Source organism: Schistocerca americana, unplaced genomic scaffold, assembly GCF_021461395.2.
Source record: "Schistocerca americana isolate TAMUIC-IGC-003095 unplaced genomic scaffold, iqSchAmer2.1 HiC_scaffold_33, whole genome shotgun sequence".
In the NCBI taxonomy this organism is placed as follows: domain Eukaryota; kingdom Metazoa; phylum Arthropoda; class Insecta; order Orthoptera; family Acrididae; genus Schistocerca; species Schistocerca americana.
In genome coordinates, this window is record NW_025726049.1 from 2055969 (window position 1) to 2128057 (window position 72089).

The following is a 72089-nucleotide window of genomic DNA, read 5'->3' on the forward strand; positions in this document are numbered from 1 at the left end:
TCCTGTGACACTAGTTATAGATTCCGATGCTTCTTTTCAGGTCTACTGTATCCTTCTGACCACCTTATTGTTGATGAAACACAGATATAGCATCGTTATTAAAAACAAAAGGCTCAATGCCTACATAAGTACAAGAAAACTGACACTTCTTACTGTCTTTGATTTGAACCATTCCTGTGACACTAGTTATAGATTCCGATGCTTCTCTTCATGTTTACTGTATCCCTCTGACCTTCTTATTGACGATGAAACACAGAAATTGCATCGGAATTAAATACAAAAGCCACAATGCCGACTTAAGTACAAGAAAACTGACTCATCTTACTGTCTATGTTTTTAACCATTCCTGTGACACTAGTTACAGATTCCGATGCTTCACTTCAGGTTTACTGTATCCTTCTGACCTTCTTATTGACGATCAAAAACACAGAAATTGCATCGGAGTTTAATACAAAAGGCACAATGCCGACTTAAGTAAAGGAAAACTGACTCTTCTTACTGTCTATGTTTGAACCATTCCTATGACACTAGTTATAGATTCCGATGCTTCACTTCAGGTTTACTGAATCCCTCTGACCTTCTTATTGACGATGAAACACAGAAATTGCGTCGGAATTAAATACAAAAGTCACAATGCCGACTGATGTACAAGAAAACTGATTCTTCTTACTGTTTATGTTTGAACCACTCCTGTGACACTAGTTATAGTTTCCGATGCTTCACTTCAGGTTTACTGTATCCCTCTGACCTTCTTATTGACGATGAAACACAGAAATTGCATCGGAATTAAATACAATAGGTACAATGCCGACTTAAGTACAAGAAAACTGACTCTTCTTACTGTCTATGATTGAACCATTCCTGTGACACTAGTTATAGATTCCGATGTTTCACTTGAGGTTTACTGTATCCCTCTGACTTTCTTATTGACGATGAAACACAGAAATTGCATCGTAAATAAATACAAAAGGCACAATGCCGACTTAAGTACAAGAAAACTGAATCTTCTTACTGTCTATGATTGAACCATTCCTGTGACACTAGTTATAGATTCCGATGCTTCACTTGAGGTTTACTGTATCCCTCTGACTTTCTTATTGACGATGAAACACTGAAATTGCATCGGAGTTAAATGCAAAAGGCACAATGCCGACTTAAGTACAAGAAAACTGACTCTTCTTACTGTCTATTCTTTGAACCATTCCTGTGACACTAGTTATAGATTCCGAAGCTTCACTTCGGGTTTACTGTATCCCTCTGACTTTCTTATTGACGATGAAACACAGAAATTGTATCGGAGTTAAATACAAAAGGCACAATGCCGACATAAGTACAAGAAAACTGACGCTTCTTACTGTCTATGTTTTGAACCATTCCTGTGCCACTAGTGATTGTTTCCGATGCTTCACTTTATATTTACTGTATCCCTCTGACTTTCTTATTGACGATTAAACACAGAAATTTCATCGGAATTAAATAGAAATAGCACAATGCCGACTCAAGTACAAGAAAACTGACTCTTCTTACTGTCTATGCTTTGAACCATTCCTGTGACACTAGTTATAGATTCGATGCTTCACTTCAGGTTTACTGTATCCCTCTGACCTTCATATTGACATAGAAACACAGAAATTTCCGTGGAATTAAATACAAAATGCACAATGCCGCCTTAAGTACAAGAAAACTGACTCTTCTTACTGTCTATGTTTTGAACCATTCCTGTGACACTAGTTATAGATCCGATTCTTCGCCTCGGGATTGCTGTATCCCTCTGACCTTCTTATTGACGATGAAACACTGAAATTGCAACGGAATTAAATACAAAAGGCACAATGTCGACTTAAGTACAAGAAAAATGACTCTTCTTACTGTCTATGTTTTGAACCATTCCTGAGACACTAGTTATAGATTCCGAAGCTTCACTTCAGCTTTACTGTATCCCTCTGACCTTCTTATTGACGATGAAACACAGAAATTGCATCGTAATTTAATACAAAAGCACAATGCCGACTTAAGTACAAGAAAACTGACTCTCCTTACTGTCTATGATTTCAACCATTCCTGTGAAACTAGTTATAGATTCCGATGCTTCACTTCAGGTTTACTGTATCCCTCTGACCTTCTTATTGACGATGAAACACAGAAATTGCAACGTAATTAAATACAAAAGGCACAATGCCGACTTAAGTACAAGAAAACTGACTCTTCTTACTGTCTATGTTTTGAACCATTCATGTGACACTAATTATATAGTCCGATGCCTCACTTCAGGTTTACTGTATCCATCTGACCTTCTTATTATCGATGAAACACAGAATTTGCATCGGAATTAAATACAAAAGGCACTATGCCGACTTATGTACAAGAAAACTGACTCTTCTTACTGTCTACGTTTGAACCATTCATGTGACACTAGTTATAGATTCCGATGCTTCACTTCAGGTTTACTGAATCCCTCTGACCTTCTTATTGACGATGAAACACAGAAATTGCATCGGAATTAAATACAAAAGGCACAATGCCGACTGATGTACAAGAAAACTGATTCTTCTTACTGTTTATGTTTGAACCATTCCTGTGACACTAGTTATGGATTCCGATGCTTCACTTCAGATTTACTGTATCCCTCTGACCTTCTTATTGACGGTGAAACACAGAAATTGCATCGGAATTAAATACAAAAGCCACAATGCCGACTTAAGTACAAGAAGACTGACTCATCTTACTGTCTATGTTTTTAACCATTCCTGTGACACTAGTTATAGATTCCGATGCTTCACTTCAGGTTTACTGTATCCTTCTGACCTTCTTATTGACGATCAAAAACACAGAAATTGCATCGGAGTTTAATACAAAAGGCACAATGCCGACTTAAGTAAAGGAAAACTGACTCTTCTTACTGTCTGTGTTTGAACCATTCCTATGACACTAGTTATAGATTCCGATGCCTCAATTCAGGTTTACTGTGTCCCTCTGACCTTCTTATTGACAATGAAACACAGTAATTGCATCGGAGTTAAATACAAAAGGCACAATGCCGCCTTAAGTACAAGAAAACTGACTCTTCTTACTGTCTATGTTTTGAACCATTCCTGTGACACTAGTTATAGATCCGATGCTTCGCCTCAGGTTTGCTGTATCCCTCTGACCTTCTTATTGACGATGAAGCACAGAAATTGTTTCGGAATCAAATACAAAAGGCACAATGCCGACTTAAGTACAAGAAAACTGACTCTTCTTACTGTCTATGTTTTGATCCATTCCTGTGTCACTAGTTATAGATTCCGATGCTTCACTGCAGGTTTACTGTATCCCTCTGACCTTCTTATTGACGATGAAACATAGAAATTGCATCGGAATTAAATAGAAAAGGAACAATGCCGACTTAAGTACAAGAAAATTGACTCTTCTTACTGTCTATGTTTTGAACCATTCCTGTGACACTAGTTATAGATTCCGATGCTTCTTTTCAGGTCTACTGTATCCTTCTGACCACCTTATTGTTGATGAAACACAGATATAGCATCGTTATTAAAAACAAAAGGCTCAATGCCTACATAAGTACAAGAAAACTGACACTTCTTACTGTCTTTGATTTGAACCATTCCTGTGACACTAGTTATAGATTCCGATGCTTCTCTTCATGTTTACTGTATCCCTCTGACCTTCTTATTGACGATGAAACACAGAAATTGCATCGGAATTAAATACAAAAGCCACAATGCCGACTTAAGTACAAGAAAACTGACTCATCTTACTGTCTATGTTTTTAACCATTCCTGTGACACTAGTTACAGATTCCGATGCTTCACTTCAGGTTTACTGTATCCTTCTGACCTTCTTATTGACGATCAAAAACACAGAAATTGCATCGGAGTTTAATACAAAAGGCACAATGCCGACTTAAGTAAAGGAAAACTGACTCTTCTTACTGTCTATGTTTGAACCATTCCTATGACACTAGTTATAGATTCCGATGCTTCACTTCAGGTTTACTGAATCCCTCTGACCTTCTTATTGACGATGAAACACAGAAATTGCGTCGGAATTAAATACAAAAGTCACAATGCCGACTGATGTACAAGAAAACTGATTCTTCTTACTGTTTATGTTTGAACCACTCCTGTGACACTAGTTATAGTTTCCGATGCTTCACTTCAGGTTTACTGTATCCCTCTGACCTTCTTATTGACGATGAAACACAGAAATTGCATCGGAATTAAATACAATAGGTACAATGCCGACTTAAGTACAAGAAAACTGACTCTTCTTACTGTCTATGATTGAACCATTCCTGTGACACTAGTTATAGATTCCGATGTTTCACTTGAGGTTTACTGTATCCCTCTGACTTTCTTATTGACGATGAAACACAGAAATTGCATCGTAAATAAATACAAAAGGCACAATGCCGACTTAAGTACAAGAAAACTGAATCTTCTTACTGTCTATGATTGAACCATTCCTGTGACACTAGTTATAGATTCCGATGCTTCACTTGAGGTTTACTGTATCCCTCTGACTTTCTTATTGACGATGAAACACTGAAATTGCATCGGAGTTAAATGCAAAAGGCACAATGCCGACTTAAGTACAAGAAAACTGACTCTTCTTACTGTCTATTCTTTGAACCATTCCTGTGACACTAGTTATAGATTCCGAAGCTTCACTTCGGGTTTACTGTATCCCTCTGACTTTCTTATTGACGATGAAACACAGAAATTGTATCGGAGTTAAATACAAAAGGCACAATGCCGACATAAGTACAAGAAAACTGACGCTTCTTACTGTCTATGTTTTGAACCATTCCTGTGCCACTAGTGATTGTTTCCGATGCTTCACTTTATATTTACTGTATCCCTCTGACTTTCTTATTGACGATTAAACACAGAAATTTCATCGGAATTAAATAGAAATAGCACAATGCCGACTCAAGTACAAGAAAACTGACTCTTCTTACTGTCTATGCTTTGAACCATTCCTGTGACACTAGTTATAGATTCGATGCTTCACTTCAGGTTTACTGTATCCCTCTGACCTTCATATTGACATAGAAACACAGAAATTTCCGTGGAATTAAATACAAAATGCACAATGCCGCCTTAAGTACAAGAAAACTGACTCTTCTTACTGTCTATGTTTTGAACCATTCCTGTGACACTAGTTATAGATCCGATTCTTCGCCTCGGGATTGCTGTATCCCTCTGACCTTCTTATTGACGATGAAACACTGAAATTGCAACGGAATTAAATACAAAAGGCACAATGTCGACTTAAGTACAAGAAAAATGACTCTTCTTACTGTCTATGTTTTGAACCATTCCTGAGACACTAGTTATAGATTCCGAAGCTTCACTTCAGCTTTACTGTATCCCTCTGACCTTCTTATTGACGATGAAACACAGAAATTGCATCGTAATTTAATACAAAAGAACAATGCCGACTTAAGTACAAGAAAACTGACTCTCCTTACTGTCTATGATTTCAACCATTTCTGTGAAAGTAGTTATAGATTCCGATGCTTCACTTCAGGTTTACTGTATCCCTCTGACCTTCTTATTGACGATGAAACACAGAAATTGCAACGTAATTAAATACAAAAGGCACAATGCCGACTTAAGTACAAGAAAACTGACTCTTCTTACTGTCTATGTTTTGAACCATTCATGTGACACTAATTATATAGTCCGATGCCTCACTTCAGGTTTACTGTATCCATCTGACCTTCTTATTATCGATGAAACACAGAATTTGTATCGGAATTAAATACAAAAGGCACTATGCCGACTTATGTACAAGAAAACTGACTCTTCTTACTGTCTACGTTTGAACCATTCATGTGACACTAGTTATAGATTCCGATGCTTCACTTCAGGTTTACTGAATCCCTCTGACCTTCTTATTGACGATGAAACACAGAAATTGCATCGGAATTAAATACAAAAGGCACAATGCCGACTGATGTACAAGAAAACTGATTCTTCTTACTGTTTATGTTTGAACCATTCCTGTGACACTAGTTATGGATTCCGATGCTTCACTTCAGATTTACTGTATCCCTCTGACCTTCTTATTGACGGTGAAACACAGAAATTGCATCGGAATTAAATACAAAAGCCACAATGCCGACTTAAGTACAAGAAGACTGACTCATCTTACTGTCTATGTTTTTAACCATTCCTGTGACACTAGTTATAGATTCCGATGCTTCACTTCAGGTTTACTGTATCCTTCTGACCTTCTTATTGACGATCAAAAACACAGAAATTGCATCGGAGTTTAATACAAAAGGCACAATGCCGACTTAAGTAAAGGAAAACTGACTCTTCTTACTGTCTGTGTTTGAACCATTCCTATGACACTAGTTATAGATTCCGATGCCTCAATTCAGGTTTACTGTGTCCCTCTGACCTTCTTATTGACAATGAAACACAGTAATTGCATCGGAGTTAAATACAAAAGGCACAATGCCGCCTTAAGTACAAGAAAACTGACTCTTCTTACTGTCTATGTTTTGAACCATTCCTGTGACACTAGTTATAGATCCGATGCTTCGCCTCAGGTTTGCTGTATCCCTCTGACCTTCTTATTGACGATGAAGCACAGAAATTGTTTCGGAATCAAATACAAAAGGCACAATGCCGACTTAAGTACAAGAAAACTGACTCTTCTTACTGTCTATGTTTTGATCCATTCCTGTGTCACTAGTTATAGATTCCGATGCTTCACTGCAGGTTTACTGTATCCCTCTGACCTTCTTATTGACGATGAAACATAGAAATTGCATCGGAATTAAATAGAAAAGGAACAATGCCGACTTAAGTACAAGAAAATTGACTCTTCTTACTGTCTATGTTTTTAACCATTCCTGTGACACTAGTTATAGATTCCGATGCTTCACTTCAGGTTTACTGTATCCTTCTGACCTTCTTATTGACGATCAAAAACACAGAAATTGCATCGGAGTTTAATACAAAAGGCACAATGCCGACTTAAGTAAAGGAAAACTGACTCTTCTTACTGTCTATGTTTGAACCATTCCTATGACACTAGTTATAGATTCCGATGCTTCAATTCAGGTTTACTGTGTCCCTCTGACCTTCTTATTGACAATGAAACACAGTAATTGCATCGGAGTTAAATACAAAAGGCACAATGCCGCCTTAAGTACAAGAAAACTGACTCTTCTTACTGTCTATGTTTTGAACCATTCCTGTGACACTAGTTATAGATCCGATGCTTCGCCTCAGGTTTGCTGTATCCCTCTGACCTTCTTATTGACGATGAAGCACAGAAATTGTTTCGGAATCAAATACAAAAGGCACAATGCCGACTTAAGTACAAGAAAACTGACTCTTCTTACTGTCTATGTTTTGATCCATTCCTGTGTCACTAGTTATAGATTCCGATGCTTCACTGCAGGTTTACTGTATCCCTCTGACCTTCTTATTGACGATGAAACATAGAAATTGCATCGGAATTAAATAGAAAAGGAACAATGCCGACTTAAGTACAAGAAAATTGACTCTTCTTACTGTCTATGTTTTGAACCATTCCTGTGACACTAGTTATAGATTCCGATGCTTCTTTTCAGGTCTACTGTATCCTTCTGACCACCTTATTGTTGATGAAACACAGATATAGCATCGTTATTAAAAACAAAAGGCTCAATGCCTACATAAGTACAAGAAAACTGACACTTCTTACTGTCTTTGATTTGAACCATTCCTGTGACACTAGTTATAGATTCCGATGCTTCTCTTCATGTTTACTGTGTCCCTCTGACCTTCTTATTGATGATGAAACACAGAAATTGCATCGGATTTAAATACAAAAGGCACAATGCCGACTTAAGTACAAGAAAACAGACTGTTCTTACTGTCTATGTTTTGAACAATTCATGTGACACTAGGCATAGCTTCCGATGCTTCACTTCAGGTTTACTGTGTCCATCCGACCTTCTTATTATCGATGAAACACAGAATTTGCATCGGAATTAAATACAAAAGGCACAATGGCGACTTATGTACAAGAAAACTGACTCTTCTTACTGTCTACGTTTGAACCATTCATGTGACTCTAATTATAGATTCCGATGCTTCACTTCAGGTTTACTGTATCCCTCTGACCTTCTTATTGTCGATGAAACACAGAAATTGCATCGGAATTAAATACAAAAGGCACAATGCCGACTGATGTACAAGAAAACTGATTCCTCTTACTTCTTATGTTTGAACAATTCCTGTGATACTAGTTATAGATTCGGAAGCTTCACCTCAGGTTTAATGTATCCCTCTGACTTTCTAATTGACGATGAAACACAGAAATTGCATCGGAATTAAATACAAAAGGCACATCGGCGACTTAAGTACAAGAAAACTGACTCTTCTTACTGTCTATGTTTTGAACCTTTCCTGTGACACTAGTTATAGATTCCGATGCTTCTCTTCATGTTTACTGTATCCCTCTGACCTTCTTATTGACGATGAAACTCAGAAATTGCATCGGAATTAAATACAAAAGGCACAATGCCGACTCAAGTACAAGAAGACTGCCTCCTCTTACTGTCTATGTTTTGAACGATTCCTGTGACACTAGTTATAGATTCCGATGCTTCACTTCAGGTTTACTATATCCCTCTGACCTTCTTATAGACGATGAAACTCAGAAATTGCATCGGAACTCTATACAAAAGGCACAATGCCGACTTAAGTACAAGAAGACTGACTCTTCTTACTGTGTACGGTTTGAAACATTCCTGTGACACTAGTTATAGATTACGATGCGTCACTTCAGGTTTACTGTATCCCTCTGACCTTCTTATTGATGATGAAGCACAGAAATTCCATCGGAGTTAAATACAAAAGGCACAATGCCGACTTTAGTACAAGGAGACTGACTCTTCTTACTGTCTGTGATTTAAACCATTCCTGTGACACTAGTTATAGTTTCCGATGCTTCATTTCAGTTTTACTGTATCCCTCTGACCTTCTTATTGACGATGAAACACAGATATTGCATCGGAATTAAATACAAAAGGCACAATGCCGACTCAAGTACAAGAAGACTGACTCTTCCTACTGTCTATGCTTTGAACTATTCCTGTGACACTAGTTATAGATTCCGATGCTTCACTTCAGGTTTACTTTATCCCTCTGACCTTCTTATTGACGATGAAACACAGAAATTGCATCGGAATTACATACAAAAGGCACAATGATGACTTAAGTACAAGAAAACTGACTCTTCTTACTGTCTATGTTTTGAACCATTCCTGTGACACTAGTTATAGATTCCGATGCTTCACTTCAGGTTTACTGTATCCCTCTGACCTTCTTATTGTTGATGAAACACAGAAATTGCATCGGAATTAAATACTAAAGGCACAATGCCGACTTAAGTACAAGAAAACTGACTTTTCCTACTGTCTATGTTTTGAGCCATTCCTGTGACACCAGTTATAGATTCCGATGCTTCACTACAGGTTTACTGTATCCAGCTGACCTTCTTATTGACGATGAATCACAGAAATTGCATCGGCAATTAATTCCAAAGGCACAATGCCGACTTAAGTACAAGAAAACTGACTCTTCTTACTGTCTATGTTTTGAACCATGCCTATGACACTAGTTATAAATTCCGATGCTTCAATTCAGTTTTAATGTATCCCTGTGACCTTCCTATTGTTGATGAAACACAGAAATTGCATCGGAATTAAATACAAAAGGCACAATGCCGACTTAAGTACAAGAAAACTGACTCTTCCTACTGTCTATGTTTTGAACCACTCCTGTGACACTTGTTATGGATTCCGATGCTTCACTTCAGGTTTACTGTATCCCTCTGACCGTCGTAATGACTTTGAAACACAGAAATTACGTTGGAATTAAATACAAAAGGCACAATGTCGACCCAAGTACAAGAAAACTGACTCTTCTTACTGTTTATGTTTTGAACCACTCCTGTGACACTAGTTATAGATTCCGATGCTTTACTTCAGGTTTACAGTATCCCGTGTACCTTCCTATTGACGACGAAACGCAGAAATTGCATCGGAAATGAATACAAAAGGCACAATGCCGACTTAAGTACAAGAAAACTGACTCTTCCTACTGTCTATGTTTTGAACCACTCCTGTGACACTAGTTATAGATTCCGATGCTTTACTTCAGGTTTACAGTATCCCGTGTACCTTCTTATTGACGACGAAACGCAGAAATTGCATCGGAAATGAATACAAAAGGCACAATGCCGACTTAAGTACAAGAAAACGGACACTTCTTACTGTCTATGTTTTGCACCATTCCTGTGACACTAGTTATAGATTCCGATGCTGCACTTCAGGTGTACTGTATCCCTCTGTCCTTCTTATTGACGATGAAACACAGAAATTGCATCGGAATTAAATAGAAAAGGCACAATGCCGACTTAAGTCCAAGAAAACTGACTCTTCTTACTGTTTATGTTTTGAACCATTACTGGGACACTAGTTGTAGATTCCGATGCTTCACTTCAGGTTAACTGTATCCCTGTGATCTTCTTATTGACGATGAAATACAGAAATTGCTTCGGAATTATATACAGAAGGCACAATGCCGACTCAAGTACAAGAGAACTGACTCTTCTTACTGTCTAAGACTTGAACCATTCCTGTGACACTAGTTTTAGATTTCGATGCTTCACATTAGGTTTACTGTATCCCTCTGACCTTCCTATTGACGATGAAACACAGAAATTGCATCGGAATTAAATACAAAAGGCACAATGCCGACTTAAGTACAAGAAAACTGACTCTTCTTACTGTCTATGTTTGAACCATTCATGTGACACTAGTTATAGATTCCGATGCTTCACTTCAGGTTTACTGTATCCCTCTGACCATCTTATTGTTGATGATACACAGACATAGGATCGGAATTAAATACAAAAGCACAATGCCGACTTAAGTACAAGAAAACTGACTCTTCTTACTGTCTATGTTTTGAACCATTCCTGTGACACTAGTTATAGATTCCGATGCTTCACTTCAGGTTTACTGTATCCCTCTGACCTTCTTATTGACGATGAAACACAGAAATTGCATCGTACATAAATACAAAAGGCACAATGCCGACTTAAGTACAAGAAAACTGACTCTTCTTACTGTCTATGATTGAACCATTCCTGTGACACTAGTTATAGATTCCGATGCTTCACTTGAGGTTTACTGTATCCCTCTGACTTTCTTATTAACGATGAACCACAGAAATTGCATCGGAGTTAAATACAAAAGGCACAATGTCGACTTAAGTACAAGAAAACTTACTCTTCTTACTGTCTATTCTTTGAACCATTCCTGTGACACTAGTTATAGATTCCGATGCTTCACTTCGGGTTTACTGTATCCCTCTGACCTTCGTATTGACGATGAAACACAGAAATTGCATCGGAGTTAAATACAAAAGGCGCAATGCCGACATAAGTACAAGAAAACTGACTCTTCTTAGTGTCTATGTTTTGAACCATTCCTGTGACACTAGTGATTGTTTCCGATGCTTCACTTCATATTTACTGTATCCCTCTGACTTTCTTATTGACGATTAAACACAGAAATTTCATCGGAATTAAATAGAAATGGCACAATGCCGACTTAAGTACAAGTTAACTGACTCTTCTTACTGTCTATGCTTAGAACCATTCCTGTGACACTAGTTATAGATCCGATGCTTCGCCTCAGGTTTGCTGTATCCCTCTGACCTTCTTATTGACGATGAAACACTGAAATTGCAACGGAATTAAATACAAAAGGCACAATGTCGACTTAAGTACAAGAAAAATGACTCTTCTTACTGTCTATGTTTTGAACCATTCCTGAGACGCTAGTTATAGATTCCGATGCTTCACTTCAGGTTTACTGTATCCCTCTGACCTTCTTATTGACGATGAAACACAGAAATTGCATCGGATTTAATACAAAAGGCACAATGCCGACTTAAGTACATGAAAACTGACTCCTCTTACTGTCTATGCTTTGAACCATTCCTGTGACAATACTTATAGATTCCGAAGCTTCACTTCAGCTTTACTGTATCCCTCTGACCTTCTTATTGACGATGAAACACAGAAATTGCATCGTAATTAAATACAAAAGGCACAATGCCGACTTAAGTACAAGAAAACTGACTCTTCTTACTGTCTATGTTTTGAACCATTCCTGTGACACTAGTTATAGATTCCGATGCTTCACTTCAGGTTTACTGTATCCCTCTGACCTTCTTATTGACGATGAAACACAGAAATTGCATCGTATTTAAATACAAAAGGCACAATGCCGACTTAAGTACAAGAAAACTGACTCTTCTTACTGTCTATGTTTTGAACCATTCATGTGACACTAATTATAGAGTCCGATGCTTCACTTCAGGTTTACTGTATCCCTCTGACCTTCTTATTGACGATGAAACAAAGAAATTGCATCGGAATTAAATACCAAAGGCACAATGCCGACTGATGTACAAGAAAACTGATTCTTCTTACCGTTTATGTTTGAACCATTCCTGTGCCACTAGTTATAGATTCCGATGCTTCACTTCAGGTTTACTGTATCCCTCTGACCTTCTTATTGACGATGAAACACAGAAATTGCATCGGAATTAAATACAAAATGCACAGTGCCGACTTAAGTACAAGAAAACTGGCTCTTCTTACTGTCTGTGTTTGAACCATTCCTGTGACACTAGCTATAGATTCCGATGCTTCAATTCAGGTTTACTGAGTCCCTCTGACCTTCTTATTGACGATGAAACACAGAAATTGCATCGGAGTTAAATACAAATGGCACAATGCTGACTTAAGTACAAGGAAATTGACTCTTCTTACCGTCTATGTTTTCAACCATTTCTGTGACACTAGTTATAGATTCCGATGTTTCACTTCAGGTTTACTGTATCCCTCTGACCTTCTTATTGACGATCAAAAACACAGAAATTGCATCGGAGTTAAATACAAAGGGCACAATGCCGACTGAAATACAAAAAAACTCACTCTTCATACTGCCTATGTTTTGAACCATTCCTGTGACACTAGTTATAGATTCCGATGCTTCACTTCAGGTTTAATGTATCCCTCTGACCTTCGTATTGACGATGAAACACAGAAATTGCATCGGAGTTAAATACAAAAGGCACAATGCCGACTTAAGTACAAGAAAACTGACTCGTCTTACTGTCTATGTTTTGAACCTTTCCTGTGACACTAGTTATAGATTCCGAAGCTTCACTTCAGGTTTACTGTATCCCTCTGACCTTCTTATTCACGATGAAACACAGAAATTGCATCGGAATTACATACAAAATGCACAATGCCGACTTATGTACAAGAAAACTGACTCTTCTTACAGTCTATGTTTTGAACCATTCATGTGAAACTAGTTATAGATTCCGATGCTTTACTCCAGGTTTACTGTATCCCTCTGACCTTCTTATTGACGATGAATCACAGAAATTGTTTCGGAATTAAATACAAAAGGCACAATGCCGACTTAAGTACAAGAAAACTGACTCTTCTTACTGTCTACGTTTGAACCATTCGTGTGACACAAATTATAGATTCCGATGCTTCACTTCAGGTTTACTGTATCCCTCTGACCTTCTTATTGACGATGAAACACAGAAATTGCATCGGAATTAAATACAAAAGGCACACTGCCGACTGATGTACAAGAAAACTGATTCTTCTTACTTTTTATGTTTGAACCATTCCTGTGACACTAGTTATAGTTTCCGATGCTTCACTTCAGGTTTACTGTATCCCTCTGACCTTCTTACTGACGATGAAACACAGAAATTGCATCGGAATTAAATACAAAAGGCACAATGCCGAGTTAAGTACAAGGAAACTGACTCTTCTTACTGTCTATGTTTGAACCATTCCTGTGACACTAGTTATAGATTCGGAAGCTTCACCTCAGGTTTACTGTATCCCTCTGACTTTCTTATTGACGATGAAACTCAGAAATTGCATCGGAATTAAATACAAAAGGCACAATGCCGACTTAAGTACAAGAAGACTTACTCTTCTTACTGTCTACGGTTTGAACCATTCCTGTGACACTAGTTATAGATTCCGATGCGTCACTTCAGGTTTACTGTATCCCTCAGACCTTCTTGTTGACGATGAAACACAGAAATTGCGTCTTAATTAGATACAAAAGGCACAATGCCGACTTAAGTACAAGAAGACTGACTCTTCTTACTGTCTATGGTTTGAACCGTTCCTGTAACACTAGTTATAGATTCAGATGCTGCACTTCAGGAACACTGTATCCAGCTGACCTTCTTATTGATGATGAAGCACAGAAATTCCATCGGAAGTAAATACAAAAGGCACAATGCCGACTTTAGTACAAGGAGACTGACTCTTCTTACTGTCTATGTTTTAAACCATTCCTGTGACACTAGTTATAGTTTCCGATGCTTCATTTCAGTTTTACTGTATCCCTCTGACCTTCTTATTGACGATGAAACACAGATATTGCATCGGAATTAAATACAAAAGGCACAATGCCGACTCAAGTACAAGAAGACTGCCTCCACTTACTGTCTATGATTTGAACGATTCCTGTGACACTAGTTATAGATTCCGATGCTTCACTTCAGGTTTACTATATCCCTCTGAACTTCTTATAGACGATGAAACACAGAAATTGCATCGGAACTATATACAAAAGGCACAATGCCGACTTAAGTACAAGAAGACTGTTTCTTCTTACTGTCTACGGTTTGAACCATTCCTGTGACACTAGTTTTAGATTCCGATGCTTCACTTCAGGTTTACTGTATACCTCTGATTTCCTTATTGACGATAAAACACAGAAGTTGCATCTTAATTAAATACAAAAGCACAATGCCAATTTAAGTACAAGAATACTGACTCTTCTTATTGTCCATGCTTGAACCATTCCTGTGACACTAGTTATAGATTCCGATGCTTTACTTTAGGTTTACTGTGTCCCTCTGACCTTCTTATTGACGATCAAACACAGAAATTTCATCGGAATTAAATACAAAAGGCCCAATGCCGACTCAAGTACAAGAAGACTGGCTCTTCTTACTGAATATGATTTGAACCATTCCTGTGACACTAGTTATAGATTCCGATGCTTCACTTCAGGTTTACTGTGTCCCCCTGACCTTCTTCTTGACGATAAAGCACAGAAATTGCATCGGAATCAAATACAAATGGCACAATGCCGACCCAAGTACAAGAAGACTGGCTCTTCTTACTGTCTATGTTTTGAACCTATCCTGTGAGACCGGTTTTAGATTCCGGTGCTTCACTTCAGGTTTACTGTATCCCTCTGACCGTCTTATTGACGATGAAACATAGAAACTGCATCGGGATTAAATACAAAAGGCACATTGCCAACTTAAGTACAAGATAACGGACTCTTCTTACAGTCTATGTTTTGAACCATTCCTGTGAGACTTGTTATAGATTCCGATATTTCACTTAAGGTTTACTGTATCCCTCTGACCTTCTTATTGACGATGAAACACAGAAATTGCATCGGAATTAAATACAAAAGGCACAATGCCGACTTAAGTACAAGAAGACTGACTCTTCTTACTGTCTACGGTTTGAACCATTCCTGTGACACTAGTTATAAATTCCGATGCGTCACTTCAGGTTTACTGTATCCCTCTGACCTTCTTATTGACGATGAGACACAGAAATTGCATCGGAATTAAATACAAAAGGCACAATGCCGACTCAAGTACAAGAAGACTGACTCTTCCTACTGTCTACGATTTGAACCATTCCTGTGACACTAGTTTTAGATTCCGATGCTTCACTTGAGATTTACTGTATCCCTCTGACCTCCTTGTTGACGATGAAACACAGATATTGCATCTTAATTAAATACAAAACCACATTGCCGATTTAAGTACAAGAATGCTGACTCTTCTTATTGTCTATGTTTTGAACCATTCCTGTGGCACTAGTTATAGATTCCGATGCTTCACTTCAGGTTTACTGTATCCAGCTGACCTTATTATTGACGTTGAAACACAGAAATTGCATCGGAATTAAATACAAAAGGCACAATGCCGACTTAAGTACAAGAAGACGGACTCTTCTTACTGTCTATGTTTTGAACCATTCCTGTGACACTAGTTTTAGCTTCCGATGCTTCACTTCAGTTTTACTGTATCCCTCTGACCTTCTTATTAACGATGAAACACAGAAATTGCATCGCAATTACATACAAAAGGCACAATGCCGATTTAAGTACAAGAAGACTGACTCTTCCTACTGTCTGTGTTTTGAACCGTTCCTGTGACACTAGTTATTGATTCCGATGCTTCACTTTAGGTTTACTGTATCCCTCTGACCGTCTTATTGACGATGAAACACATATATTGCATCGTTATTAAATAGAAAAGGCACAATGTCGACTCAAGTACAAGAAGTCTGGCTCTCCTCACTGTCTATGCTTTGATCCTTTTCTGTGACACTAGTTGTAGATTCCGATGCTTCACTTCAGGTTAACTGTATGCCTGTGATCTTCTTATTGACGATGAAATACAGAAATTGCTTCGGAATTATATACAGAAGGCACAATGCCGACTCAAGTACAAGAGAACTGACTCTTCTTACTGTCTAAGATTTGAACCATTCCTGTGACACTAGTTACAGATTTCGATGCTTCACATTAGGTTTACTGTATCCCTCTGACCTTCCTATTGACGATGAAACACAGAAATTGCATCGGAATTAAATCCAAAATGCACAATGCCGACCTAAGTATAAGAAAACTGACTCTTCTTACTTTTTATGTTTTGAACAATTCCTGTGACACTAGTTATAGATTCCGATGCTTAACGTCAGGTTTACTGTATCCCTGTGACCTTCTTATTATTCATGAAACACAGAAATTGCATCGGAATTAAGTACAAAAGGCACAATGCCGGCTTAAGTAAGAGAAAACTGACTCTTCCTACCGTCTATGTTTTGAACCATTCCTGTGACACTAGTTATATATTCCGATGCCTCACTACAGGTTTACTGTATCCAGCTGACCTTCTTATTGACGATGAATCACAGAAATTGCATCGGAAATTAATACAAAAGGCACAATGCCGAATTAAGTACAAGAAGACTGACTCTTCTTACTGTCTATGTTGGAACCAATCCTGTGACACTAGTAATAAATTACGATGCTTCACTTCAGTTCTAATGTATCCCTGTGACCTTCTTATTGTTGATGAAACACAGAAATTGCATCGGAATTAAACACAAAAGGCACAATGCCGACTTAAGTACAAGAAAACTGACTCTTCCTACAGTCTATGTTTTGAACCACTCCTGTGACACTAGTTATAGATTCCGATGCTTCACTTTGGGTTTACTATATCCCTCTGACCGTCGTACTGACGATGAAACACAGAAATTGCATTGGAATTAAATACAAAATGCACAATGCCGACTCAAGTACAAGAAGACTGATTCTTCCTGCTGTCTATGTTTTGAACCATTCCTGTGACACTAGTTATAGATTCCGATGCTCCACTTCAGGTTTACTGTAACCCTCTGACCTTCTTATTGACGATGAAACACAGATATTGCATCGCAATTAAATACAAAAGGCACAATGCCGACTTAAGTAGAAGAAGACTGACTCTTCTTACTGTCTATGCTTTGAACAACTCATGTGACACTAGTTATAGATTCCGATGCATCACTTCAGGTTTACTGTAACCTTCTGACCAACTTATTGACGATGAAACACAGATATTGCATCGGAATTAAATACGAAAGGCACAATGCCGACTCAAGTACAACAAGACTGGCTCTTCTTACTGTCTATGTTTTGAACCATTTCTGTGACACTTGTTATAGATTCCGATGCTTCACTTCAGGTTTACTGTATCCCTCTGGCCTTCTTATTGACGAAGAAATACAGATATTGCATCGGAATTAAATACAAAAGGCACAATGCCGACTTAAGTACAGGAAGACTGACCCTTCTTACTGTCTATGTTTTGAACAATCCCTGTGACACTGGTTATAGATTCCGATGCTTCACTTCAGGTTTACTGTATCCCTCTGACCTTCATATTGACGATGAAACACAGGAATTGCAGCGGAATAAAATACAAAGGGCACAATGCCGACTTAAGTACAAGAAGACTGGCTCTTCTTACTGTCTATGTTATGAACCATTTCTGTGACACTTGTTATAGATTCCGATGCTTCACTTCAAGTTTACTGTATCCCTCTGGCCTTCTTATCGACGAAGAAATACAGATATTGCATCGGAATTAAATACAAAAGGCACAATGCCGACATAAGTACAGGAAGACTGACCCTTCTTACTGTCTATGTTTTGAACAATCCCTGTGACACTGGTTATAGTTACCGATGCTTCACTTCAGGTTTACTGTATCCCTCTGACCTTCGTATTGACGATGAAACACAGAAATTGCATCGGAATTAAATACAAAAGGCATAATGCCGACTCAAGTACAAGAAGAATGGCTCTTCTTACTGTCAATGTTTTGAACCTTTCCTGTGAGACCGGTTTTAGATTCCGATGCTTCACTTCAGGTTTACTGTATCCCTTGGACCTTGTTATTGACGACGATACACAGAAATTGCATCGGAATTAAATAGAAGAGGCACAATGCCGACTCATGTACAAGAAGACTGGCAATACTTCCTGTCTATGTTTTGAACCATTCCTGTGACACTAGTTATAGATTCTGATGCTTCACTTCAGGTTTACTGTATCCAGCTGACCATCTTATTGACGATGAAAAACAGAAATTGCATCGGAATTAAATACAAAAGGCACAATGCTGACCCATGTACAAGAAGACTGGCTCTTCTTACTGTCTATGTTTTGAACCTTTCCTCTGAGACCGGTTTTAGATTCCGATGCTTCACTTCAGGTTTACTGTATCCCTTGGACCTTCTTATTGACGACGAACACAGAAATTGCATCGGAATTAAATAAAAAAGGCACAATGCCGGCTTAAGTACAAGCAAATTGACTCTTCTGACTGTCTATGTTTTGTACCATTCCTGTTACTCTAGTTATAGATTCCGATGCTTCACTTCAGGTTTACTGTATCCCTCTGACCTTCTTATTGACGATGAAACACAGAAATTGCATCGGAATCACATACACAAGGCTTACTGTATCCCTCTGACAAGAAAACTGACTATTCTTACTGTCTATGTTTTGAACCATTCCTGTGACACTAGTTATAGATTCCGATGCTTTACTTAAGGTTTACTGTATCCCTCTGACCTACTTATTGACAATGAACCACAGAAATTGCATCGGAATTAAATACAGGAGGCAGAATGCCGACCTAAGTACAAGAAAACTGACTCTTCTTACTGTTAATGTTCTCAACCATCATTGTGACACTAGTTATAGATCCCGATGCATCACTTCAGGTTTACTGTATCCCTGTGAGCTTCTTATTGACTATGAAACACAGATATTGCATCGGAATGAAATACAAAAGGCACAATGCCGTCTTAAGTACAAGAAAACTGACTCTTCTTACTGTCTATGTTTTGAACCATTCCTGTGACACTAGTTATAGATTCCGGTGCTTCACCTCAGGTTTACAGTATCCCTCTGACCTTCTTATTGACGATGAAACACTTAAATTGCGTCGGAATTAAATACAAAAGGCACAATGCCGACTTAAGTACAAGAAGACTGACTCTTGTTACTGTCTATGTTTTGAACCACTCCTGTGACACTAGTTATAGATTCCGATGCTTCACTTCAATTTTTACTGTATCCCTCGGACCTTCTTATTGACGATGAAACACAGAAATTGCATCGGAATGAAATACAAAAGGCACAATGCCGACTTAAGTACAAAAAGACTGACTCTTCTTACTGTCTATGTATTGAACAATTCCTGTGACACTGGTTACAGATTCGGATGCTTCACTTCAGGTTTACTGTATGCCACTGACCTTCTTATTGACGACGAAACACAGAAATTGCATCGGAATTAAATACAAAAGACACAATGCCGACTTAAGTACAAGAAAACCGACTCTTCTAACTGTCTATGTTTTGAACCATTCCTGTGACACTAGTAATAGATTCTGATGCTTCACTTCTGGTTTATTGTATCCCGCTGAGCTTCTTATTGACGATGAAACACAGAAATTGCATCGGAGTTATATACAAAAGGCACAATGCCGACTTAAGTACAAAAAGACTGACTCTTCTTACTGTCTATGTTTTGAACCATTCCTGTGACACTAGTTTTTGAGTCCGATGCTTCACTTCAGGTTTACTGTATCCCTCTGACCGTCGTACTGACGATGAAACACAGAAATTGCATCGGAATTAAATACAAAATGCTCAATGCCGACTCAAGTACAAGAAGACTGGCTATTCCTACTGTCTATGTTTTGAACCTTTCCTGTGAGCCCGGCTTTAGATTCCGATGCTTCACTTTAGGTTTACTGTGTCCCTTGGACCTTGTTTCTGACGACGAAACACAGAAATTGCATCGGAATTGAATAGAAGAGGCACAATGCCGACTTATGTACAAGGAAACAGAGTCTTCTTAATAACTATGTTTTGAACCTTTTCTGTGACACTAGTCATAGATTCCGAAGCATCACTTCAGGTTTACTGTATCCCTCTGACCTTCTTATTGACGATGAAACATCGAAATTGCATCGGAATTACATACAAAAGGTTTACTGTATCCCTCTGACAAGAAAACTGACTCTTCTTACTGTCTGTGTTTGAACCATTCCTGTGACACTAGTAATAGATTCCGAAGCTTCACTTTAGGTTTACTGTATCCCTCTGACCTTCTTATTGACTATGAAACACAGATATTGCATCGGAATACAATACAAAAGGCACAATGCCGTCTTAAGTACAAGAAAACTGACTCTTCTTACTGTCTATGTTTTGAACCATTTCTGTGACACTAGTTATAGATTCCGATGCTTCACTTCAGGTTTACTGTATCCCTCTGACCTTCTTATTGACGATGAAACACTTAAATTGCATCGGAATTAAATACAAAAGGCACAATGCCGACTTAAGTACAATAAGACTGACTCCTCTTACTGTCTATGTTTTGAACCACTCCTGTGACACTAGTTATAGATTCCGATGCTTCACTTCAGGCTTACTGTATCCCTCGGACCTTCTTATTGACGATGAAACACAGAAATTGCATCGGAATTAAATACAAAAGGCACAATGCCGCCTTACGTACAAGAAGACTGGCTCTTCTTACTGTCTATGGTTTGAACCATTTCTGTGACACTAGTTATAGATTCCGATGCTTCACTTCAGGTTTCCTATATGCCTCTGACCTTCTTATTGACGAAGAAACACAGATATTGCATCGGAATTAAATACAAAAGGCACAATGCCGACTTAAGTACAAGAAGACTGACCCTTCTTACTGTCTATGTTTTGATTTATTCCTGTGACACTAGTTATAGAATCCGATGCTTCCCTTCAGGTTTACTGTATCCCTCTGACCTTAGTATTGACGATGAAACACAGACATTGCATCGGAATTAAATACAAAAGACACAATGCCGACTTAAGTACAAGAAAACCGACTCTTCTTACTGTCTATGTTTTGAACCATTCCTGTGACACTAGTAATAGATTCTGATGCTTCACTTCTGGTTTATTGTATCCCTCTGAGCTTCTTATTGACGATGGAACACAGAAATTGCATGGGAGTTATATACAAAAGGCACAGTGCCGACTTAAGTACAAAAAGACTGACTCTTCTTACTGTCTATGTTTTGAACCATTCCTGTGATACTAGTTTTTGATTCCGATGCTTCACTTAAGGTTTACTGTATCCCTCTGACCGTCGTACTGACGATGAAACACAGAAATTGCATCGGAATTAAATACAAAACGCACAATGCCGACTCAAGTACAAGAAGACCGGCTCTTCTTACTGTCTATGTTTTGAACCTTTCCTGTGAGCCCGACTTTAGACTACGAAGCTTCACTTCAGGTTTACAGTGTCCCTTGGACCTTGTTTCTGACGACGAAACACAGAAATTGCATCGGAATTGAATAGAAGAGGCACAATGCCGACTTATGTACAAGGAAACAGACTCTTCTTAATAACTATGTTTTGAACCATTTCTGTGACACTAGTCATAGATTCCGAAGCATCACTTCAGGTTTACTGTATCCCTCTGACTCTCTTATTGACGATGAAACACAGAAAATGCATCGGAATTAAATACAAGAGGCACAATGCCGACTTAAGTACTAGAAGACTGACTCTTCTTAGTGTCTATGTTTTGAACCATTTCGTGACACTAGTTATAGATTCGGATGCTTCACTTCAGGTTTACTGTATCCCTCTGACCGTCGTATTGACGATGAAACACAGAAATTGCATCGGAATTAAATAGAAAAGGCACAATGCCGACTTAAGTACAAGCAAATTGACTCTTCTTACTGTCTATGTTTTGAACCATTCCTGTGACTAGTTATAGATTCCGATGCTTCACTTCAGGTTTACTGTATCCCTCTGACCTTCTTATTGACGATGAAACATAGAATTTGCATCGGAATTACATACAAAAGGTTTACTGTATCCCTCTGACAAGAAAATTGACTCTTCTTACTGTCTATGTTTTGAACCTTTCCTGTGACACTAGTTATAGATTCCGAAGCTTCACTTCAGGTTTTCTGTATTCCTCTGACCTTCTTATTGACGATGAACCACAGAAATTGCATCGGAATTAAATACAAGAGGCACAATGCCGACCTAAGTACAAGAAAACTGACTCTTCTTACTGTTTATGTTTTGAACCATTCCTGTGACACTAGTTATAGATCCCGATGCTTCACTTCAGGTTTACTGTATCCCTGTGACCTTCTTATTGACTATGAAACACAGATATTGCATCGGAATTAAATACAAAAGGCACAATGCCGTCTTAAGTACAAGAAAACTGACTCTTCTTACTGTCTATGTTTTTAACCATTCCTGTGACACTAGTTATAGATTCGGATGCTTCACTTCAGGTTTACTTTATCCCTGTGACCTTCTTATGGACGCTGAAACACTTAAATTGCATCGGAATTAAATACAAACGGCACAATGCCGACTTAAGTACAAGAAGACTGACTCCTCTTACTGTCTACGTTTTGAACCATTCCTGTGACACTAGTTATAGAATCCGATGCTTCGCTTCAGGTTTACTGTATCCCTCTGACCTTAGTATTGACGATAAAACACAGAAATTGCATCGGAATTAAAAATGCCGACTTATGTACAAAAAGACTGACTCTTCTTACTGTCTATGTTTTGAACAATTCCTGTGACACTAGTTACAGATTCCGATGCTTCACTTCAGGTTTACTGCATCCCACTGACCTTCTTAGTGATGACGAAACACAGAAATTGCATCGGAATTAAATACAAAAGACACAATGCCGACTTAAGTACAAGAAAACCGACTCTTCTTACTGTCTATGTTTTGAACCATTCCTGTGACACTAGTAATAGATTCTGATGCTTCACTTCTGGTTTATTGTATCCCTCTGAGCTTCTTATTGACGATGAAACACAGAAATTGCATCGGAGTTATATACAAAAAGCACAATGCCGACTTAAGTACAAAACGACTGACTCTTCTTACTGTCTATGTTTTGAACCATTCCTGTGACACTAGTTTTTGATTCCGATGCTTCACTTCAGGTTTACTGTATCCCTCTGACCGTCGTACTGACGATGAAACACAGAAATTGCATCGGAATTAAATACAAAACGCACAATGCCGACTCAAGTACAAGAAGACTGGCTCTTCTTACTGTCTATGTTTTGAACCTTTCCTGTGAGCCCGACTTTAGATTACGAAGCTTCACTTCAGGTTTACAGCGTCCCTTGGACCTTGTTTCTGACGACGAAACAGAGAAATTGCATCGGTATTGAATAGAAGAGGCACAATGCCGACTTTTGTACAAGGAAACAGACTCTTCTTAATAACTATGTTTTGAACCATTTCTGTGACACTAGTCATAGATTCCGAAGCATCACTTCAGGTTTACTGTATCCCTCTGACCCTCTTATTGACGATGAAACACAGAAAATGCATCGGAATTAAATACAAGAGGCACAATGCCGACTTAAGTACTAGAAGACTGACTCTTCTTAGTGTCTATGTTTTGAACCATTCCTGTGACACTAGTTATAGATTCGGATGCTTCACTTCAGGTTTACTGTATCCCTCTGACCGTCGTATTGACGATGAAACACAGAAATTGCATCGGAATTAAATAGAAAAGGCACAATGCCGACTTAAGTACAAGCAAATTGACTCTTCTTACTCTCTATGTTTTGAACCATTCCTGTGACACTAGTTATAGATTCCGATGCTTCACTTCAGGTTTACTGTATCCCTCTGAACTTCTTATTGACGATGAATCATAGAGTTTGCATCGGAATTACATACAAAAGGTTTACTGTATCCCTCTGACAAGAAAATTGACTCTTCTTACTGTCTATGTTTTGAACCATTCCTGTGACACTAGTTATAGATTCCGAAGCTTCACTTCAGGTTTACTGTATCCCTCTGACCTTCTTATTGACGATGAACCACAGAAATTGCATCGGAATGAAATACAAGAGGCACAATGCCGACCTAAGTACAGGAAAACTGACTCTTCTTACTGTTTATGTTTTCAACCATTCCTAACACACTAGTTATAGATCCTGATGCTTCACTTCAGGTTTACTGTATCCCTGCGACCTTCTTATTGACTATGAAACACAGATATTGCATCGGAATTAAATAGAAAAGGCACAATGCCGTCTTAAGTACAAGAAAACTGACTCTTCTTACTGTCTATGTTTTGACCCATTCCTGTGACACTAGTTATAGATTCGGATGCTTCACTTCAGGTTTACTGTATCCCTCTGACCTTCTTATTGACGATGAAACACTTAAATTGCATCGGAATTAAATACAAAAGGCACAATGCCGACTTAAGTACAAGAAGACTGACTCCTCTTACTGTCTATGTTTTGAACCATTCCTGTGACACTAGTTATAGAATCCGATGCTTCGCTTCAGGTTTACTGTATCCCTCTGACCTTAGTATTGACGATGAAACACAGAAATTGCATCGGAATTAAAAATGCCGACTTATGTACAAAAAGACTGACTCTTCTTACTGTCTATGTTTTGAACAATTCCTGTGACACTAGTTACAGATTCCGATGCTTCACTTCAGTTTTACTGTATCCCTCTGACCTTCTTATTGACGATGAAACATAGAATTTGCATCGGAATTACATACAAAAGGTTTACTGTATCCCTCTGACAAGAAAATTGACTCTTCTTACTGTCTATGTTTTGAACCATTCCTGTGACACTCGTTATAGATTCCGAAGCTTCACTTCAGGTTTACTGTATCCCTCTGACCTTCTTATTGACGATGAAACACAGAAATTGCATCGGAGTTATATACAAAAGGCACAATGCCGACTTATGTACAAGAAGACTGACTCTTGTTACTGTCTATGTTTTGAACCATTCCTGTGACACTAGGTTTTGATTCCGATGCATCACTTCAGGTTTACTGTATCCCTCTGACCGGCGTACTGACGATGAAACACAGAAATTGCGTCGGAATTAAATACAAAATGCACAATGCCGACTCAAGTACAAGAAGACTGGCTTTTCTTACTGTCTATGCTTTGAACCTTTCCTGTGAGACCGGTTTCAGATTCCGATGATTCACTTCAGGTATAATGTATCCCTTGGACCTTGTTTCTGACGACGAAACACAGAAATAGCATCGGAATTGAATAGAAGAGGCACAATGCCGAATTATGTACAAGGAAACAGACTCTTCTTAATAACTATGTTTTGAACCATTCCTGTGACACTAGTCATAGATTCCGAAACATCACTTCAGGTTAACTGTATCCCTCTGACCCTCTTATTGACGATGAAACACAGAAAATGCATCGGAATTAAATACAAAAGGTTTACTGTATCCCTCTGACAAGAAAAGTGACTCTTCTTACTGTCTATGTTTTGAACCATTCCTGTGACACTAGTTATAGATTCCGATGCTTCACTTCAGGTTTACGGTATCCCTCTGACCTTCTTATTGACGATGAAACACAGAAATTGCATCGGAATTACATACAAAAGGTTTACTGTATCCCTCTGACAAGAACACTGACTCTTCTTACTGTCTATGTTTTGAACCATTCCTGTGACACTAGTTATAGATTCCGATGCTTCACTTCATTATTACCTTATCCAGCTGACCTTCTTATTGACGATGAAACACAGAAATTGCATCGGAATTAAATACAAAAGGCACAATGCCGACATAAGTACAAGAAGACTGACTCCTTCTACTGTCTATGTTTTGAACCACTCCTGTGACACTAGTTATAGGTTTCCGATGCTTCACTTCAATTTTACTGTATCCTTCTGACCTTCTTATTGACGATGAAACACAGAAATTGCATCGGAATTAAATACAAAAGGCACAATGCCGACTCAAGTACAAGAAGACTGACTCTTCTTACTGTCTATGTTTTGAACAATTCCTGTGACACTAGTTACAGATTCCGATGCTTCACTTAGGTTTACTGTATCCCACTGACCTTCTTATTGACGACGAAACACAGAAATTGCATCGGAATTAAATACAAAAGACACAATGCCGACTTAAGTACAAGAAAACCGACTCTTCCTACTGTCTGTGTTTTGAACCATTCCTGTGACACTAGTAATAGATTCCGATGCTTCACTTCTGGTTTATTGTATCCCTCTGAGCTTCTTATTGACGATGAAACATAGAAATTGCATCGGAGTTATATACAAAAGGCACAATTCCGACTTATGTACAAGAAGACTGACTCTTGTTACTGTCTATGTTTTGAACCATTCCTGTGACACTAGTTTTTGATTCCCATGCATCACTTCAGGTTTACTGTATCCCTCTGACTGGCGTACTGACGATGAAACACAGAAATTGCATCGGAATTAAATACAAAATGCACAATGCCGACTCAAGTACAAGAAGACTGGCTTTTCTTACTGTCTATGCTTTGAACCTTTCCTGTGAGACCGGTTTTAGATTCCGATGATTCACTTCAGGTATAATGTATCCCTTGGACCTTGTTTCTGACGACGAAACACAGAAATTGCATCGGAATTGAATAGAAGAGGCTCAATGCCGACTTATGTACAAGGAAACAGACTCTTCTTAATAACTATGTTTTGAACCATTCCTGTGACACTAGTCATAGATTCCGAAACATCACTTCAGGTTTACTGTATCCCTCTGACCCTCTTATTGACGATGAAACACAGAAAATGCATCGGAATTAAATACAAAAGGCACAATGCCGACTTAAGTACTAGGAGACTGACTCTTCTTACTGTCTATGTTTTGAACCATTCCTGTGACACTAGTTATAGATTCGGATGCTTCACTTCAGGTTTACTGTATCCCTCTGACCGTCGTATTGACGATGAAACACAGAAATTGCATCGGAATTAAATAGAAAAGGCACAATGCCGACTGAAGTACAAGCAAATTGACTCTTCTTACTGTCTATGTTTTGAACCATTCCTGTGACACTAGTTATAGATTCCGATGTTTCGCTTCAGGTTTACTGTATCCCTCTGACCTTCTTATTGACGATGAAACATAGAAATTGCATCGGAATTACATACAAAAGGTTTACTGTATCCCTCTGACAAGAAAAGTGACTCTTCTTATTGTCTATGTTTTGAACCATTCATGTGACACTAGTTATAGATTCCGATGCTTCACTTCAGGTTTACGGTATCCCTCTGACCTTCTTATTGACGATGAAACACAGAAATTGCATCTGAATTACATACAAAAGGTTTATGTATCCCTCTGACAAGAACAATGACTCTTCTTACTGTCTATGTTTTGAACCATTCCTGTGACACTAGTTATAAATTCCGATGCTTCATTTCAGGTTTACTGTATCCCTCTGACCTTCTTATTGACGATGATACACAGAAATTGAAACGGAATTAAATACAAAAGGCACAATGCCGACTCAAGTACAAGAAGACTAGCTCTTCTTACTGTCTATGGTTTGAACCATTTCTGTGACACTAGTTATAGGTTCCGACGCTTCACTTCAGGTTCACTGTATCCATCTGACCCTCTTATTGACGAAGAAACACAGATATTGCATCGGAATTAAATACAAAAGGCACAATGCCACTTAAGTACAAGGAGACTAACCCTTCTTACTGTCTATGTTTTGAACCATTCCTGTGACACTAGTTATAGATTCCGATGCTTCACTTCAGGTTTACTGTATCCCTCGGACCTTCGTATTGACGATGAAACACAGAAATTGCATCGGAATTAAATAAAAAATACACAATGCCCTCTTAAGTAAAAAAAGGCTGACTCTTCTTACTGTCTATGTTTTGAACCATTCCTGTGATACTAGTTATAGATTCCGATGCTTCACTTCAGTTTTAATTAATCCCTCTGACCGTCTTATTGACGATGAAACACACAAATTGCATCGCAATTAAATACAAAAGGCACAATGCCGACCCAAGTGCAAGTAGTCTGGCTCTTCTTACTGTCTATGTTTTGAACCTTTCCTGTGGGACCGGTTTTAGATTCCGATGCTTCACTTCAGGTTTTCTGTATCCCTTGGGCCTTCTTATCGACGACAAACACAGAAATTGCATCGGAATTATATAGCAAATGCACAATGCCGACTTCAGTACAAGATAACTGTCTCTTTTTCCTGTCTTTGTTTTGAACCATTCCTGTGACACTAGTTATAGATTCCGATGCTTCACTTCATTATTACCTTATCCAGCTGACCTTCTTATTGACGATGAAACACAGAAATTGCATCGGAATTAAATACAAAATGCACAATGCCGACTTAAGTACAAGAAGACTGACTCCTCCTACTGTCTATGTTTTGAACCACTCCTGTGACACTAGTTATAGATTCCGATGCTTCACTTCAATTTTACTGTATCCTTCCGACCTTCTTATTGACGATGAAACACAGAAATTGCATCGGAATTAATTACAAAAGGCACAATGCCGACTCAATTACAAGAAGACTGACTCTTCTTACTATCTATGTTTTGAACCATTCCTGTGACACTAGTTATAGATTCCGATGCTTCACTTCAGTTTTACTGTATCCGTCTGACCTTCTTATTGACGATGAAACACAGAAATTGCATCAGAAATAAATACCAAAGGCACAATGCCGACTCAAGTACAAGAAGACTGACACTTCTTACTGTCTATGCTTTGAACCATTCCTGTGACACTAGTTATAGATTCCGATGCTTCATTTCAGTTTTACTGTATCCTTCTGACCTTCTTATTGACGATGAAACACATAAATTGCATCGGAATTAAATACAAAAGGCACAATGCCGAATCAAGCACAAGAAGACTGACTCTTCCTACTGTCTATGCTTTGAACCATTCCTGTGACACTAGTTATAGATTCCGATGCTTCACTTCAGGTTTACTTTATCCCTCTGACCTTCTTATTGACGATGAAACACAGAAATTGCATCGGAATTACATACAAAAGGCACAATGGTGACTTAAGTACAAGAAAACTGACTCTTCTTACTGTCTATGTTTTGAACCATTCCTGTGACACTAGTTATAGATTCCGATGCTTCACTTCAGCTTTACTGTATCCCTCTGACCTCCTTATGGTTGATGAAACACAGAAATTGCATCGGAATTAAATACTAAAGGCACAATGCCGACTTAAGTACAAGAAAACTGACTTTTATTACCGTCCATGTTTTGAGCCATTCCTGTGACACAAGTTATAGATTCCGATGCTTCACTAAAGGTTTACTGTATCCAGCTGACCTTCTTATTGACGATGAATCACAGAAATTGCATCAGCAATTAATACCAAAGGCACAATGCCGACTTAAGTACAAGAAAACTGACTCTTCTTACTGTCTATGTTTTGAACCAATCCTATGACACTAGTTATAAATTCCGATGCTTCAATTCAGTTTTAATGTATCCCTGTGACCTTCCTATTGTTGATGAAACACAGATATTGCATCGGAATTAAATACAAAAGACACAATGCCGACTTAAGTACAAGAAAACTGACTCTTCCTACTGTCTATGTTTTGAACCACTCCTGTGACACTAGTTATAGATTCCGATGCTTCACTTCAGGTTTACTGTATCCCTCTGACCGTCGTAATGACGTTGAAACACAGAAATTAGATTGGAATTAAATACAAAAGGCACAATGCCGACCCAACTACCAGAAAACTGACTCTTCTTACTGTTTATGTTTTGAACCATTCCTGTGACACTAGTTATAGATTCGGATGCTTCACTTCAGGTTTACTGTATCCCTCTGACCGTCGTATTGACGATGAAACACAGAAATTGCATCGGAATTAAATAGAAAAGGCACAATGGCGACTGAAGTACAAGCAAATTGACTCTTCTTACTGTCTATGTTTTGAACCATTCCTGTGACACTAGTTATAGATTCCGATGTTTCGCTTCAGGTTTACTGTATCCCTCTGACCTTCTTATTGACGATGAAACATAGAAATTGCATCGGAATTACATACAAAAGGTTTACTGTATCCCTCTGACAAGAAAAGTGACTCTTCTTACTGTCTATGTTTTGAACCATTCCTGTGACACTAGTTATAGATTCCGATGCTTCACTTCAGGTTTACGGTATCCCTCTGACCTTCTTATTGACGATGAAACACAGAAATTGCATCGGAATTACATACAAAAGGTTTACTGTATCACTCTGACAAGAACACTGACTCTTCTTACTGTCTATGTTTTGAACCATTCCTGTGACACTAGTTATAAATTCCGATGCTTCATTTCAGGTTTACTGTATCCCTCTGACCTTCTTATTGACGATGATACACAGAAATTGAATCGGAATTAAATACAAAAGGCACAATGCCGACTCAAGCACAAGAAGACTGGCTCTTCTTACTGTCTATGGTTTGAACCATTTCTGTGACACTAGTTATAGGTTCCGATGCTTCACTTCAGGTTCACTGTATCCATCTGACCCTCTTATTGACGAAGAAACACAGATATTGCATCGGAATTAAATACAAAAGGCACAATGCCACGTAAGTACAAGGAGACTGACCCTTCTTACTGTCTATGTTTTAAACCATTCCTGTGATACTAGTTATAGATTCCGATGCTTCACTTCAGGTTTTCTGTATCCCTCGGACCTTCGTATTGACGATGAAACACAGAAATTGCATCGGAATTAAATAAAAAATACACAATGCCCTCTTAAGTACAAAAAGACTGACTCTTCTTACTGTCTATGTTTTGAACCATTCCTGTGATACTAGTTATAGATTCCGATGCTTCACTTCTGGTTTACTGTACCCCTCTGACCTTCTTATTGACGATGAAACACAGAAATTGCATCGGAATTAAATACAAAAGACACAATGCCGACTTAAGTACAAGAAAACTGACTCTTCTTACTATCTATGTTTTGAATCATTCCTGTGACACTAGTTATAAATTCCGATGCTTCACTTCAGTTTTAATTAATCCCTCTGACCGTCTTATTGACGATGAAACACACAAATTGCATCGGAATTAAATACAAAAGGCACAATGCCGTCCCAAGTGCAAGTAGTCTGGCTCTTCTTACTGTCTATGTTTTGAACCTTTCCTGTGGGACCGGTTTTAGATTCCGATGCTTCACTTCAGGTTTTCTGTATCCCTTGGGCCTTCTTATCGACGACGAACACAGAAATTGCATCGGAATTATATAGAAAATGCACAATGCCGACTTCAGTACAAGATAACTGTCTCTTTTTCCTGTCTTTGTTTTGAACCATTCCTGTGACACTAGTTATAGATTCCGATGCTTCACTTCATTATTACCTTATCCAGCTGGCTTTCTTATTGACGATGAAACACAGAAATTGCATCGGAATTAAATACAAAAGGCACAATGCCGACTTAAGTACAAGAAGACTGACTCCTCCTACTGTCTATGTTTTGAACCACTCCTGTGACACTAGTTATAGATTCCGATGCTTCACTTCAATTTTACTGTATCCTTCTGACCTTCTTATTGACGATGAAACACAGAAATTGCATCGGAATTAAATACAAAAGGCACAATGCCGACTCAAGTACAAGATGACTGACTCTTCTTACTATCTATGTTTTGAACCATTCCTGTGACACTAGTTATAGATTCCGATGCTTCACTTCGGTTTTACTGTATCCGTCTGACCTTCTTATTGACGATGAAACACAGAAATTGCATCAGAAATAAATACAAAAGGCACAATGCCGACTCAAGTACAAGAAGACTGACACTTCTTACTGTCTATGTTTTGAACCATTCCTGTGACACTAGTTATAGATTCCGATGCTTCATTTCAGTTTTACTGTATCCTTCTGACCTTCTTATTGACGATGAAACACATAAATTGCATCGGAATTAAATACAAAAGGCACAATGCCGACTGAAGTACAAGAAGACTGACTCCTCTTACTGTATATGTTTTGAACCACTCCTGTGACACTAGTTATAGATTCCGATGCTTCACTTCAGGTTTACTGTATCCCTCTGTCCGTCGTACTGACGATGAAACACAGAAATTGCATTGGAATTAAATACAAAAGGCACAATGCCGACTCAAGCACAAGAAGACTGACCCTTCCTACTGTCTATGCTTTGAACCATTCCTGTGACACTAGTTATAGATTCCGATGCTTCACTTCAGGTTTACTTTATCCCTCTGACCTTCTTATTGACGATGAAACATAGAAATTGCATCGGAATTACATACATAAGGTTTACTGTATCCCTCTGACAAGAAAAGTGACTCTTCTTACTGTCTATGTTTTGAACCATTCCTGTGACACTAGTTATAGATTCCGATGCTTCACTTCAGGTTTACTGTATCCCTCTGTCCGTCGTACTGACGATGAAACACAGAAATTGCATTGGAATTAAATACAAAAGGCACAATGCCGACTCAAGCACAAGACGACTGACCCTTCCTACTGTCTATGCTTTGAACCATTCCTGTGACACTAGTTATAGATTCCGATGTTTCGCTTCAGGTTTACTGTATCCGTCTGACCTTCTTATTGACGTTGAAACATAGAAATTGCATCGGAATTACATACAAAAGGTTTACTGTATCCCTCTGACAAGAAAAGTGACTCTTCTTACTGTCTATGTTTTGAACCATTCCTGTGACACTAGTTATAGATTCCGATGCTTCACTTCAGGTTTACGGTATCCCTCTGACCTTCTTATTGACGATGAAACACAGAAATTGCATCGGAATTACATACAAAAGGTTTACTGTATCACTCTGACAAGAACACTGACTCTTCTTACTGTCTATGTTTTGAACCATTCCTGTGACACTAGTTATAAATTCCGATGCTTCATTTCAGGTTTACTGTATCCCTCTGACCTTCTTATTGACGATGATACACAGAAATTGAATCGGAATTAAATACAAAAGGCACTATGCCGACTCAAGTACAAGAAGACTGGCTCTTCTTACTGTCTATGGTTTGAACCATTTCTGTGACACTAGTTATAGGTTCCGATGCTTCACTTCAGGTTCACTGTATCCATCTGACCCTCTTATTGACGAAGAAACACAGATATTGCATCGGAATTAAATACAAAAGGCACAATGCCACTTAAGTACAAGGAGACTGACCCTTCTTACTGTCTATGTTTTGAACCATTCCTGTGACACTAGTTATAGATTCCGATGCTTCACTTCAGGTTTACTGTATCCCTCGGACCTTCGTATTGACGATGAAACACAGAAATTGCATCGGAATTAAATAAAAAATACACAATGCCCTCTTAAGTAAAAAAAGACTGACTCTTCTTACTGTCTATGTTTTGAACCATTCCTGTGATACTAGTTATAGATTCCGATGCTTCACTTCAGTTTTAATTAATCCCTCTGACCGTCTTATTGACGATGAAACACACAAATTGCATCGGAATTAAATACAAAAGGCACAATGCCGACCCAAGTGCAAGTAGTCTGGCTCTTCTTACTGTCTATGTTTTGAACCTTTCCTGTGGGACCGGTTTTAGATTCCGATGCTTCACTTCAGGTTTTCTGTATCCCTTGGGCCTTCTTATCGACGACGAACACAGAAATTGCATCGGAATTATATAGAAAATGCACAATGCCGACTTCAGTACAAGATAACTGTCTCTTTTTCCTGTCTTTGTTTTGAACCATTCCTGTGACACTAGTTATAGATTCCGATGCTTCACTTCATTATTACCTTATCCAGCTGACCTTCTTATTGACGATGAAACACAGAAATTGCATCGGAATTAAATACAAAAGGCACAATGCCGACTTAAGTACAAGAAGACTGACTCCTCCTACTGTCTATGTTTTGAACCACTCCTGTGACACTAGTTATAGATTCCGATGCTTCACTTCAATTTTACTGTATCCTTCTGACCTTCTTATTGACGATGAAACACAGAAATTGCATCGGAATTAAATACAAAAGGCACAATGCCGACTCAATTACAAGAAGACTGACTCTTCTTACTATCTATGTTTTGAACCATTCCTGTGACTCTAGTTATAGATTCCGATGCTTCACTTCAGTTTTACTGTATCCGTCTGACCTTCTTATTGACGATGAAACACAGAAATTGCATCAGAAATAAATACAAAAGGCACAATGCCGACTCAAGTACAAGAAGACTGACACTTCTTACTGTCTATGCTTTGAACCATTCCTGTGACACTAGTTATAGATTCCGATGCTTCATTTCAGTTTTACTGTATCCTTCTGACCTTCTTATTGACGATGATACACATAAATTGCATCGGAATTAAATACAAAAGGCACAATGCCGACTCAAGTACAAGAAGACTGACTCCTCTTACTGTATATGTTTTGAACCACTCCTGTGACACTAGTTATAGATTCCGATGCTTCACTTCAGGTTTACTGTATCCCTCTGTCCGTCGTACTGACGATGAAACACAGATATTGCATTGAAATTAAATACAAAAGGCACAATGCCGAATCAAGCACAAGAAGACTGACTCTTCCTACTGTCTATGCTTTGAACCATTCCTGTGACACTAGTTATAGATTCCGATGCTTCACTTCAGGTTTACTTTATCCCTCTGACCTTCTAATTGACGATGAAACACAGAAATTGCATCGGAATTACATACAAAAGGCACAATGGTGACTTAAGTACAAGAAAACTGACTCTTCTTACTGTCTATGTTTTGAACCATTCCTGTGACACTAGTTATAGATTCCGATGCTTCACTTCAGCTTTACTGTATCCCTCTGACCTCCTTATGGTTGATGAAACACAGAAATTGCATCGGAATTAAATACTAAAGGCACAATGCCGACTTAAGTACAAGAAAACTGACTTTTCCTACCGTCCATGTTTTGAGCCATTCCAGTGACACAAGTTATAGATTCCGATGCTTCACTAAAGGTTTACTGTATCCAGCTGACCTTCTTATTGACGATGAATCACAGAAATTGCATCAGCAATTAATACCAAAGGCACAATGCCGACTTAAGTACAAGAAAACTGACTCTTCTTACTGTCTATGTTTTGAACCAATCCTATGACACTAGTTATAAATTCCGATGCTTCAATTCAGTTTTAATGTATTCCTGTGACCTTCCTATTGTTGATGAAACACAGATATTGCATCGGAATTAAATACAAAAGACACAATGCCGACTTAAGTACAAGAAAACTGACTCTTCCTACTGTCTATGTTTTGAACCACTCCTGTGACACTAGTTATAGATTCCGATGCTTCACTTCAGGTTTACTGTATCCCTCTGACCGTCGTAATGACGTTGAAACACAGAAATTAGATTGGAATTAAATACAAAAGGCACAATGCCGACCCAACTACCAGAAAACTGACTCTTCTTACTGTTTATGTTTTGAACCATTCCTGTGACACTAGTTATAGATTCGGATGCTTCACTTCAGGTTTACTGTATCCCTCTGACCGTCGTATTGACGATGAAACACAGAAATTGCATCGGAATTAAATAGAAAAGGCACAATGGCGACTGAAGTACAAGCAAATTGACTCTTCTTACTGTCTATGTTTTGAACCATTCCTGTGACACTAGTTATAGATTCCGATGTTTCGCTTCAGGTTTACTGTATCCCTCTGACCTTCTTATTGACGATGAAACATAGAAATTGCATCGGAATTACATACAAAAGGTTTACTGTATCCCTCTGACAAGAAAAGTGACTCTTCTTACTGTCTATGTTTTGAACCATTCCTGTGACACTAGTTATAGATTCCGATGCTTCATTTCAGGTTTACTGTATCCCTCTGACCATCTTATTGACGATGATACACAGAAATTGAATCGGAATTAAATACAAAAGGCACAATGCCGACTCAAGCACAAGAAGACTGGCTCTTCTTACTGTCTATGGTTTGAACTATTTCTGTGACACTAGTTATAGGTTCCGATGCTTCACTTCAGGTTCACTGTATCCATCTGACCCTCTTATTGACGAAGAAAAACAGATATTGCATCGGAATTAAATACAAAAGGCACAATGCCACTTAAGTACAAGGAGACTGACCCTTCTTACTGTCTATGTTTTGAACCATTCCTGTGATACTAGTTATAGATTCCGATGCTTCACTTCAGGTTTACTGTATCCCTCGGACCTTCGTATTGACGATGAAACACAGAAATTGCATCGGAATTAAATAAAAAATACACAATGCCCTCTTAAGTACAAAATGACTGACTCTTCTTACTGTCTATGTTTTGAACCATTCCTGTGATACTAGTTATAGATTCCGATGCTTCACTTCAGGTTTACTGTACCCCTCTGACCTTCTTATTGACGATGAAACACAGAAATTGCATCGGAATTAAAGACAAAAGACACAATGCCGACTTAAGTACAAGAAAACTGACTCTTCTTACTATCTATGTTTTGAATCATTCCTGTGACACTAGTTATAAATTCCGATGCTTCACTTCAGTTTTAATTAATCCCTCTGACCGTCTTATTGACGATGAAACACACAAATTGCATCGGAATTAAATACAAAAGGCACAATGCCGACCCAAGTGCAAGTAGTCTGGCTCTTCTTACTGTCTATGTTTTGAACCTTTCCTGTGGGACCGGTTTTAGATTCCGATGCTTCACTTCAGGTTTTCTGTATCCCTTGGGCCTTCTTATCGACGACGAACACAGAAATTGCATCGGAATTATATAGAAAATGCACAATGCCGACTTCAGTACAAGATAACTGTCTCTTTTTCCTGTCTTTGTTTTGAACCATTCCTGTGACACTAGTTATAGATTCCGATGCTTCACTTCATTATTACCTTATCCAGCTGACCTTCTTATTGACGATGAAACACAGAAATTGCATCGGAATTAAATACAAAAGGCACAATGCCGACTTAAGTACAAGAAGACTGACTCCTCCTACTGTCTATGTTTTGAACCACTCCTGTGACACTAGTTATAGATTCCGATGCTTCACTTCAATTTTACTGTATCCTTCTGACCTTCTTATTGACGATGAAACACAGAAATTGCATCGGAATTAAATACAAAAGGCACAATGCCGACTCAAGTACAAGAAGACTGACTCTTCTTACTATCTATGTTTTGAACCATTCCTGTGACACTAGTTATAGATTCCGATGCTTCACTTCAGTTTTACTGTATCCGTCTGACCTTCTTATTGACGATGAAACACAGAAATTGCATCAGAAATAAATACAAAAGGCACAATGCCGACTCAAGTACAAGAAGTCTGACACTTCTTACTGTCTATGTTTTGAACCATTCCTGTGACACTAGTTATAGATTCCGATGCTTCATTTCAGTTTTACTGTATCCTTCTGACCTTCTTATTGACGATGAAACACATAAATTGCATCGGAATTAAATACAAAAGGCACAATGCCGACTGAAGTACAAGAAGACTGACTCCTCTTACTGTATATGTTTTGAACCACTCCTGTGACACTAGTTATAGATTCCGATGCTTCACTTCAGGTTTACTGTATCCCTCTGTCCGTCGTACTGACGATGAAACACAGAAATTGCATTGGAATTAAATACAAAAGGCACAATGCCGACTCAAGCACAAGAAGACTGACCCTTCCTACTGTCTATGCTTTGAACCATTCCTGTGACACTAGTTATAGATTCCGATGCTTCACTTCAGGTTTACTTTATCCCTCTGACCTTCTTATTGACGATGAAACATAGAAATTGCATCGGAATTAAATACAAAAGGTTTACTGTATCCCTCTGACAAGAAAAGTGACTCTTCTTACTGTCTATATTTTGAACCATTCCTGTGACACTAGTTATAGATTCCGATGCTTCACTTCAGGTTTACTGTATCCCTCTGTCCGTCGTACTGACGATGAAAAACAGAAATTGCATGGGAATTAAATACAAAAGGCACAATGCCGACTCAAGCACAAGACGACTGACCCTTCCTACTGTCTATGCTTTGAACCATTCCTGTGACACTAGTTATAGATTCCGATGTTTCGCTTCAGGTTTACTGTATCCGTCTGACCTTCTTATTGACGATGAAACATAGAAATTGCATCGGAATTACATACAAAAGGTTTACTGTATCCCTCTGGCAAGAAAAGTGACTCTTCTTACTGTCTATGTTTTGAACCATTCCTGTGACACTAGTTAAAGATTCCGATGCTTCACTTCAGGTTTACGGTATCCCTCTGACCTTCTTATTGACGATGAAACACAGAAATTGCATCGGAATTACATACAAAAGGTTTACTGTATCACTCTGACAAGAACACTGACTCTTCTTACTGTCTATGTTTTGAACCATTCCTGTGACACTAGTTATAAATTCCGATGCTTCATTTCAGGTTTACTGTATCCCTCTGACCTTCTTATTGACGATGATACACAGAAATTGAATCGGAATTAAATACAAAAGGCACTATGCCGACTCAAGTACAAGAAGACTGGCTCTTCTTACTGTCTATGGTTTGAACCATTTCTGTGACACTAGTTATAGGTTCCGATGCTTCACTTCAGGTTCACTGTATCCATCTGACCCTCTTATTGACGAAGAAACACAGATATTGCATCGGAATTAAATACAAAAGGCACAATGCCACTTAAGTACAAGGAGACTGACCCTTCTTACTGTCTATGTTTTGAACCATTCCTGTGACACTAGTTATAGATTCCGATGCTTCACTTCAGGTTTACTGTATCCCTCGGACCTTCGTATTGACGATGAAACACAGAAATTGCATCGGAATTAAATAAAAAATACACAATGCCCTCTTAAGTACAAAAAGACTGACTCTTCTTACTGTCTATGTTTTGAACAATTCCTGTGATACTAGTTATAGATTCCGATGCTTCACTTCAGGTTTACTGTACCCCTCTGACCTTCTTATTGACGATGAAACACAGAAATTGCATCGGAATTAAAGACAAAAGACACAATGCCGACTTAAGTACAAGAAAACTGACTCTTCTTACTATCTATGTTTTGAATCATTCCTGTGACACTAGTTATAAATTCCGATGCTTCACTTCACTTTTAATTAATCCCTCTGACCGTCTTATTGACGATGAAACACACAAATTGCATCGGAATTAAATACAAAAGGCACAATGCCGACCCAAGTGCAAGTAGTCTGGCTCTTCTTACTGTCTATGTTTTGAACCTTTCCTGTGGGACCGGTTTTAGATTCCGATGCTTCACTTCAGGTTTTCTGTATCCCTTGGGCCTTCTTATCGACGACGAACACAGAAATTGCATCGGAATTATATAGAAAATGCACAATGCCGACTTCAGTACAAGATAACTGTCTCTTTTTCCTGTCTTTGTTTTGAACCATTCCTGTGACACTAGTTATAGATTCCGATGCTTCACTTCATTATTACCTTATCCAGCTGACCTTCTTATTGACGATGAAACACAGAAATTGCATCGGAATTAAATACAAAAGGCACAATGCCGACTTAAGTACAAGAAGACTGACTCCTCCTACTGTCTATGTTTTGAACCACTCCTGTGACACTAGTTACAGATTCCGATGCTTCACTTCAATTTTACTGTATCCTTCTGACCTTCTTATTGACGATGAAACACAGAAATTGCATCGGAATTAAATACAAAAGGCACAATGCCGACTCAAGTACAAGAAGACTGGCTCTTCTTACTATCTATGTTTTGAACCATTCCTGGGACACTAGTTATAGATTCCGATGCTTCACTTCAGTTTTACTGTATCCGTCTGACCTTCTTATTGACGATGAAACACAGAAATTGCATCAGAAATAAATACAATAGGCACAATGCCGACTCAAGTACAAGAAGACTGACACTTCTTACTGTCTATGTTTTGAACCATTCCTGTGACACTAGTTATAGATTCCGATGCTTCATTTCAGTTTTACTGTATCCTTCTGACCTTCTTATTGACGATGAAACACATAAATTGCATCGGAATTAAATACAAAAGGCACAATGCCGACTGAAGTACAAGAAGACTGACTCCTCTTACTGTATATGTTTTGAACCACTCCTGTGACACTAGTTATAGATTCCGATGCTTCACTTCAGGTTTACTGTATCCCTCTGTCCGTCGTACTGACGATGAAACACAGAAATTGCATTGGAATTAAATACAAAAGGCACAATGCCGACTCAAGCACAAGAAGACTGACCCTTCCTACTGTCTATGCTTTGAACCATTCCTGTGACACTAGTTATAGATTCCGATGCTTCACTTCAGGTTTACTTTATCCCTCTGACCTTCTTATTGACGATGAAACACAGAAATTGCATCGGAATTACATACAAAAGGCACAATGATGACTTAAGTACAAGAAAACTGACTCTTATTACTGTCTATGTTTTGAACCATTCCTGTGACACTAGTTATAGATTCCGATGCTTCACTTCAGCTTTACTGTATCCCTCTGACCTTCTTATTGTTGATGAAACACAGAAATTGCATCGGAATTAAATACTAAAGGCACAATGCCGACTTAAGTACAAGAAAACTGACTTTTCCTACTGTCTATGTTTTGAGCCATTCCTGTGACACAAGTTATAGATTCCGATGCTTCACTAAAGGTTTACTGTATCCAGCTGACCTTCCTATTGACGATGAATCACAGAAATTGCATCGGCAATTAATACCAAAGGCACAATGCCGACTTAAGTACAAGAAAACTGACTCTTCTTACTGTCTATGTTTTGAACCAATCCTATGACACTAGTTATAAATTCCGATGCTTCAATTCAGTTTTAATGGATCCCTGTGACCTTCCTATTGTTGATGAAACACAGATCTTGCATCGGAATTAAATACAAAAGGCACAATGCCGACTTAAGTACAAGAAAACTGACTCTTCCTACTGTCTATGTTTTGAACCACTCCTGTGACACTAGTTATAGATTCCGATGCTTCGCTTCAGGTTTACTGTATCCCTCTGACCGTCGTAATGACGTTGAAACACAGAAATTAGATTGGAATTAAATACAAAAGGCACAATGCCGACTCAACTACAAGAAAACTGACTCTTCTTACTGTTTATGTTTTGAACCATTCCTGTGACACTAGTTATAGATTCCGATGCTTCACTTCAGGTTTACAGTATCCCTGTGACCTTCCTATTGTTGATGAAACACAGATATTGCATCGGAATTAAATACAAAAGGCACAATGCCGACTTAAGTACAAGAAAACTGACTCTTCTTACTGTCTATGTTTTGAACCATTCCTGTGACACTAGTTATAGATTCCGATGCTTCACTTCAGCTTTACCGTATCCCTCTGACCTTCTTATTGTTGATGAAACACAGAAATTGCATCGGAATTAAATACAAAAGACACAATGCCGACTTAAGTACAAGAAAACCGACTCTTTCTACTGTCTGTGTTTTGAACCATTCCTGTGACACTAGTTATAGATTCCGATGCTTCACTTCTGGTTTATTGTATCCCTCTGAGCTTCTTATTGACGATGAAACACAGAAATTGCATCGGAGTTATATACAAAAGGCACAATGCCGACTTATGTACAAGAAGACTGACTCTTGTTACTGTCTATGTTTTGAACCATTCCTGTGACACTAGTTTTTGATTCCGATGCATCACTTCAGGTTTACTGTATCCCTCTGACCGGCGTACTGACGTTGAAACACAGAAATTGCATCGGAATTAAATAGAAAAGGCACAATGGCGACTGAAGTACAAGCAAATTGACTCTTCTTACTGTCTATGTTTGGAACCATTCCTGTGACACTAGTTATAGATTCCGATGTTTCGCTTCAGGTTTACTGTATCCCTCTGACCTTCTTATTGACGATGAAACATAGAAATTGCATCGGAATTACATACAAAAGGTTTACTGTATCCGTCTGACAAGAAAAGTGACTCTTCTTACTGTCTATGTTTTGAACCATTCCTGTGACACTAGTTATAGATTCCGATGCTTCACTTCAGGTTTACGGTATCCCTCTGACCTTCGTATTGACGATGAAACACAGAAATTGCATCGGAATTACATACAAAAGGTTTACTGTATCCCTCTGACAAGAACACTGACTCTTCTTACTGTCTATGTTTTGAACCATTCCTGTGACACTTGTTATAAATTCCGATGCTTCATTTCAGGTTTACTGTATCCCTCTGACCTTCTTATTGACGATGATACACAGAAATTGAATCGGAATTAAATACAAAAGGCACTATGCCGACTCAAGTACAAGAAGACTGGCTCTTCTTACTGTCTATGGTTAGAACCATTTCTGTGACACTAGTTATAGCTTCCGATGCTTCACTTCAGGTTCACTGTATCCATCTGACCCTCTTATTGACGAAGAAACACAGATATTGCATCGGAATTAAATACAAAAGGCACAATGCCACTTAAGTACAAGGAGAATGACCCTTCTTACTGTCTATGTTTTGAACCATTCCTGTGACACTAGTTATAGATTCCGATGCTTCACTTCAGGTTTACTGTATCCCTCGGACCTTCGTATTGACGATGAAACACAGAAATTGCATCGGAATTAAATAAAAAATACACAATGCCCTCTTAAGTACAAAAAGACTGACTCTTCTTACTGTCTATGTTTTGAACCATTCCTGTGATACTAGTTATAGATTCCGATGCTTCACTTCAGGTTTACTGTACCCCTCTGACCTTCTTATTGACGATGAAACACAGAAATTGCATCGGAATTAAAGACAAAAGACACAATGCCGACTTAAGTACAAGAAAACTGACTCTTCTTACTATCTATGTTTTGAATCATTCCTGTGACACTAGTTATAAATTCCGATGCTTCACTTCAGTTTTAATTAATCCCTCTGACCGTCTTATTGCCGATGAAACACACAAATTGCATCGGAATTAAATACAAAAGGCACAATGCCGACCCAAGTGCAAGTAGTCTGGCTCTTCTTACTGTCTATGTTTTGAACCTTTCCTGTGGGACCGGTTTTAGATTCCGATCCTTCACTTCAGGTTTTCTGTATCCCTTGGGCCTTCTTATCGACGACGAACACAGAAATTGCATCGGAATTATACATAAAATGCACAATGCCGACTTCAGTACAAGATAACTGTCTCTTTTTCCTGTCTTTGTTTTGAACCATTCCTGTGACACTAGTTATAGATTCCGATGCTTCACTTCAATATTACCTTATCCAGCTGACCTTCTTATTGACGATGAAACACAGAAATTGCATCGGAATTAAATACAAAAGGCACAATGCCGACTTAAGTACAAGAAGACTGACTCCTCCTACTGTCTATGTTTTGAACCACTCCTGTGACACTAGTTATAGATTCCGATGCTTCACTTCAATTTTACTGTATCCTTCTGACCTTCTTATTGACGATGAAACACAGAAATTGCATCGGAATTAAATACAAAAGGCACAATGCCGACTCAAGTACAAGAAGACTGACTCTTCTTACTATCTATGTTTTGAACCATTCCTGTGACACTAGTTATAGATTCCGATGCTTCACTTCAGTTTTACTGTATCCGTCTGACCTTCTTATTGACGATGAAACACAGAAATTGCATCAGAAATAAATACAAAAGGCACAATGCCGACTCAAGTACAAGAAGACTGACACTTCTTACTGTCTATGTTTTGAACCATTCCTGTGACACTAGTTATAGATTCCGATGCTTCATTTCAGTTTTACTGTATCCTTCTGACCTTCTTATTGACGATGAAACACATAAATTGCATCGGAATTAAATACAAAAGGCACAATGCCGACTCAAGTACAAGAAGACTGACTCCTCTTACTGTATATGTTTTGAACCACTCCTGTGACACTAGTTATAGATTCCGATGCTTCACTTCAGGTTTACTGTATCCCTCTGTCCGTCGTACTGACGATGAAACACAGAAATTGCATTGGAATTAAATACAAAAGGCACAATGCCGACTCAAGCACAAGAAGACTGACCCTTCCTACTGTCTATGCTTTGAACCATTCCTGTGACACTAGTTATAGATTCCGATGCTTCACTTCAGGTTTACTTTATCCTTCTGACCTTCTTATTGACGATGAAACACAGAAATTGCATCGGAATTACATACAAAAGGCACAATGATGACTTAAGTACAAGAAAACTGACTCTTCTTACTGTCTATGTTTTGAACCATTCCTGTGACACTAGTTATAGATTCCGATGCTTCACTTCAGCTTTACTGTATCCCTCTGACCTTCTTATTGTTGATGAAACACAGAAATTGCATCGGAATTAAATACTAAAGGCACAATGCCGACTTAAGTACAAGAAAACTGACTTTTCCTACTGTCTATGTTTTGAGCCATTCCTGTGACACAAGTTATAGATTCCGATGCTTCACTAAAGGTTTACTGTATCCAGCTGACCTTCTTATTGACGATGAATCACAGAAATTGCATCGGCAATTAATACCACAGGCACAATGCCGACTTAAGTACAAGAAAACTGTTTCTTCTTACTGTCTATGTTTTGAACCAATCCTATGACACTAGTTATAAATTCCGATGATTCAATTCAGTTTTAATGTATCCCTGTGACCTTCCTATTGTTGATGAAACACAGATGTTGCATCGGAATTAAATACAAAAGGCACAATGCCGAGTTAAGTACAAGAAAACTGACTCTTCCTACTGTCTATGTTTTGAACTACTCCTGTGACACTAGTTATAGATTCCGATGCTTCACTTCAGGTTTACTGTATCCCTCTGACCGTCGTAATGACGTTGAAACACAGAAATTAGATTGGAATTAAATACAAAAGGCACAATGCCGACCCAACTACAAGAAAACTGACTCTTCTTACTGTTTATGTTTTGAACCAATCCTGTGACACTAGTTATAGATTCCGATGCTTCACTTCAGGTTTACAGTATCCCTGTGACCTTCCTATTGTTGATGAAACACAGATATTGCATCGGAATTAAATACAAAAGGCACAATGCCGACTTAAGTACAAGAAAACTGACTCTTCTTACTGTCTATGTTTTGAACCATTCCTGTGACACTAGTTATAGATTCCGATGCTTCACTTCAGCTTTACTGTATCCCTCTGACCTTCTTATTGTTGATGAAACACAGAAATTGCATCGGAATTAAATACAAAAGACACAATGCCGACTTAAGTACAAGAAAACCGACTCTTTCTACTGTCTGTGTTTTGAACCATTCCTGTGACACTAGTTTTTGATTCCGATGCATCACTTCAGGTTTACTGTATCCCTCTGACCGGCGTACTGACGATGAAACACAGAAATTGCATCGGAATTAAATACAAAATGCACAATGCCGACTCAAGTACAAGAAGACTGGCTCTTCTTACTGTCTATGCTTTGAACCTTTCCTGTGAGACCGGTTTTAGATTCCGATGATTCACTTCAGGTATAATGTATCCCTTGGACCTTCTTTCTGACGACGACACCCAGTAATTGCATCGGAATTGAATAGAAGAGGCACAATGCCGACTTATGTACAAGGAAACAGACTCTTCTTAATAACTATGTTTTGAACCATTCCTGTGACACTAGTCATAGATTCCGAAACATCACTTCAGGTTTACTGTATCCCTCTGACCCTCTTATTGACGATGAAACACAGAAAATGCATCGGAATTAAGTACAAAAGGAACAATGCCGACTTAAGTACTAGGTGACTGACTCTTCTTACTGTCTATGTTTTGAACCATTCCTGTGACACTAGTTATAGATTCGGATGCTTCACTTCAGGTTTACTCTATCCCTCTGACCGTCGTATTGACGTTGAAACACAGAAATTGCATCGGAATTAAATAGAAAAGGCACAATGGCGACTGAAGTACAAGCAAATTGACTCTTCTTACTGTCTATGTTTTGAACCATTCCTGTGACACTAGTTATAGATTCCGATGTTTCGCTTCAGGTTTACTGTATCCCTCTGACCTTCTTATTGACGATGAAACATAGAAATTGCATCGGAATTACATACAAAAGGTTTACTGTATCCCTCTGACAAGAAAACTGACTCTTCTTACTGTCTATGTTTTGAACCATTCCTGTGACACTAGTTATAGATTCCGATGCTTCACTTCAGGTTTACGGTATCCCTCTGACCTTCTTATTGACGATGAAACACAGAAATTGCATCGGAATTACATACAAAAGGTTTACTGTATCCCTCTGACAAGAACACTGACTCTTCTTACTGTCTATGTTTTGAACCATTCCTGTGACACTAGTTATAGATTCCGATGCTTCACTTCAGGTTTACTGTATCCCTCGGACCTTCGTATTGACGATGAAACACAGAAATTGCATCGGAATTAAAGACAAAAGACACAATGCCGACTTAAGTACAAGAAAACTGACTCTTCTTACTATCTATGTTTTGAACCATTCCTGTGACACTAGTTATAAATTCCGATGCTTCACTTCAGTTTTAATTAATCCCTCTGACCGTCTTATTGACGATGAAACACACAAATTGCATCGGAATAAAATACAAAAGGCGCAATGCCGACCCAAGTGCAAGTAGTCTGGCTCTTCTAACTGCCTATGTTTTGAACCTTTCCTGTGGGACCGGTTTTAGATTCCGATGCTTCACTTCAGGTTTTCTGTATCCCTTGGGCCTTCTTATCGACGACGAACACAGAAATTGCATCGGAATTATATAGAAAATGCACAATGCCGACTTCAGTACAAGATAACTGTCTCTTTTTCCTGTCTTAGCTCTGAACCATTCCTGTGACACTAGTTATAGATTCCGATGCTTCACTTCATTATTACCTTATCCAGCTGACCTTCTTATTGACGATGAAACACAGAAATTGCATCGGAATTAAATACAAAAGGCACAATGCCGACTTAAGTACAAGAAGACTGACTCCTCCTACTGTCTATGTTTTGAACCACTCCTGTGACACTAGTTATAGATTCCGATGCTTCACTTCAGTTTTTCTGTATCCTTCTGACCTTCTTATTGACGATGAAACACAGAAATTGCATCGGAATTAAATACAAAAGGCACAATGCCGACCCAAGTACAAGAAGACTGACTCTACTTACTATCTATGTTTTGAACCATTCCTGTGACACTAGTTATAGATTCCCATGCTTCACTTCAGTTTTACTGTATCCGTCTGACCTTCTTATTGACGATGAAACACAGAAATTGCATCAGAAATAAATACAAAGGGCACAATGCCGACTCAAGTACAAGAGGACTGACACTTCTTACTGTCTATGTTTTGAACCATTCCTGTGACACTAGTTATAGATTCCGATGCTTCATTTCAGTTTTACTGTATCCTTCTGACCTTCTTACTGACGATGAAACACATAAATTGCATCGGAATTAAATACAAAAGGCACAATGCCGACTCAAGTACAAGAAGACTGACACTTCTTACTGTCTATGTTTTGAACCAATCCTATGACACTAGTTATAAATTCCGATGCTTCAATTCTGTTTTAATGAATCCCTGTGACCTTCCTATTGTTGATGAAACACAGATATTGCATCGGAATTAAATACAAAAGGCACAATGCCGACTTAAGTACAAGAAAACCGACTGTTCCTACTGTCTATGTTTTGAACCACTCCTGTGACACTAGTTATAGATTCCGATGCTTTACTACAGGTTTACTGTATCCAGCTGACCTTCTTATTGACGATGAATCACAGAAATTGCATCGGATTTACATACAAAAGGCACAATGCCGACTTAAGTACAAGAAAACTGACTCTTCTTACTGTCTATGTTTTGAACCATTCCTGTGACACTAGTTATATATTCCGATGCTTCACTTCAGGTTTACTGTATCCCTCTGACCTTCTTATTGACGATGAAACACAGAAATTACATCGGAATTAAATACGAAAGGCACAATGCCGACTTAAGCACAAGAAGACTGACTCTTCCTACTGTCTATGTATTAACCATTCCTGTTACACTAGTTATGGATTCCGATGCTTCACTTCAATATTAATGTATCCCTCTGACCGTCTTATTGACGATGAAACACAGAAATTGCATCAGAATTAAATACAAAAGGCACAATGCCGATTCAAGTACAAGAAGACTGACTCTTCTAACTGTCTATGTTTTGAACCATTCCTGTGACACTAGTTATACATTCCGATGCTTCGCTTCAGTTTTACTGTATCCTTCCTACCTTCTTATTGACGATGAAACACAGAAATTGCATCGGAATTAAATACAAAAGGTACAATGCCGACTCAAGTAGAAGAAGCCTGACTCTTCTTACTGTCTATGTTTTGAACCATTCCTGTGACACTAGTTATAGATTCCGATGCTTCACTTCAGTTTTACTGTATCCTTCTGACCTTCTTATTGACGATAAAACACATAAATTGCATCGGAATTAAATACAAAAGGCACAATGCCGACTCAAGTACAAGAAGACTGACTCCTCTTACTGCCTATGATTTGAACCACTCCTGTGACACTAGTTATAGATTCCGATGCTTCACTTCAGGTTTACTGTATCCCTCTGACCGTCGTATTCACGATGAAACACAGAAATTGCATTGGAATAAAATACAAAAGGCACAATGCCGACTCAAGTACAAGAAGACTGACTCTTCCTACTGTCTATGTTTTGAACCATTCCTGTGACACTAGTCATAGATTCCGACGCTTCACTTCAGGTTTACTGTATCCCTCTGACCTTCTTGTTGACGATGAAACACTGACATTGCATCGGAATTAAATCCAAAAGGCACAATGCCGACCTAAGTACAAGAAAACTGACTCTTCTTAATGTTTATGTTTTGTACCATTCCTGTGACACTAGTTATAGATTCCGATGCTTCACTTCAGGTTTAATGTTTCCCTGTGACCTTCTTATTATTGATGAAACACAGAAATTGCATCGGAATTAAATGCAAAAGGCACAATGCCGGCTTAAATAAAAGAAAACTGACTCTTCCTACTGTCTATGTTTTGAACCATTCCTGTGACACTAGTTATATATTCCGATGCTTCACTACAGGTTTACTGTATCCAGCTGACCTTCTTATTGACGATGAATCACAGAGATTGCATCGGAAATTAATACAAAAGGCACAATGCCGACTTAAATACAAGAAAACTGACTCTTCTTACTGTCTATGTTTGAACCAATCCTGTGACACTAGTAATTAATTACGATGCTTCACTTCAGTTCTAATGTATTCCTGTGACCTTCTTATTGTTGATGAAACTCAGAAATTGCATCGGAATTAAATACAAAGGCACAATGCCGACTTAAGTACAAGAAAACTGACTCTTCCTACTGTCTATGTTTTGAACCACTCCTGTAACACTAGTTATAGATTCCGATGCTTCACTTTAGGTTTACTATATCCCTCTGACCGTCGTACTAACGATGAAACACAGAAATTGCATTGGAATTAAATACAAAAGGCACAATGCCGACTCAAGTACAAGAATTCTGATTCTTCCTGCTGTCTATGTTTTGAACCATTCCTGTGACACTAGTTATAGATTCCGATGCTTCACTTCAGGTTTACTGTAACCCTCTGACCTTCTTATTGACGATGAAACACAGATATTGCATCGGAATAAAATTCGAAAGGCACAATGCCGACTCAAGTACAAGAAGACTGGCTCTTCTTACTGTCTATGTTTTGAACCATTTCTGTGACACTAGTTATAGATTCCGATGCTTCACTTCAGGTTTACTGTATCCCTCTGGCCTTCTTATTGACGAATAAATACAGAAATTGCATCGGAATTAAATACAAAAGGCACAATGCCGACTTAAGTACAAGAAGACTGACCCTTCTTACTGTCTATGTTTTGAACAATCCCTGTGACACTGGTTATAGATTCCGATGCTTCACTTCAGGTTTACTGTATCCCTTGGACCTTCGTATTGACGATGAAACACAGAAATTGCATCGGAATAAAATACAAAAGGCACAATTCCGACTTAAGTACAAGAAAACTGACTCTTCTTACTGTTTATGTTTTGAACATTCCTGTGACACTAGTTATAGATTCCGATGCTTCACATCATGTTTACTGTATCCCTGTGACCTTCTTATTGGCGATGAAGCACAGAAATTGCATCGGAATTAAATACAAAATGCACAATGCCGACTTCAGTACAAGAAAACTGACTATTCTTACTGTCTATGTTTTGAACCATTCCTGTGACACTAGTTATATATTCCGATGCTTTACTTCAGGTTTACTGTATCCCTCTGACCTTGTTATTGACGATGAAACACAGAAATTACATCGCAATTAAATACCAAAGGCACAATGCCGACTTAAGTACAAGAAGACTGACTCTTCCTACTATCTATGTTTTAACCATTCCTGTGACACTAGTTATAGATTCCGATGCTTCACTACAGGTTTACTGTATCCAGCTGACCTTCTTATTGACGATGAATCACAGAAATTGCATCGGAATTAAATGCAAAAGGCACAATGCCGACTTAAGTACAAGAAAACTGACTCTTCTTACTGTCTATGTTTTGCACCTTTCCTGTGACACTAGTTATAGATTCCGATGCTTCACTTCAGTTTTACTGTATCCTTCTGACCTTCTTATTGACGATGAACCACAGAAATTGCATCGGAATTAAATACAAAAGGCACAATGCCGACCCAAGTACAAGTAGTCTGGCTATTCTTACTGTCTATGTTTTGAACATTTCCTGTGAGACCGGTTTCAGATTCCGATGCTTCACTTCAGGTTTACTGTATCCCTTGGACCTTCTTATTGACGACGAACACAGAAATTGCATCGGAATTATATAGAAAATGCACAATGCCGACTTCAGTACAACATAACTGTCTCTTTTTCCTGTCTTTGTTTTGAACCATTCCTGTGACACTAGTTATAGATTCCGATGCTTCACTTCCGGATTACCTTATCCAGCTGACCCTCTTATTGACGATGAAACACAGAAATTGCATCGGAATTAAATACAAAAGGCACAATGCCGACTTAAGTACAAGAAAACTGACTCCTCCTACTGTCTATGTTTTGAACCACTCCTGTGACACTAGTTATACATTCCGATGCTTAGCTTCAGTTTTACTGTATCCTTCTGACCTTCTTATTGACGATAAACCACAGAAATTGCATCGGAATTAAATACAAAAGGCACAATGCCGACTCAAGTACAAGAAGACTGGCTCTTCTCACTTTCTATGTTTTGAACCATTCCTGTGACACTAGTTATAGATTCCGATGCTTCACTTCAGTTTTACTGTGTCCCTCTGACCGTCGTACTGACGATGAAACACAGAAATTGCATTGGAATTGAATACAAAAGGCACAATGCCGACTCAAGTACAAGAAGACTGTCTCTTCCTACTGTCTATGTTTTGAACCATTCTTGTGACACTAGTTATTGATTCCGATGCTTCACTTCAGGTTTACTTTATCCCTCTGACCTCACTATTGACGATGAAACACAGAAATTGCATCGGAATTACATACAAAAGGCACAATGCCGACTTAAGTACAAGAAAACTGACTCTTCTTATTGTCTATGATTTGAACCATTCCTGTGACACTAGTTATAGATTCCGGTGCTTAACTTCAGGTTTACTGTATCCCTCTGACTTTCTTATTGGTGATGAAACACAGAAATTGCATCGGAATTAAATACTAAAGGCACAATGCCGGCTTAAGTACAAGAAAACTGACTCTTCCTACTGTCTATGTTTTGAGCCATTCCTGTGACACTAGTTTTAGATTCCGATGCTTCACTACAGGTATACTGTATCCAGCTGACCTTCTTATTGACGATGAATCACAGAAATTGCATCGGCAATTAACACAAAAGGCACAATGCAGACTTAAGTACTAAAAAACTGACTCTTCTTACTGTCTCTGTTTTGAACCAAACCTGTGACACTAGTTATAAATTCCGATGCTTCACTTCAGTTTTAATGTATCCCTGTGACCTTCTTATTGTTGATGAAACACAGAAATTGCATCGGAATTAAATACAAAATGCACAATGCCGACTTAAGCACAAGAAAACTGACTCTTCCTACTGTCTATGTTTTGAACCACTCCTGTGACACTAGTTATAGATTCCGATGCTTCACTTCAGGTTTACTGTATCACTCTGACCGTCTTACTGACGATGAAACACAGAAATTGCATTGGAATTAAATACAAAAGGCACAATGCCGACTCAAGTACAAGAAGACTGACTCTTCCTACTGTCTATGTTTTGAACCATTCCTGTGACACTAGTTATAGATTCCGATGCTTCACTTCAGGTTTGCTGTATCCCTCTGACCTTATTGACGATGAAACACAGAAATTGCATCGTAATTACATACAAAAGGCATAATGCCGACTTAAGTTCAAGAAAACTGACTCTTCTTACTATCTATGTTTTGAACCATTCCTGTGACACTACTTATAGATTCCGATACTTCACTTCAGGTTTACTGTATCCCTCTGACCTTCGTATTGACGATGAAACACGTAAATTGCATCGGAATTAAATACAAAAGGATCAATGCCGACTTAAGTACAAGAAGACTGACTCTTCTTACTTTCTATGTTTTGAACCATTCCTGTGACACTAATTATAGATTCCGATGCTTCACTTCAGGTTTACTGTATCCCTCTGACCTTCTCCTTGACGATGAGACACAGAAATTGCATCGGAGTTAAATACAAAAGGCACAATTCCGACTTATGTACAAGAAAACTGACTCTTCTTACTGTTTATGTTTTGAACATTCCTGTGACACTAGTTATAGATCCGATGCTTCACATTAGGTTTGCCGTATCCCTGTGACCCTCTTATTGACGATGAAACACAGAAATTGCATCGATATTAAATACAAAATGCACAATGCCGACTTAAGTACAAGAAAACTGACTCTTCTTACTGTCTATGTTTTGAACCATTCCTGTGACACTAGTTATATATTCCGATGCTTCACTTCAGGTTTACTGTATCCCTCTGACCTTCTTATTGACGATGAAACACAGAAATTACATCGGAATTAAATACGAAAGGCACAATGCCGACTTAAGCACAAGAAGACTGACTCTCCCTACTGTCTATGTATTAACCATTCCTGTTACACTAGTTATGGATTCCGATGCTTCACTTCAATATTAATGTATCCCTCTGACCGTCTTATTGACGATGAAACACAGAAATTGCATCAGAATTAAATACAAAAGGCACAATGCCGACTCAAGTACAAGAAGACTGACTCTTCTAACTGTCTATGTTTTGAACCATTCCTGTGACACTAGTTATACATTCCGATGCTTCGCTTCAGTTTTACTGTATCCTTCCTACCTTCTTATTGACGATGAAACACAGAAATTGCATCGGAATTAAATACAAAAGGTACAATGCCGACTCAAGTAGAAGAAGCCTGACTCTTCTTACTGTCTATGTTTTGAACCATTCCTGTGACACTAGTTATCGATTCCGATGCTTCACTTCAGTTTTACTGTATCCGTCTGACCTTCTCATTGACGATGAAGCACAGAAATTGCATCAGAAATAAATACAAAAGGCACAATGCCGACACAAGTACAAGAAGACTGACACTTCTTACTGTCTATGTCTTGAACCATTCCTGTGACACTAGTTATACATTCCGATGCTTCGCTTCAGTTTTACTGTATCCTTCCTACCTTCTTAATGACGATGAAACACAGAAATTGCATCGGAATTAAATACAAAAGGTACAATGCCGACTCAAGTAGAAGAAGCCTGACTCTTCTTACTGTCTATGTTTTGAACCATTCCTGTGACACTAGTTATCGATTCCGATGCTTCACTTCAGTTTTACTGTATCCGTCTGACCTTCTCATTGACGATGAAGCACAGAAATTGCATCGGAATTAAATACAAAAGGCACAATGCCGGCTTAAGTAAAAGAAAACTGACCCTTCCTACTGTCTATGTTTTGAACCATTCCTGTGACACTAGTTATATATTCCGATGCTTCACTACAGGTTTACTGTATCCAGCTGACCTTCTTATTGACGATGAATCACAGAAATTGCATCGGAATTAAATACAAAAGACACAATGCCGACTTAAGTACAAGAAAACCGACTCTTCCTACTGTCTATGTTTTGAACCATTCCTGTGACACTAGTAATACATTCTGATGCTACACTTCTGGTTAATTGTATCCCTCTGAGCTTCTTATTGACGATAAAACACAGAAATTGCATCGGAGTTATGTACAAAAGGCACAATGCCAACTTAAGTACAAAAAGACTGACTCTTCTTACTGTCTATGTTTTGAACCATTCCTGTGACACATGTTTTTGATTCCGATGCTTCACTTCAGGTTTACTGTATCCCTCTGACCGTCGTACTGACGATGAAACACAGAAATTGCATCGGAATTAAATACAAAATGCACAATGCCGACTCAAGTACAAGAAGACTGGCTTTTCTTACTGTCTATGTTTTGAACCTTTCCTGTGAGACCGGCTTTGGATTCCGATGCTTCACTTCAGGTTTACTGTGTCCCTTGGACCATGTTTCTGACGACGCAACACAGAAATTGCATCGGAATTGAATAGAAGAGGCACAATGCCGACTTATGTACAAGGAAACAGACTCTTCTTAATAACTATGTTTTGAACCATTTCTGTGACACTAGTCATAGATTCCGAAGCATCACTTCAGGTTTACTGTATCCCTCTGATCCTCTCATTGACGATGAGACACAGAAAATGCATCGGAATTAAATTCAATAGGCACAATGCCGACTTAAGTACTAGAAGACTGACTCTTCTTACAGTCTATGTTTTGAACCATTCCTGTGACACTAGTTATAGATTCCGATGCTTCACTCCAGGTTTACTGTTTCCCTCTGACCGTCGTATTGGCGATGAAACACAGAAATTGCATCGGAATTAAATACAAAAGGCACAATGCCGACTCAAGTACAAGAAGACAGGCTATACTTCCTGTCAATGTTTTGAACCATTCGTGGGACACTAGTTTTAGATTCCGATGCTTCACTTCAGGTTTACTGTATCCAGCTGCCCTTCTTATTGACGATGAAACATAGAAATTGCATCGGAATTACATACAAAAGGTTTACTGTATCCCTCTGACAAGAAAACTGACTCTTCTTACTGTCTATGTTTTGAACCATTCCTGTGATACTAGTTATAGATTCCGATGCTTCACTTCAGGTTTACTGTACCCCTCTGACCTTCGTATTGACGATGAAACACAGAAATTTCATCGGAATTAAAGACAAAAGACACAATGCCGACTTAAGTACAAGAAAACTGACTCTTCTTACTATCTATGCTTTGAACCATTCCTGTGACACTAGTTATAAATTCCGATGTTTCACTTCAGATTTAATTAATCCCTCTGACCGTCTTATTGACGATGAAACACACAAATTGCATCGGAATTAAATACAAAAGGCACAATGCCGACCCAAGAGCAAGTAGTCTGGCTCTTCTTACTGTCTATGTTTTGAACCTTTCCTGTGGGACCGGTTTTAGATTCCGATGCGTCACTTCAGGTTTTCTGTATCCCTTGGGCCTTCTTATTGACGACGAACACAGAAATTGCATCGGAATTATATAGAAAATGCACAATGCCGACTTCAGTACAAGATAACTGTCTCTTTTTCCTGTCTTTGTTTTGAACCATTCCTGCGACACTAGTTATAGATTCCGATGCTTCACTTCATTATTACCTTATCCAGCTGACCTTCTTATTGACGATGAAACACAGAAATTGCATCGGAATTAAATACAAAAGGCACAATGCCGACTTAAGTACAAGAAGACTGACTCCTCCTACTGTCTATGTTTTGAACCACTCCTGTGACACTAGTTATAGATTCCGATGCTTCACTTCAGTTTTACTGTATCCTTCTGACCTTCTTATTGACGATGAAACACAGAAATTGCATCGGAATTAAATACAAAAGGCACAATGCCGACTCAAGTACAAGAAGACTGACTCTTCTTACTATCTATGTTTTGTACCATTCCTGTGACACTAGTTATCGATTCCGATGCTTCACTTCAGTTTTACTGTATCCGTCTGACCTTCTCATTGACGATGAAGCACAGAAATTGCATCAGAAATAAATACAAAAGGCACAATGCCGACACAAGTACAAGAAGACTGACACTTCTTACTGTCTATGTCTTGAACCATTCCTGTGACACTAGTTATAGATTCCGATGCTTCACTTCAGGTTTACTTTATCCCTCTGACCTTCTTATTGACGATGAAACACAGAAATTGCATCGGAATTACATACAAAAGGCACAATGATGACTTAAGTACAAGAAAACTGACTCTTCTTACTGTCTATGTTTTGAACCATTCCTGTGACACTAGTTATAGATTCCGATGCTTCACTTCAGGTTTACTGTAACCCTCTGACCTTCTTATTGACGATGAAACACAGATATTGCATCGGAATAAAATTCGAAAGGCACAATGCCGACTCAAGTACAAGAAGACTGGCTCTTCTTACTGTCTATGTTTTGAACCATTTCTGTGACACTAGTTATAGATTCCGATGCTTCACTTCAGGTTTACTGTATCCCTCTGGCCTTCTTATTGACGAAGAAATACAGAAATTGCATCGGAATTAAATACAAAAGGCACAATGCCGACTTAAGTACAAGAAGACTGACCCTTCTTACTGTCTATGTTTTGAACAATCCCTGTGACACTGGTTATAGATTCCGATGCTTCACTTCAGGTTTACTGTATCCCTTGGACGTTCGTATTGACGATGAAACACAGAAATTGCATCGGAATAAAATACAAAAGGCACAATGCCGACTTGAGTACAAAAAGACTGACTCTTCTTACTGTATATGTTTTGAACCATTCCTGTGACACTAGTTACAGATTCCGATGCTTCACTTCAGGTTTACTGTATCCCTCTGACCGTCGTACTGACGAAGAAACATAGAAATTGCATCGGAATTAAATACAAAAGGCATAATGCCGACTCAAGTACAAGAAGACTGGCTCTTCTTACTGTCAATGTTTTGAACCTTTCCTATGAGACCGGTTTTAGAATCCGATGCTTCACTTCAGAATTAATGTAACCCTTGGACCTTGTTATTGACGACGATACACAGAAATTGCATCGGAATTAAGTAGAAGAGGCACAATGCCGACTCAAGTACAAGAAGACTGGCTATACTTCCTGTCTATGTTTTGAACCATTCCTGTGACACTAGTTATAGATTCCGATGCTTCACTTCAGGTTTAATGTATCCCTGTGACCTTCTTATTATTGATGAAACACAGAAATTGCATCGGAATTAAATACAAAATTCACAATGCCGGCTTAAGTAAAAGAAAACTGACCCTTCCTACTGTCTATGTTTTGAACCATTCCTGTGACACTAGTTATATATTCCGATGCTTCACTACAGGTTTACTGTATCCAGCTGACCTTCTTATTGACGATGAATCACAGAAATTGCATCGGAATTAAATACAAAAGACACAATGCCGACTTAAGTACAAGAAAACCGACTCTTCCTACTGTCTATGTTTTGAACCATTCCTGTGACACTAGTAATACATTCTGATGCTTCACTTCTGGTTAATTGTATCCCTCTGAGCTTCTTATTGACGATAAAACACAGAAATTGCATCGGAGTTATGTACAAAAGGCACAATGCCAACTTAAGTACAAAAAGACTGACTCTTCTTACTGCCTATGTTTTGAACCATTCCTGTGACACATGTTTTTGATTCCGATGCTTCACTTCAGGTTTACTGTATCCCTCTGACCGTCGTACTGACGATGAAACACAGAAATTGCATCGGAATTAAATACAAAATGCACAATGCCGACTCAAGTACAAGAAGAATGGCTTTTCTTACTGTCTATGTTTTGAACCTTTCCTGTGAGACCGGCTTTGGATTCCGATGCTTCACTTCAGGTTTACTGTGTCCCTTGGACCATGTTTCTGACGACGCAACACAGAAATTGCATCGGAATTGAATAGAAGAGGCACAATGCCGACTTATGTACAAGGAAACAGACTCTTCTTAATAACTATGTTTTGAACCATTTCTGTGACACTAGTCATAGATTCCGAAGCATCACTTCAGGTTTACTGTATCCCTCTGATCCTCTCATTGACGATGAGACACAGAAAATGCATCGGAATTAAATTCAATAGGCACAATGCCGACTTAAGTACTAGAAGACTGACTCTTCTTACAGTCTATGTTTTGAACCATTCCTGTGACACTAGTTATAGATTCCGATGCTTCACTCCAGGTTTACTGTTTCCCTCTGACCGTCGTATTGGCGATGAAACACAGAAATTGCATCGGAATTAAATACAAAAGGCACAATGCCGACTCAAGTACAAGAAGACTGGCTATACTTCCTGTCAATGTTTTGAACCATTCGTGGGACACTAGTTTTAGATTCCGATGCTTCACTTCAGGTTTACTGTATCCAGCTGCCCTTCTTATTGACGATGAAACATAGAAATTGCATCGGAATTACATACAAAAGGTTTACTGTATCCCTCTGACAAGAAAACTGACTCTTCTTACTGTCTATGTTTTGAACCATTCCTGTGATACTAGTTATAGATTCCGATGCTTCACTTCAGGTTTACTGTACCCCTCTGACCTTCGTATTGACGATGAAACACAGAAATTTCATCGGAATTAAAGACAAAAGACACAATGCCGACTTAAGTACAAGAAAACTGACTCTTCTTACTATCTATGCTTTGAACCATTCCTGTGGCACTAGTTATAAATTCCGATGTTTCACTTCAGATTTAATTAATCCCTCTGACCGTCTTATTGACGATGAAACACACAAATTGCATCGGAATTAAATACAAAAGGCACAATGCCGACCCAAGAGCAAGTAGTCTGGCTCTTCTTACTGTCTATGTTTTGAACCTTTCCTGTGGGACCGGTTTTAGATTCCGATGCGTCACTTCAGGTTTTCTGTATCCCTTGGGCCTTCTTATTGACGACGAACACAGAAATTGCATCGGAATTATATAGAAAATGCACAATGCCGACTTCAGTACAAGATAACTGTCTCTTTTTCCTGTCTTTGTTTTGAACCATTCCTGTGACACTAGTTATAGATTCCGATGCTTCACTTCATTATTACCTTATCCAGCTGACCTTCTTATTGACGATGAAACACAGAAATTGCATCGGAATTAAATACAAAAGGCACAATGCCGACTTAAGTACAAGAAGACTGACTCCTCCTACTGTCTATGTTTTGAACCACTCCTGTGACACTAGTTATAGATTCCGATGCTTCACTTCAGTTTTACTGTATCCGTCTGACCTTCTCATTGACGATGAAGCACAGAAATTGCATCAGAAATAAATACAAAAGGCACAATGCCGACACAAGTACAAGAAGACTGACACTTCTTACTGTCTATGTTTTGAACCATTCCTGTGACACTAGTTATAGATTCCGATGCTTCATTTCAGTTTTACTGTATCCTTCTGACCTTCTTATTGACGATGAAACACATAAATTGCATCGGAATTAAATACAAAAGGCACAATGCCGACTCAAGTACAAGAAGACTGACTCCTCTTACTGTATATGTTTTGAACCACTCCTGTGACACTAGTTATAGATTCCGATGCTTCACTTCAGGTTTACTGTATCCCTCTGTCCGTCGTACTGACGATGAAGCACAGAAATTGCATTGGAATTAAATACAAAAGGCACAATGCCGACTCAAGCACAAGAAGACTGACTCTTCCTACTGTCTATGCTTTGAACCATTCCTGTGACACTAGTTATAGATTCCGATGCTTCACTTCAGGTTTACTTTATCCCTCTGACCTTCGTATTGACGATGAAACACAGAAATTGCATCGGAATTACATACAAAAGGCACAATGATGACTTAAGTACAAGAAAACTGACTCCTCTTACTGTCTATGTTTTGAACCATTCCTGTGACACTAGTTATAGATTCCGATGCTTCACTTCAGCTTTACCTTATCCCTCTGACCTTCTTATTGTTGATGAAACACAGAAATTGCATTGGACTTAAATACTAAAGGCACAATGCCGACTTAAGTACAAGAAAACTGACTCTTCCTACTGTCTATGTTTTGAACCACTCCCGTGACACTAGTTATAGATTCCGATGCTTCACTTCAGGTTTACTGTATCCCTCTGACCGTCGTAATGACGTTGAAACACAGAAATTAGATTGGAATTAAATACAAAGGGCACAATGCCGACCCAACTACAAGAAAACTGACTCTTCTTACTGTTTATGTTTTGAACCATTCCTGTGACACTAGTTATAGATTCCGATGCTTCACTTCAGGTCTACAGTATCCCTGTGACCTTCTTATTGTTGATGAAACACAGAAATTGCATCGGAATTAAATACAAAAGGCACAATGCCGACTTAAATACAAGAAAACTGACTCGTCCTACTGTCTATGTTTAGAACCGTTCCTGTGACACTAGTTATAGATTCCGATGCTTCACTACAGGTTTACTGTATCCAGCTGACCTTCTTTTTGACGATGAATCACAGAAATTGCATCGGAATTACATACAAAAGGCACAATGCCGACTTAAGTACAAGAAAACTAACTCTTCTTACTGTCTATGTTTTGAACTATTACTGTGACACTAGTTTTAGACCCCGATGCTTCATTCCAGGTTTACTGTATCCCTCTGACCTTCTTATTGACGATGAAACACAGAAATTGCATCTGAATTAAATACAAGAGGCACAATGCCGAATCAAGTACAAGAAGACTACCTCTTCTTACTGTCTATGTTTTGAACCTTTCCTGTGACACCGGTTTTAGATTCTGATGCTTCACTTCAGGTTTACTGTATCCCTTGGACATTTTTATTGACGCAGGAAAACACGGAAATTGCATCGGAATTAAATAGAAAAGGCACAATGCCGACGTAGGTACAAGAAAACTGACTCTTCTTACTGTCTATGTTTTGAACCATTCCTGTGACACTAGTAATAGATTCAGATGCTTCACTTCAGGTTTACTGTATCCCTCTGACCTTCTCATTGACGATGAAACACAGAAATTGCATCGGAATTAAATACAAAGGCACAATGCCGACTTAAGTACAAGAAAACTGACTCTTCTTACTGTCTATGATTTGAACCATTCCTGCGACCCTAGTTATAGATTCCGATGCTTCACTTCAGGTTTACTATATCCCTCTGACCTGCTTATTGACGATGAGACACAGAAATTGCATCGGAATTAAATACAAAAGGCACAATTCCGACTTAAGTACAAGAAAACTGACTCTTCTTACTGTTTATGTTTTGAACATTCCTGTGACACTAGTTATAGATTCCGATGCTTCACATCATGTTTACTGTATCCCTGTGACCTTCTTATTGGCGATGAAGCTCAGAAATTGCATCGGAATTAAATACAAAATGCACAATGCCGACTTCAGTACAAGAAAACTGACTATTCTTACTGTCTATGTTTTGAACCACTCCTGTGACACTAGTTATATATTCCGATGCTTTACTTCAGGTTTACTGTATCCCTCTGACCTTGTTATTGACGATGAAACACAGAAATTACATCGCAATTAAATACCAAAGGCACAATGCCGACTTAAGTACAAGAAGACTGACTCTTCCTACTATCTATGTTTTAACCATTCCTGTGACACTAGTTATAGATTCCGATGCTTCACTACAGGTTTACTGTATCCAGCTGACCTTCTTATTGACGATGAATCACAGAAATTGCATCGGAATTAAATGCAAAAGGCACAATGCCGACTTAAGTACAAGAAAACTGACTCTTCTTACTGTCTATGTTTTGCACCATTCCTGTGACACTAGTTATAAATTCCGATGCTTCACTTCAGTTTTAATGAATCCCTCTGACCGTCTTATTGACGATGAAACACACAAATTGCATCGGAATTAAATACAAAAGGCACAATGGCGACCCAAGTTCAAGTAGTCTGGCTGTTCTTACTGTCTATGTTTTGAACATTTCCTGTGAGACCGGTTTCAGATTCCGATGCTTCACTTCAGGTTTACTGTATCCCTTGGACCTTCTTATTGACGATGAAACACAGAAATTGCATCAGAAATAAATACAAAAGGCACAATGCCGACTCAAGTACAAGATGACTGACTCTTCTTACTGTCTATGTTTTGAACCATTCCTGTGACACTGGTTATAGTTTCCGATGCTTCACTTCATTTTTACTGTATCCTTCTGACCTTCTTATTGACGATGAAACACATAAATTGCATCGGAATTAAACACAAAAGGCACAATGCCGACTCAAGTACAAGAAGACTGACTCCTCTTACTGTCTATGTTTTGAACCACTCCTGTGACACTAGTTATAGATTCCGATGCTTCACTTCAGGTTTACTGTGTCCCTCTGACCGTCGTACTGACGATGAAACACAGAAATTGCATTGGAATTAAATACAAAAGGCACAATGCCGACTCAAGTACAAGAAGACTGACTCTTCCTACTGTCTATGTTTTGAACCATTCCTGTGACACTAGTTATAGATTCCGATACTTCATTTCAGGTTTACTGTATCCCTCTGACCTTCGTATTGGCGATGAAACACGTAAATTGCATCGGAATTAAAAACAAAAGGCACAATGCCGACTTAAGTACAAGAAGACTGACTCTTCTTACTGTTTATGTTTTGAACATTCCTGTGACACTAGTTATAGATCCGATGCTTCACATTAGGTTTGCTGTATCCCTCTGACCGTCTTATTGACGATGAAACACACAAATTGCATCGGAATTAAATACAAAAGGCACAATGCCGACCCAAGAGCAAGTAGTCTGGCTCTTCTTACTGTCTATGTTTTGAACCTTTCCTGTGGGACCGGTTTTAGATTCCGATGCGTCACTTCAGGTTTTCTGTATCCCTTGGGCCTTCTTATTGACGACGAACACAGAAATTGCATCGGAATTATATAGAAAATGCACAATGCCGACTTCAGTACAAGATAACTGTCTCTTTTTCCTGTCTTTGTTTTGAACCATTCCTGTGACACTAGTTATAGATTCCGATGCTTCACTTCATTATTACCTTATCCAGCTGACCTTCTTATTGACGATGAAACACAGAAATTGCATCGGAATTAAATACAAAAGGCACAATGCCGACTTAAGTACAAGAAGACTGACTCCTCCTACTGTCTATGTTTTGAACCACTCCTGTGACACTAGTTATAGATTCCGATGCTTCACTTCAGTTTTACTGTATCCTTCTGACCTTCTTATTGACGATGAAACACAGAAATTGCATCGGAATTAAATACAAAAGGCACAATGCCGACTCAAGTACAAGAAGACTGACTCTTCTTACTATCTATGTTTTGTACCATTCCTGTGACACTAGTTATCGATTCCGATGCTTCACTTCAGTTTTACTGTATCCGTCTGACCTTCTCATTGACGATGAAGCACAGAAATTGCATCAGAAATAAATACAAAAGGCACAATGCCGACACAAGTACAAGAAGACTGACACTTCTTACTGTCTATGTCTTGAACCATTCCTGTGACACTAGTTATAGATTCCGATGCTTCATTTCAGTTTTACTGTATCCTTCTGACCTTCTTATTGACGATGAAACACATAAATTGCATCGGAATTAAATACAAAAGGCACAATGCCGACTCAAGTACAAGAAGACTGACTCCTCTTACTGTATATGTTTTGAACCACTCCTGTGACACTAGTTATAGATTCCGATGCTTCACTTCAGGTTTACTGTATCCCTCTGTCCGTCGTACTGACGATGAAGCACAGAAATTGCATTGGAATTAAATACAAAAGGCACAATGCCGACTCAAGCACAAGAAGACTGACTCTTCCTACTGTCTATGCTTTGAACCATTCCTGTGACACTAGTTATAGATTCCGATGCTTCACTTCAGGTTTACTTTATCCCTCTGACCTTCTTATTGACGATGAAACACAGAAATTGCATCGGAATTACATACAAAAGGCACAATGATGACTTAAGTACAAGAAAACTGACTCTTCTTACTGTCTATGTTTTGAACCATTCCTGTGACACTAGTTATAGATTCCGATGCTTCACTTCAGGTTTACTGTAACCCTCTGACCTTCTTATTGACGATGAAACACAGATATTGCATCGGAATAAAATTCGAAAGGCACAATGCCGACTCAAGTACAAGAAGACTGGCTCTTCTTACTGTCTATGTTTTGAACCATTTCTGTGACACTAGTTATAGATTCCGATGCTTCACTTCAGGTTTACTGTATCCCTCTGGCCTTCTTATTGACGAAGAAATACAGAAATTGCATCGGAATTAAATACAAAAGGCACAATGCCGACTTAAGTACAAGAAGACTGACCCTTCTTACTGTCTATGTTTTGAACAATCCCTGTGACACTGGTTATAGATTCCGATGCTTCACTTCAGGTTTACTGTATCCCTTGGACGTTCGTATTGACGATGAAACACAGAAATTGCATCGGAATAAAATACAAAAGGCACAATGCCGACTTGAGTACAAAAAGACTGACTCTTCTTACTGTATATGTTTTGAACCATTCCTGTGACACTAGTTACAGATTCCGATGCTTCACTTCAGGTTTACTGTATCCCTCTGACCGTCGTACTGACGAAGAAACATAGAAATTGCATCGGAATTAAATACAAAAGGCATAATGCCGACTCAAGTACAAGAAGACTGGCTCTTCTTACTGTCAATGTTTTGAACCTTTCCTATGAGACCGGTTTTAGAATCCGATGCTTCACTTCAGAATTAATGTAACCCTTGGACCTTGTTATTGACGACGATACACAGAAATTGCATCGGAATTAAGTAGAAGAGGCACAATGCCGACTCAAGTACAAGAAGACTGGCTATACTTCCTGTCTATGTTTTGAACCATTCCTGTGACACTAGTTATAGATTCCGATGCTTCACTTCAGGTTTAATGTATCCCTGTGACCTTCTTATTATTGATGAAACACAGAAATTGCATCGGAATTAAATACAAAATTCACAATGCCGGCTTAAGTAAAAGAAAACTGACCCTTCCTACTGTCTATGTTTTGAACCATTCCTGTGACACTAGTTATATATTCCGATGCTTCACTACAGGTTTACTGTATCCAGCTGACCTTCTTATTGACGATGAATCACAGAAATTGCATCGGAATTAAATACAAAAGACACAATGCCGACTTAAGTACAAGAAAACCGACTCTTCCTACTGTCTATGTTTTGAACCATTCCTGTGACACTAGTAATACATTCTGATGCTTCACTTCTGGTTAATTGTATCCCTCTGAGCTTCTTATTGACGTTAAAACACAGAAATTGCATCGGAGTTATGTACAAAAGGCACAATGCCAACTTAAGTACAAAAAGACTGACTCTTCTTACTGCCTATGTTTTGAACCATTCCTGTGACACATGTTTTTGATTCCGATGCTTCACTTCAGGTTTACTGTATCCCTCTGACCGTCGTACTGACGATGAAACACAGAAATTGCATCGGAATTAAATACAAAATGCACAATGCCGACTCAAGTACAAGAAGAATGGCTTTTCTTACTGTCTATGTTTTGAACCTTTCCTGTGAGACCGGCTTTGGATTCCGATGCTTCACTTCAGGTTTACTGTGTCCCTTGGACCATGTTTCTGACGACGCAACACAGAAATTGCATCGGAATTGAATAGAAGAGGCACAATGCCGACTTATGTACAAGGAAACAGACTCTTCTTAATAACTATGTTTTGAACCATTTCTGTGACACTAGTCATAGATTCCGAAGCATCACTTCAGGTTTACTGTATCCCTCTGATCCTCTCATTGACGATGAGACACAGAAAATGCATCGGAATTAAATTCAATAGGCACAATGCCGACTTAAGTACTAGAAGACTGACTCTTCTTACAGTCTATGTTTTGAACCATTCCTGTGACACTAGTTATAGATTCCGATGCTTCACTCCAGGTTTACTGTTTCCCTCTGACCGTCGTATTGGCGATGAAACACAGAAATTGCATCGGAATTAAATACAAAAGGCACAATGCCGACTCAAGTACAAGAAGACTGGCTATACTTCCTGTCAATGTTTTGAACCATTCGTGGGACACTAGTTTTAGATTCCGATGCTTCACTTCAGGTTTACTGTATCCAGCTGCCCTTCTTATTGACGATGAAACATAGAAATTGCATCGGAATTACATACAAAAGGTTTACTGTATCCCTCTGACAAGAAAACTGACTCTTCTTACTGTCTATGTTTTGAACCATTCCTGTGATACTAGTTATAGATTCCGATGCTTCACTTCAGGTTTACTGTACCCCTCTGACCTTCGTATTGACGATGAAACACAGAAATTTCATCGGAATTAAAGACAAAAGACACAATGCCGACTTAAGTACAAGAAAACTGACTCTTCTTACTATCTATGCTTTGAACCATTCCTGTGGCACTAGTTATAAATTCCGATGTTTCACTTCAGATTTAATTAATCCCTCTGACCGTCTTATTGACGATGAAACACACAAATTGCATCGGAATTAAATACAAAAGGCACAATGCCGACCCAAGAGCAAGTAGTCTGGCTCTTCTTACTGTCTATGTTTTGAACCTTTCCTGTGGGACCGGTTTTAGATTCCGATGCGTCACTTCAGGTTTTCTGTATCCCTTGGGCCTTCTTATTGACGACGAACACAGAAATTGCATCGGAATTATATAGAAAATGCACAATGCCGACTTCAGTACAAGATAACTGTCTCTTTTTCCTGTCTTTGTTTTGAACCATTCCTGTGACACTAGTTATAGATTCCGATGCTTCACTTCATTATTACCTTATCCAGCTGACCTTCTTATTGACGATGAAACACAGAAATTGCATCGGAATTAAATACAAAAGGCACAATGCCGACTTAAGTACAAGAAGACTGACTCCTCCTACTGTCTATGTTTTGAACCACTCCTGTGACACTAGTTATAGATTCCGATGCTTCACTTCAGTTTTACTGTATCCGTCTGACCTTCTCATTGACGATGAAGCACAGAAATTGCATCAGAAATAAATACAAAAGGCACAATGCCGACACAAGTACAAGAAGACTGACACTTCTTACTGTCTATGTTTTGAACCATTCCTGTGACACTAGTTATAGATTCCGATGCTTCATTTCAGTTTTACTGTATCCTTCTGACCTTCTTATTGACGATGAAACACATAAATTGCATCGGAATTAAATACAAAAGGCACAATGCCGACTCAAGTACAAGAAGACTGACTCCTCTTACTGTATATGTTTTGAACCACTCCTGTGACACTAGTTATAGATTCCGATGCTTCACTTCAGGTTTACTGTATCCCTCTGTCCGTCGTACTGACGATGAAGCACAGAAATTGCATTGGAATTAAATACAAAAGGCACAATGCCGACTCAAGCACAAGAAGACTGACTCTTCCTACTGTCTATGCTTTGAACCATTCCTGTGACACTAGTTATAGATTCCGATGCTTCACTTCAGGTTTACTTTATCCCTCTGACCTTCTTATTGACGATGAAACACAGAAATTGCATCGGAATTACATACAAAAGGCACAATGATGACTTAAGTACAAGAAAACTGACTCTTCTTACTGTCTATGTTTTGAACCATTCCTGTGACACTAGTTATAGATTCCGATGCTTCACTTCAGCTTTACCTTATCCCTCTGACCTTCTTATTGTTGATGAAACACAGAAATTGCATTGGAATTAAATACTAAAGGCACAATGCCGACTTAAGTACAAGAAAACTGACTCTTCCTACTGTCTATGTTTTGAACCACTCCCGTGACACTAGTTATAGATTCCGATGCTTCACTTCAGGTTTACTGTATCCCTCTGACCGTCGTAATGACGTTGAAACACAGAAATTAGATTGGAATTAAATACAAAGGGCACAATGCCGACCCAACTACAAGAAAACTGACTCTTCTTACTGTTTATGTTTTGAACCATTCCTGTGACACTAGTTATAGATTCCGATGCTTCACTTCAGGTCTACAGTATCCCTGTGACCTTCTTATTGTTGATGAAACACAGAAATTGCATCGGAATTAAATACAAAAGGCACAATGCCGACTTAAATACAAGAAAACTGACTCGTCCTACTGTCTATGTTTAGAACCGTTCCTGTGACACTAGTTATAGATTCCGATGCTTCACTACAGGTTTACTGTATCCAGCTGACCTTCTTATTGACGATGAATCACAGAAATTGCATCGGAATTACATACAAAAGGCACAATGCCGACTTAAGTACAAGAAAACTAACTCTTCTTACTGTCTATGTTTTGAACTATTACTGTGACACTAGTTTTAGACCCCGATGCTTCATTCCAGGTTTACTGTATCCCTCTGACCTTCTTATTGACGATGAAACACAGAAATTGCATCTGAATTAAATACAAGAGGCACAATGCCGAATCAAGTACAAGAAGACTACCTCTTCTTACTGTCTATGTCTTGAACCTTTCCTGTGACACCGGTTTTAGATTCTGATGCTTCACTTCAGGTTTACTGTATCCCTTGGACATTTTTATTGACGCAGGAAAACACGGAAATTGCATCGGAATTAAATAGAAAAGGCACAATGCCGACGTAGGTACAAGAAAACTGACTCTTCTTACTGTCTATGTTTTGAACCATTCCTGTGACACTAGTAATAGATTCAGATGCTTCACTTCAGGTTTACTGTATCCCTCTGACCTTCTCATTGACGATGAAACACAGAAATTGCATCGGAATTAAATACAAAGGCACAATGCCGACTTAAGTACAAGAAAACTGACTCTTCTTACTGTCTATGATTTGAACCATTCCTGCGACCCTAGTTATAGATTCCGATGCTTCACTTCAGGTTTACTATATCCCTCTGACCTGCTTATTGACGATGAGACACAGAAATTGCATCGGAATTAAATACAAAAGGCACAATTCCGACTTAAGTACAAGAAAACTGACTCTTCTTACTGTTTATGTTTTGAACATTCCTGTGACACTAGTTATAGATTCCGATGCTTCACATCATGTTTACTGTATCCCTGTGACCTTCTTATTGGCGATGAAGCTCAGAAATTGCATCGGAATTAAATACAAAATGCACAATGCCGACTTCAGTACAAGAAAACTGACTATTCTTACTGTCTATGTTTTGAACCACTCCTGTGACACTAGTTATATATTCCGATGCTTTACTTCAGGTTTACTGTATCCCTCTGACCTTGTTATTGACGATGAAACACAGAAATTACATCGCAATTAAATACCAAAGGCACAATGCCGACTTAAGTACAAGAAGACTGACTCTTCCTACTATCTATGTTTTAACCATTCCTGTGACACTAGTTATAGATTCCGATGCTTCACTACAGGTTTACTGTATCCAGCTGACCTTCTTATTGACGATGAATCACAGAAATTGCATCGGAATTAAATGCAAAAGGCACAATGCCGACTTAAGTACAAGAAAACTGACTCTTCTTACTGTCTATGTTTTGCACCATTCCTGTGACACTAGTTATAAATTCCGATGCTTCACTTCAGTTTTAATGAATCCCTCTGACCGTCTTATTGACGATGAAACACACAAATTGCATCGGAATTAAATACAAAAGGCACAATGGCGACCCAAGTTCAAGTAGTCTGGCTGTTCTTACTGTCTATGTTTTGAACATTTCCTGTGAGACCGGTTTCAGATTCCGATGCTTCACTTCAGGTTTACTGTATCCCTTGGACCTTCTTATTGACGATGAAACACAGAAATTGCATCAGAAATAAATACAAAAGGCACAATGCCGACTCAAGTACAAGATGACTGACTCTTCTTACTGTCTATGTTTTGAACCATTCCTGTGACACTGGTTATAGTTTCCGATGCTTCACTTCATTTTTACTGTATCCTTCTGACCTTCTTATTGACGATGAAACACATAAATTGCATCGGAATTAAACACAAAAGGCACAATGCCGACTCAAGTACAAGAAGACTGACTCCTCTTACTGTCTATGTTTTGAACCACTCCTGTGACACTAGTTATAGATTCCGATGCTTCACTTCAGGTTTACTGTGTCCCTCTGACCGTCGTACTGACGATGAAACACAGAAATTGCATTGGAATTAAATACAAAAGGCACAATGCCGACTCAAGTACAAGAAGACTGACTCTTCCTACTGTCTATGTTTTGAACCATTCCTGTGACACTAGTTATAGATTCCGATACTTCATTTCAGGTTTACTGTATCCCTCTGACCTTCGTATTGGCGATGAAACACGTAAATTGCATCGGAATTAAAAACAAAAGGCACAATGCCGACTTAAGTACAAGAAGACTGACTCTTCTTACTGTTTATGTTTTGAACATTCCTGTGACACTAGTTATAGATCCGATGCTTCACATTAGGTTTGCTGTATCCCTGTGACCTTCTTATTGACGATGAAACACAGAAATTGCATCGGAATTAAATACAAAATGCACAATGCCGACTTAAGTACAAGAAAACTGACTCTTCTTACTGTCTATGTTTTGAACCATTCCTGTGACACTAGTTATATATTCCGATGCTTCACTTCAGGTTTACTGTATCCCTCTGACCTTCTTATTGACGATGAAACACAGAAATTACATCGGAATTAAATACGAAAGGCACAATGCCGACTTAAGCACAAGAAGACTGACTCTTCCTACTGTCTATGTATTAACCATTCCTGTGACACTAGTTATGGATTCCGATGCTTCACTTCAATATTAATGTATCCCTCTGACCGCCTTATTGACGATGAAACACACAATTTGCATCGGAATTAAATACAAAAGGCACAATGCCGACTTAAGTACAAGAAGACTGACTCCTCCTCCTGTCTATGTTTTGAACCACTCCTGTGACACTAGTTATAGATACCGATGCTTCACTTCAGTTTTACTGTATCCTTCTGACCTTCTTATTGACGATGAAACACAGAAATTGCACCAGAATTAAATACAAAAGGCACAATGCCGACTCAAGTACAAGAAGACTGACTCTTCTTACTGTCTATGTTTTGAACCATTCCTGTGACACTAGTTATACATTCCGATGCTTCGCTTCAGTTTTACTGTATCCTTCCTACCTTCTTATTGACGATGAAACACATAAATTGCATCGGAATTAAATACAAAAGGCACAATGCCGACTCAAGTACAACAAGACTGACTCCTCTTACTGCCTATGATTTGAACCACTCCTGTGACACTAGTTGTAGATTCCGATGCTTCCCTTCGGGTTTACTGTATCCCTCTGACCGTCGTATTGACGATGAAACACAGAAATTGCATTGGAATAAAATACAAAATGCACAATGCCGACTCAAGTACAAGAAGA